Source organism: Erinaceus europaeus, chromosome 13, assembly GCF_950295315.1.
Source record: "Erinaceus europaeus chromosome 13, mEriEur2.1, whole genome shotgun sequence".
Lineage (NCBI taxonomy): Eukaryota > Metazoa > Chordata > Mammalia > Eulipotyphla > Erinaceidae > Erinaceus > Erinaceus europaeus.
This window is the reverse complement of record NC_080174.1, coordinates 94,253,316-94,325,404: the sequence shown is the minus strand read 5'-3', so window position 1 is coordinate 94,325,404 and position 72,089 is coordinate 94,253,316. Positions and strand designations below refer to the sequence as shown.

At 41.7% G+C, this 72,089-nt stretch overlaps 1 protein-coding gene, 2 long non-coding RNA genes and 1 other non-coding gene across 4 annotated transcripts in view; 1 reads left to right on the top strand and 3 right to left on the bottom strand.

Annotated features, from left to right (window-relative positions):
• Positions 1–4,800, bottom strand: part of LOC107523597 (uncharacterized) — a 5,045-nt gene extending 245 nt beyond the window's left edge. The window contains exons 1-2 of the long non-coding RNA XR_009553470.1: positions 4,724–4,800; positions 1–32 (exon numbers count right to left, since the gene is read on the bottom strand). The exon at positions 1–32 is cut by the window's left edge and continues 245 nt beyond it. This is a non-coding gene — a long non-coding RNA (uncharacterized LOC107523597). The remainder of the gene's footprint in view (positions 33–4,723) is intronic.
• On the top strand, positions 1,907–2,011 carry LOC132532500 (U6 spliceosomal RNA). The gene has a single exon (XR_009544454.1). It is a non-coding gene; the product is annotated as a U6 spliceosomal RNA (small nuclear RNA).
• A 34,581-nt stretch (positions 4,801–39,381) lies between the features above and the next one.
• On the bottom strand, positions 39,382–43,089 carry LOC132542397 (zinc finger protein 709-like). The gene is made up of 2 exons (XM_060204970.1): positions 43,034–43,089; positions 39,382–41,554 (listed from the first exon to the last, which is right to left on the bottom strand). Exons 1-2 carry the CDS (start codon positions 43,087–43,089, stop codon positions 39,850–39,852), a joined length of 1,761 nt encoding a protein of 586 aa, XP_060060953.1. The 3' UTR covers positions 39,382–39,849.
• Positions 43,090–43,151: 62 nt separating this feature from the next.
• Positions 43,152–47,409, bottom strand: LOC132542450 (uncharacterized). The gene is made up of 3 exons (XR_009553463.1): positions 47,285–47,409; positions 43,416–43,542; positions 43,152–43,246 (listed from the first exon to the last, which is right to left on the bottom strand). It is a non-coding gene; the product is annotated as an uncharacterized LOC132542450 (long non-coding RNA).
• Between the last annotated feature and the right edge of the window lie 24,680 nt (positions 47,410–72,089).

The following is a 72,089-nucleotide window of genomic DNA, read 5'->3' as shown; positions in this document are numbered from 1 at the left end:
ATCACAGCTACATCTTCATAGGTCACTGAGCCCTAAAATACGTGCAATGTGTTCATGGGAGAAAACGCGAGTGACAGCAGATTAGCCATTCAGTCTCTACTTTAGGAAGCCTGTGAAGGCTTGTCTCATCTGCAAACATGTCTTTGGTGACTTGAAAATTAAATACCTCTTAATCATGGTCTAGAAGTTGGTACATTGATTAGAACACAGGTCTCACTTTCACGAGGCCTTAGTAGAATCCCTGACATCTCACATGACAGATATATATCCCTATTCTCACTCTTCCCCTCTATACTTTTGTAATTATTAAATGATAAAACCTTAGGGCTGTGTGGGAGTACAACTGATAGGATGCTCACTTTGCCATATAAAAGGACCAAAAGTCTATATATCCTTGTTCTCACATGTATGGCGTGGGGGGGAGGCATGGCACTCTTCACTAGTGGTGGAGCAGTTATGGACATTTTATTCCTTCTTTATAATTTAAAGTTTATATGGGTAAAGAGAATTTGATAGGGAGAGTGAAGTAGAAGGTAACTTGAATTGAAGTTATAGGTACTTAGAGCTCAAAGTTGGTGTGTCTTCTATCTTGAGTTCTTCTCATTAAAAGGAAATAAACATTAATTTCATTTATTATATATGAATAACAATTTCATATGACACACACAGAGATAAAGATATCTCTACTTCACTTTCTACCTCACTTTTTCTTATTAAAATTATCTTCACCTACATAAAACTCAAAAATATAGCTAAGAAAGAAAATGGCCACTGGATGTAAAGAATTCATAATGAAGCCACAGTGATTAAAAAATATGGGGAAAAAAAGAACACATATGATGATTATGATAAGTTTGTTAGAAATGAAACATCTCATGGTCCAGTATGTCCTGCAGTAGTAAGTCTTTGGACTCTCAAGCATGAGGTGCCGAGTTTGATATCCAGCAGCACATGTACCAGAGTGATATCTGGTTCTTTCTCTCTCCTCCTATCTTTCTCATAAATAAATAAAAGGAGTGGGGGGAGAAATAACCCTGGTGGCAGAAAAAAGTGGAGGCCAAGAAAGAGAACTGTTCCCCAGTAATCTACATTCTCCTCAATTTCACTCTATCATAGGAAGTAAAATATAATTTATAAATACAAAAAGATGCTATAAGGAGGAGGGAGCCCTAATGGAAAGTCTGTGGCAGTGAAAGGGTCTTACATTCCTTAAGATGCACTTGGATGTTACAACAGTAACCAAAAACCTACAGAAGTCATCCTCAGTACAGTACTTAATTTCTGACTTGGAAATATCTTCAGAGACCTGAGCTCAACATCAGTGAAAAATAAATAAAAGGAAAAATGAACCACTGAGACTACATCAAACTGAAAATATTTGGTATAATGACAAAACCTATCACCAAGACAAAGAGATGCAGTAAAAAAAAAAAAAAAAAACATATTTACATACTATACATCAAAAGGCTAATCAGCAATATATGTACTCACACAACTCAGTAGAGTAACATCAACAACCACAGTAAATGTGCAGAAAGACATTTATAATCTTTTTAACCAAGAAGATGTTTAGTCACAGGGCAATTAAAAATCACTCACAATCCCTGTCAGATACCTGTATATTACAACTATAAAGTTTCATTTTTAAAAAAGGAGTAATTCTGGTTTAATAATCTTTTGAAGATTTACTAATTTTATAATATCTTTGACAAAGGTTAGGAAAAGCACATATGGAAACTAAGCAGAATTTTGTTAGGTCTCTGATATGCCAGGACAGACATCTTTATCAATAGGAATAGTAGATTAATGCCATTACTTTTATCTGCAAAAATTAAAACATTTTCAATAGTTCTATGTCACTAATCAACATAAGAATTATTCATCCCATATAGAATTCTGGGTAGATGTGCTCGCTTTGGCAGCACATGTACTAAAATTGGAATGATACAGAGAAGAATAGTATGGCCCCTGCACAAGGATGACACAAATTCGTGAAGCATTCATTAAAAAAAAAAAAAAAAAGAATGCTGGGTAGAGAAAAAGAAGGCTAGGGGGTCAAGTGGTGGCATACTTGGTTAAGTGTTCACTTTATAGTGTGCTGAGACCCAGTTCAAGCCCCCTGTCCCCACCTACAGAAGGAAAGCTTCTTCATGAATTGGGAAGCAGGGCTGCAGGTTTCTCTCTATCTCTCCCTTTCTGTCTCCCCTGCTCCATCCATTTCTCTTGGTCTCAATCCTTTGTCAAATAAATAAACAAATAGTATCTTTAAAATCTACTTTTAAAAAGACAGAAAATTCCTTCTAGCTCCATCCAAGATGAGTCAGAGAAGGTGGGTTCACTGTTCTTAATAACTGCATAGTATTCCTTTGTGTATATATAAACTTTCTCAGCCACTCATCTGTTGGGCACCTGGGTTACTTCCAGGTTTTCACAATCACTAATTGTGCTGCTATGAACATAGGTGTACACATATGTTTTTGGTTCGGTGTTATGGTGTCCTTGGGGTATATCCCTAGGAGAGGAATTACTGGGTCATACGTAAAGTCCATGCCTAGTCTTGTGAGAGTTCTCCAGACTGTTCTCCACAGAGGCTGGACCAGTTTACATTCCCACCAGCAGTGCAGAAGGGTTTGTCTGTCACCACAGTCTCTGCAACATTTGTTGCTGCTGTCCATTTTGATGTTTGCCATTCTCACAGGGGTGAGGTGCTATCTCAGTGTTGTCTTTATTTGCATTTCTCTGACAATCAGTGACCTGGAGAAATTTTTCATGTGTTTGTTAGCCTTTTGGTTTTCTTCTGTTGTGAATATTCTGTTCCTATCCTCTGTCCATTTTTTTATGGGGACATTTGCTTTTTTTGGTGCTAAGTTTGCTGAGCTCTTTGTATATTTTGGTTGGTTATTATCCTCTTGTCTGATGTATGGCATGTGAAGATCTTCTCCATTCTCTGAGGGGTCTCTTGGTGGTGTGATAGTTTCTTTGGCTGTGCAGCTTTTTAATTTGATGTAGTCTCATTGATTTGTTATTATCATTTTCTATTTCTTTTTTTAAAAATAGTTTTATTTATTTATTGGATAGACAGCCAGAAATTGAGAGGGAAGGGGGGGCTAGAGAGGAAGAGACACAGAGAATCACCTGCAGCTCTGCTTCCCCACTTGTGAAGCTTTCCCCCTGCAGGTGGGGACTGGGGACTCAAACCTGGGTCCCTTACACACTGTAACATGTGCACTCAACCAGGTGTGCCACCACCCAGCCCCTCTCACTTTCTATTTCTTTGAATAGTGACTCAGTTTTCAGTATACAAGTCTTTCACTTCTTCAGTCAGGTTTATTCCTAGGTATTTTATTGATATTGTTCCAACAGTGAATGGCAGTGAATTCTGGATATCCTCTTCTTTGGATTTAGTGTCTGCATAAGGAAATGTCACTGATTTTTGTACACTGACTTTGTAGCCTGATACTTCACTATATTGCCTAATAACTCCCAGTAACTTTCTACTGGATTCTTTAGACTTTTCTTTTTTAAAAAAAAAACATTAAAAAATATTTATTCTCTTTTGTTGCCCTTGATGTTTTATTGTTGTCCTTGTTGTTGGATAGGACAGAGAAAAATGGAGAGAAGAGGGGAAGACAGAGAGGGAGAGAGAAAGACAGACACCTGCAGACCTGCTTCACCGCCTGTGAAGCGACAACCTTGCAGGTGGGAAGCCGGGGTCTCAAACCGGGATCATTGTGTCTGTCTTTGTGCTTTGCATTATGTGTGCTTAACCACTGCGCTACCACCCGACTACCTTAAAAACATTTTTATATATTTATTTTCCCCTTTGTTGCCCTTTTTAAAAAAATTTTGTTGTAGTTATTATTATTGTTGTTGATGTTGTCATTGTTAGGACAGAGAGAAATGGAGAAAGTGGGAAAGAAATGGAGAAAGGAGGGGAAGACAGAGAGGGGGAGAGATAAATAGACACCTTCAGACCTGCCTCACCACATGCGAAGTGATTCCCCTGGAGGTGGGGAACTGGGGGTTCCAACTGGGATCCTTACTCCAGTCCATGCTCTTTGCACCACATGCACTTAACCCTCTGTGCTACAGCCTGACTCTCTCTTTTTTTAAAGCATTTATTTATGTATTCATGAGAAAGATAGGAGTAGAGAAAGTACCAGCCATCACTCTGGGACATGTGCTGCCGGGGTTCGAACTCAGAACCTCATGCTTGAGAGTCTAGTACCTTAGCCACTGCGTCACCTCCCAGACCACTTTTTGAAAAGAGACCGAGACAGCTGCAGCTCTATTTCATTGATTGTGAAGCTCCCCCCTTGCAGGTGGGGAGCGGAGGATCGAACCCGGATCCTTGCACATTGTAACATGTGCGCTCAACCAGGTGCACCGCCACCCCGGCTCCTTTTTATGCTTATCTACATATACTATCCTATCAACTGCAAATAGTAAGAGCTTGACTTCTTCCCTTCTGATATGTATTCCTTTGATTCCTTTCTCTTGTCTGATTGCTATGGTGAGAACTTCCAATAACAGTCATCTCACTTTGTGGGGCCCCATAAGGCCTGCCCTCAACTTGGATCTAAAACGGTAGAGAATGTTCCATCCTCCGAAGAGATGCTGGACAACATACTCTATCTGAGGAAGATGGGTCCTGATATAAATTGAAATACAACTTATTCAAGAGGAAAAAGAAACGGTCTCTGATGTGGGGTAAGTCACTTACCCAAGAAACTGCCATCTCTTCCTCTTTCCCTGAATGTCTTTCAGGCCAGAAAAAGGAAGGTCAATCACAGCAATAGCTTGAGACTGTTATAAATCTAGGAACACAGCCTCTTCACTGGACAGTATGGCCCCTAGATGGAAGATACTGTAGTGAATAAAAGGTACAATACCCTGCTGTGCAATGTGAACAGAAAGATTATGGAAACATTTAGTGAGTTATCCTGCCTATTAGGGCTACTATAAAGCCCACAAATTATACTGACATCACTTTCCAACCTTTTACTTTTTCTTCAACAAAAGCATTCACAAAAATCTAGTAAAACGGGAGTCGGGAGGTAGCATAGCAGGTTAAGCACATGTCACAAGGATCTCAGGGACCAGCCTGATCCTGGTTTGAGCCATTGGCTCCCCACGTGCAGGGAGTTACTTCACAGGAGGAGAAGCAGGTCTGCAGGTGTCTTTCTCTCCCCCTCTGTCTTCCCCTCCTTTCTCCATTTCTCTCTGTCCTATCCAACAGCAACAACGTCAATAATGACTACAGCAATAAAAAAACAGGGCAACAACAGGGAATAAATATTTTTTAAATGACAATTTCATTATAAAGATACCAGAGCCATCTAACAAAGATGATAGCAATAAAACAACAATAACTACAACTACAATAAAAGAACCAAGGACAACAAAAAGGAAAAATAAAAAGTTAGACACAACTGGTGTAAGCTCTGCAAAGAGGCTGATTTAAACCTAGGAATTTCAGGTGAGGGTAGGATTTCCAGGCCAGTGGCAGAGGAAGAATGTAGGAGAGCTCTAAGGAACCAAGGAAGAGTCCTACAACCCACACTTAAGCCAGGGATAAGCAGTGTCCTGGCAGAAAGCGAAAGAAACAAGAGATACAGAAAGAAATATGATGGGCAAAAAAGAAACAGTAAATTAAACATGTATATATTAAAATACAACTTTCACTCTCTGGCAATCAGAGGATGAAAAGGGCTAAGGAAACATGGGGTTGGCCCACTGCAGCCCAGACCAACTCCCACACTAGAGGAGTAAGGGTACCAGCTACACACAAGAGATCACTAAAGATAATTTCTTTGTAATTTTTTATGTTCATTTATCTTCTCTTTTGTTGCCCTTGTTTTCGATTGTTGTAGTTATTGTTATTATTGATGTCATCGTTGCTGGATAAGACAAAGAAAAATGGAAAGAGGAGGGGAAGACAAAGAGGGGGAGAGAAAGATAAGACACCTAGGAGTCAACTCATAGGCAGGTGGGGAGCTGTGGGCTCAAACCCAGATCCTTACTCTGGTCCTTGTGCTTCGCGCCACGTGCGCTTAACCTGCTGTGCTACCATCCAACTCCCTAGATAATTTATATAACATGTTCACAAACAGTGAAGCAGGTCTGCAGGTGTGTTTCTCTCCCTCTATCTTCCCATCCTCTCTCCATTTCTCTCTGTCCTATCCAACAAAAACGACATCAATAATAACTCCAACAATAAAAAAACAAGAGCAACATAAGGGAATAAAGACAAAAGGTCACTAAAGATAGTTTCTTTTTAAATAATTTATTTATTTTCCCTTTTTTTGCCCTTGTTTTTTATTGTTGTAATTACTGGTGTTGTTGTTGTTGGATAGAACAGAGAGAAATGGAGAGAGGAGAGGAAGGCAGAGGGGGGAGAGAAAGATAGACACCTGCAGACCTGCTTCACCGCATGCAAATCAACTCTCCTGCAGGAGGAGAGCTGGGGGCTCAAACTGGGATCCTTAGGCCGCTCCTTGCTCCATGCACCACATGTGCTTAACAAACTGAGCTACCAATCCACTCGATTGTTAGGGTTTTATTAATCAGGATTTTTTTTTTTCTTTTTACAGGTGTCTTCCTTGTATTTTTTTATTAACTTTTTTTTGGGGGGAATTAATGTTTTACATTCAACAGTAAGTAAAATAGTTTGTACATGCATAACATTCCCCAGATTCCCATATAACAGTATAACCCTCACTAGGTCCTCTGAATCCTTCCTGGACCTGTATTCATCCCACCCGTCCACCCCCACCCCAGAGTCTTTTACTTTGGTGCTATACACCAATTCCATTTCAGGTTCTACTTGTGTGTGTGTGTTTTTTTTTTTCTGAATTTGTTTTTCAACATATGCCTGAGAGTGAGATCATCCCATATTCATCCTTCTGTTTCTGACTTATTTTACTCAACATGAATTTTTCTTTTCTTTCTTTCTTTATTTTATTATTTTTTCCACACTGACTTTTTTATGTTTTACATTCAACAGTAAATACAATAGTTTGTACATGCATAACATTCCCCAGTTTCCCATTTAACAATACAACCCACATTATGTCATTTATCATCCTTCATGGACCTGTATTCTACCCACACACCCACCCACCCCAGAGTCTTTTACTTTGGTGCAATATGCCAATTCCATGTCAGGTTCTACTTGTGTTTTCTTTTCTGATCTTGCTTTTCAACTTCTGCCTGAGAGTGAGATCATCCCATATTCATCCTTCTGTTTCTGACTTATTTCACTCAACATGATTTTTTTAAGGTCCATCCAAGATGGGCTGAAAACGGTGAAGTCACCATTTTTTACAGCTGAGTAGTACTCCATTGTGCATATAGACCACAACTTGCTCAGCCACTCATCTGTTGTTGGACACCTGGGTTGCTTCCAGGTTTTGGCTATTACAAATTGTGCTGCCAAGAACATATGTGTACACAGATCTTTTTGGATGGATGTGTTGGGTTCCTTAGGATATACCGCCAGGAGAGGAATTGCAGGGTCATAGGGTAGGTCCATTTCTAGCCTTCTGAGAGTTCTCCAGACTGTTCTCCACAGAGGTTGGACCAATTGACATTCCCACCAGCAGAGCAGGAGGGTTCCTTTGACCCCACAGCCTCTCCAGCATTTGTTGCTGTTACCTTTTCTGATGTATGACATTCTCATGGAGTGAAGTGGTATCTCATTGTTGTCTTGATTAGCATTTCTCTGACAATCAGAGACTTGGAGCATTTTTTCATGTGTTTCTCAGCCTTTTGGATCTCTTCTGTGGTGAATTTTCTGTCCAAGTCCTCCCCCCATTTTTGGATGGGGTTATTTGTTGTCTTGTTGTTGAGTCTGGCAAGCTCTTTATATATGTTGGTTATTAAACTCTTATCTGATGTATGGCATGTAAAGATCTTCTCCCATTGGTCTATTGGTTTGGGCAGTGGTTTCTTTTGCTTGAAGAAGCTTTTTAATTTGATGTAGTCCCATAGGTTTATACTTGCCTTAGTCTTCTTTGTAATTGGATTTGTTTCATTGAAAATGTCTTTAAAATTTATGCGGAAAAGAGTTCTGCCAATATTTTCCTCTAAGTATTTGATAGTTTGTGGTCTAACATTCCAAGTCCTTGATCCACTTGGAATTTACTTTTGTATTTGGTGAAATACAGTGGTGTCATTATTGGATAGGACAGTATCTGATTGTTTTTGGTGAAATACAGTGATGTCATTATTGCATAGGACAGTATCTGATAGTTTGTGGTCTAACATCCAAGTCCTTGATCCACTTGGAATTTACTTTTGTATTTGGTGAAATACACTGGTTGTTTCATTCTTCTGCATGTTTCAACCCCTTGTTTCCAACAACATTTGTTGAAGAGACTCTGCTTTCCACATTTAATAGTCTGAGCCCCTTTGTCAACGATTAGATGTCCATAGGTGTGGGGGCTCACTTCCAGGCTCTCTATTCTATTCCACTGGTCAGTGTGTCTATTCATGTTCCAGTACCAAGCAGTTTTGATGACAATGGCCCTATAATACAATTTGAGATCTGGGAGTGTGATGCCTCCAGTTCTGTTATTTTTTTCTCAAGATTGTTTTGGCAATTCTAGGTCTTTTCTAGTTCCAGATAAACATTTGTATCATTTGTTCTATTTTCCTAAAAAATGTGCTTGGGATCTTGATGGGGATAGCATTAAATTTGTAGATGGCTCTGGGTAGTATATTCACTTTGATGATGTTAATTCTACCAACCCATGAACATGGAATATCTTTCCACTTCTTTGTGTCTTTTTCAATTTCCTTGAGTAGTGACTCATAATTTTCAGTATACAAGTCTTTCACTTCTTTGGTTAGATTTACTCTTAGATATTTTATTGTTTTAGTTGCTATAGTAAAAGGAATTGATTTCTGGATTTCAATTTCTCCTAACTTAGTGTTTGCATAGAGGAATGCCACTGACTTTTGAATGTTAATTTTATAGCCTGACACCTTACTGTATTGCCTGATGATTTCCAAAAGCTTCTTGCTGGAGTCCTTAGGTTTTCTGTGTATACTATGATGTCATCTGCAAGTAAGGAGAGTTTGACTTCTTCTCTTCCAATCTGTATCCCTTTAATTCCTTGCTCCTGCCTGATTGCTATGGCAAGAACTTCCAACACTATGTTCAATAATAATGGTGATAGTGGGCAGCCCTGACTAGTACCTGATCTGAGTGGAAATGCTTCCAGTTTTTCACCACTGAGTATGATGTTGGCTATAGGTTTGTTATATATAGACTCCACTATCTTCAGAAAATTTTCATCTAGTCCCATTAGAAACAATACAAGTATCTTAGGGGTTTGGCGGTAGTGCAGTTAAGATTGGGTTAAGTGCAGGTGGCGCAAAGCACAAGGACCAGCATAAGGATCCCAGTTCAAGCCCCCAGTTCACCACCTGCAAGGGAGTCACTTCACAGCTGGTAAATCAGGTCTGCAGTTGTCTATATTTCTCTCCCCCTCTCTTTTTTTTATAATTTATTTCTTTATTGGGGAATTAATGTTTTACATTCAACAGTAAATACAATAGTTTGTACATGCATAACATTCCCCAGATTCCCATTTAACAATACAACCCCCACTATGTCATTCATCATCCTTCATGGACCTGTATTCTACCCACACACCCACCCACCCACCCACCCACCCCAGAGTCTTTTACTTTGGTGCGATACGCCAATTCCATTTCAGGTTCTACTTGTGTTTTCTTTTCTGATCTTGTTTTTCAACTTCGGCCTGAGAGTGAGATCATCCCATATTCATCCTTCTGTTTCTGACTTATTTCACTCAACATGATTTTTTCAAGGTCCATCCAAGATTGGCTGAAAATGGTGAAGTCACCATTTTTTACAGCTGAGTAGTATTTCATTGTATATATAGACCACAACTTGCTCAGCCATTCATCTGTTGTTGGACACCTGGGTTGCTTCCAGGTTTTGGCTATTACAAATTGTGCTGCCAAGAACATATGTGTACACAGATCTTTTTGGATGAATGTGTTGGGTTCCTTAGGATATATCGCCAGGAGAGGAATTGCAGGGTCATAGGGTAGGTCCATTTCTAGCCTTCTGAGAGTTCTCCAGACTGTTCTCCACAGAGGTTGGACCAATTGACATTCTCACCAACAGTGTAGGAGGGTTCCTTTGACCCCACAGCCTCTCCAGTATTTGTTGCTATTACCTTTTCTGATGTATGACATTCTCATGGAGTGAAGTGGTATCTCATTGTTGTCTTGATTAGCATTTCTCTGACAATCAGAGACTTGGAGCATTTTTTCATGTGTTTCTCAGTCTTTTGGATCTATTCTCTGGTGAATATTCTGTCAAAGTCCACCCCCCATTTTTGGATGGGTTATTTGTTGTCTTGTTGTTGAATCTGGCAAGCTCTTTATATATGTTGGTTATTAAACTCTTATCTGATGTATGGCATGTAAAGATCTTCTCCCATTCTGTGAGGGGTCTCTTGGTTTGGGTAGTGGTTTCTTTTGCTGTCGGGAGCCATAATGACACTGCACATCTCACCCCTAAGATGGCGCCGGCCACGTGGTGGCTAAACCAGTAAAGTGGTAAACAACTTTGCGGAAGTTGGACGATCCAACTGAACAGACTGCGTACTGTACACGTGAATTGTTTTATGATTGGCAGAAGGCTGCATGATCTATGAATGCTGTATGCTTGCTTAATGCCTATTGGCTGACTATGTAACAGTGAAAGGTACTTAAGGTGGCCATAAGAAGGAAATAAAGGGAATTGAGGAAGAAGACTCTGGTGTCCGTGTTGTTGTTGCGGGCCGACAGCGACAAGTGGTGCCGAAACCTGGGAATCTCAATACAGTCCGTGAGTAAACCGAAAGCTAGTCAAACAGACTAGGGAGCTGCGAGAAGTGCAGGATTGTGATCACAGGTTAAGCTGCTTTGAAGCAGGGAGTCGCCATGGGAGGCTTTCAGTCAAGCCAGCGCATGGAGGGAACTATTAAGAAATTACTGAAGAGTAATGGAACCCCCGTTAAGACGGGGACCATTAGGACTTTCATGTCCACGGTAGAAGAGGTCGCTCCATGGTTCCTGGAAGAGGGACTTCTTACCGTCCCACAATGGGAGCACCTTGGAGAAGTTTTCAGAAAGATAGAGGACAAGGAGGGGCCCCTGAGGCCGGGAACTTTGGGATTGTGGACCCTGATCAAATCCTATCTAGTAAAGAGGGGAGAATCAGCAGATGCCTGTGTGGATCCCGGAAAGGCTGACCGTGCTGTGACACATAAAGATGACTCCCCCGCGTGCCCTGCTGATCATGATGATGGTGATGACGATGGCCAGGGCACAAACGCGAACCCTGTGGAGTCTGGCCCACGCGTGGCCGTTCCCCCTGCCAGTGACCAATGAGTCCAAAATCCTGCCAGCCTTCCTGTCCACAAATGCCTCCACGGGACTTCCTACAGTGCCTTTCGACCCGGCCACAGGATACTTCAATACCATGGACTTTCTACTCCAAGGGACTGTCTGCTTTCAAGCCCCCGGGGTCTCAGCAGACTCTGTCGGACCCTGCGTGACGCTTTTGAATCAGACCCTGGGACATTTCTCCAATAGCTCCGGGCTCCCCTGGGCAGTCACAATGACTTCTGCCACTGTCCCGCTGGTCTGCCCTCGTCGGGTGTGCAACTCCACCTTGCAGGTTCCCGACCTTTAGCAACAGCTCTTTTGGAGGATATAACTACTCCTTTGGCAACCCCACGCAGGGTGCCCCAGTCAACCCTTGGCAAGTGTGGTTGTTCTGCACCTTGGGCAGGGGTTTCTCAGACATTTCCCCTTTCTCCTTTGTGCGGGGGGGCTACGTGGAAAAACTGCACCTATTCTTATACTCCCAGAGAAACTTTGAAACTAATGTTTCTCCTTCTGAATGCAATGCTACATTGAACTTCCCCCCTATACCTGTATGTGTACAGCCCCCGTTCATGTTCATTGTTCATGCTTCGGTTAATACCACTCGGTTGCCTTGTAAGTCAGGGAGATGTAACCTGACACAGTGTTGGAATGGTATGGGCACAGCTGTAGTGGCCAGGGTACCCACTTATCTCCCTGTACCCACTAAGATAGAGGAAGGAGAGTCAGAGATTTTGCTCTGCCCCAGGCGAGATTTTGGCATCACAGCGGCAACTGTTGCTGCCATTGCCGTATCTGCCACCACCTGCCACCACCGCCGCGGCGGCAGGCATTTCCCTAGCTACCAGCATACCTACTGCAGAAGCTCTAAATAATCTCACCGCATCCACGGCCAAGGCCTTACAAACCAATCTAGCTGTTGCTCAACACCTCAGAGCAGGTATCATGATTGTGAACCAAAGGGTAGACCTTCTCCAAGAGTCAGTTGAGCAAATAGAGGGTATGCTGGCTGCTCATTGCGTGTGGAGCATGCCTGGAGTGTGTGTCACCAGTACGGCATGGGTCAATAACAGTCTGGCAGCTAATCACTCCAGGCGATTATCCCTGATGCTCAATGGCACCTGGTCCGCTGAGTTTGACACGCTGACCAAGACCATGAGACGCCAAATTTTCTCCATTAATACCACCAAAGTGCAGATTGCCACAGCAAAAGAGTTTGCCACTTATGTGCTCTCGGCAGTCTCCCACCTAAAACAATGGGCTGGAGTAGGGGTCCTCGGGACAGCGCTTGTGGGTGCCATCATCCTGGGCCTTTATTGTCTGTGTCGTCTCAGAGCACAGGCTCGAGTCAAAGAACAAATTATGGTCCAGGCCATGTTGGTTATCCAAGGTGGAGAGACCCCTCAAATATGGCTAAGCATGCTGGACCAGTAGCCAAAGACGGGTAAGTTCCCTGGGGTTCCTATACCAACCTAAGACAGGCGGTGTGCCAAGCTGCCCAGCTGCTGAAGAAGGGTAAGGGTACGAACAGTCTGGGACAACCTAAGACAGGCATGGTCCCCTGCTCATTTTATTATATATAAACGGGGGATCTGTCGGAAGCCATAATACACTGCACATCACGCCCCTAAGATGGCACCAGCTACATGGTGGCTAAACCAGTAAAGTGGTAAACAACTTTGCAGAAGTTGGACGATCCAACTGAACAGACTGCGTACTGTACATGTGAACTGTTTTATGATTGGCAGAAGGCTGCATGATCTATGAATGCTGTATGCTTGCTTAATGCCCATTGGCTGACTATGTAACAGTGAAAGGTACTTAAGGTGGCCATAAGAAGGAAATAAAGGGAATTGAGGAAGAAGCCTCTGGTGTCCATGTCGTTGTTGCGGGCCAACAGCGACATTTTGCTGTGAAGAAGCTTTTTAATTTGATGTAGTCCTATAGGTTTATACTTGTCTTAGTCTTCTTTGTATTTGGATTAGTTTCATTGAAAATGTCTTTAAAATTTATGCGGTAAAGAGTTCTGCCAGTATTTTCTTCTAAGTATCTGATAGTTTGTGGTCTAACATCCAAGTCCTTGATCCACTTGGAATTTACTTTTGTATTTGGTGAAATACAATGATTCAGTTTTATTCTTCTGCATGTTTCAACCCATTGTTTCCAACACCATTTGTTGAAGAGACTCTGCTTTCCCCATGTAATAGTCTGGGCCCCTTTGTCAAAGATTAGATGTCCATAGGTATGGGGCCTCATTTCTGGGCTCTCAATTCTATTCCACTTGACAGTGTGTCTGTTCATGTTCCAGTACCAAGCAGTTTTGATGACAATGGCCCTATAATACAGTTTGAGACCTGGGAGTGTAATGCCTCCGGTTCTGTTCTTTTTTCTCAAGATTGTTTTGGCAATTCTAGGTCTTTTCTGGTTCCAAATAAACATTTGTAGCATTTTTTTCTATTCTCCTAAAAAATGTGCTTGGGATCTTGATGGGGATAGCATTAAATTTGTAGATGGCTCTGGGTAATATATTCATTTTGATGATGTTAATTCTACCAACCCATGAACATGGAATATCTTTCCACTTATTTGTGTCTTTTTCAATTTCTTTGAGTAGTGACTCATAATTTTCAGTGTACAAGTCTTTCACTTCTTTGGTTAGGTTTACTCCTAGATATTTTATTGTTTTTGTTGCTATAGAAAAAGGAACTGATTTCTGGATTTCAATTTCTTCTAACTTAGTGTTTGCATAGAGGAATGCCACTGAATTTTGAATGTTAATTTTATAGCCTGACATCTTACTGTATTGCCTGATGATTTCCAAAAGCTTCTTTCTGGAGTCCTGAGGTTTTTCCATGTATAGTATCATGTCATCTGCAAATAGGGAGAGTTTGACTTCTCTTCCAATATGTATCCCTTTAATTCCTTGCTCCTGCCTGATTGCTATGGCATGAACTTCCAACACTATGTTGAATAGTAATGGTGATAGTGGGCAGCCCTGTCTAGTACCTGATCTGAGTGGAAGTGCTTCCAGTTTTTCACATTGAGTATGATGTTGGCTGTAGGTTTGCTATATATAGACTCCACTATCTTCAAGAATTTTCCATCTATTCCCATTTTTTGTAGTGTTTTGATCATAAAGGGATGTTGTATTTTGTCAAAGGCTTTCTCTGCATCTATTGATATGACCATGTGGTTTTTGGTCTTGCTTTTGTTGATGTGGTGGATCACATTGATTGATTTATGTATATTAAACCAACCTTGCATGCCTGGGATAAACCCCACTTGGTCATGATGAACAATCTTTTTGATATACTGCTGTATCCAGTTGGCTAGAATTTTGTTCAATATTTTCACTTCTATGTTCATCAGAGATATTGGTCTGTAGTTTTCTTTTTTGGTTGTGTCCCTGTCTGCTTTTGGTATCATGGTGATGTTGGCTTCATAGAAGCTAGCAGGGAGTATTCCAGTGTCTTCAATCTTCTGGAAGACTTTTAAAAGTAGAGGTATTAGTTCTTCTTTGAAGGTTTTGTAGAATTCATTTGTAAAACCATCTGGTCCAGGACTTTTATTTTGGGGAGATTTTTGATAACTGTTTCAATTTCATTGGCTTGATGGTCCTGTTCATGGTATCCACTTCCTCTTTACTTAGTTTGGAAGTTGGTAGGTATCTAGGAAATCGTCTATTTCTTCCAGGTTCTCTAGCTTGGTGGCATATAGTTGTTCATAGAAGCCTCACATGATATGTTGAATTTCTGCAGTGTCTGTTGTGATTTCTCCTCTTTCATTTACTATCCGAGTTTGCAGGAACAGAGAGTGTGTTTCCAGCAGACTCGCTCTAAGTCACTTTCCACACACCACACCCTTGTGGGTTTTCATGAGTCTTTTTTTTTTTTGCCTCCAGGGTTTTCTCTGGGGCTCAGTGCCTGTGATCCTTAGTATACTTCCAGTCTGATGTCAGCCCTATGGGGATTATGTCCCAAAGTCCGGTATCCATACCTTGAGCTGTTTCTACCACTTTGACACTTGGAGCATTGTGTGTGTAGTAGCCACTGCCGGAGGCCAAACTTAGCTAAGTTTCTCATATAGCCGGTGAGAGGACATTCCGACCATTGGAACTGAGATTACCAACTAGCTATTTGAAATGTCGCTCACCCACCTCCCTCCCCCACTACCTTAGCAGAACTTCCTCATTGTTTGTGCTTATATTGCGGCTGCAAAATAAAAATTTCAGAGCTTGATCACACCTCCTGTCTTGCTCTCTTCTTTGTGTCTCTTGTCTCCTTCATTCTCTCGCTCCCTACCCTAGGTCTCCATTGATAGACCCCGCAGGCCAGGGCAAGCCAGCCCAGGAATATGCCATCAGCATCTGGGAGAAATTCAGGTCCAATACCTACTTCCACACAAGGATAGTTGAAGCTGAGAAAGGCCAAGTGACTTCTTCAAGTTCTCCTAAATTGGTCCACGCATGCCAGGATTATTTTTATTTATTTTAATTTTTAAATATTTAAATTATTGCTTTATTTTTCCTTTTCTTGCCCTTGTAGTTTTTTAATGTTGTTGTAGTTATTGTTGGATTTTTTTATGTCTTCATTGTTAGGACAGAAAGAACTAGAGAGAGGAGGGAAGAGAGCGAGTGGAAGAGAAAGATAGACCCTTGCAACCTGATTCACAGCCTGTGTAGCAACTCCCCTGCAGGTGGGTATCAGGGACTCGAAGGGGGATTTTTACGCTGGTCCCTGTGCTTTTTGCCACGTTTGCTTAACCTGTTGTGCTTCTGCCCAACTGCCACAGGATTATTTGTTTATATATAATTATCCTTATTTATTGCATAGAGCCTCCAGAAACCGAAAGGGTGGGAAATAGAGAGAGAGAGAGAGAGAGAGAGAGAGAGACCTGCAGCACTGCTTCACCACTCCTGAAGCTTTCTTCCTCCGTGTGGGGACAGGGGACTCAAAGCCTGGTCCTTGTGCACTACAGTGTTTGTGTTCAACCAGGTACAGCACCACCCAGCTCCCACACATTTCAGGATTATTTTATACAGTGAGATGGATTGGTCCCTCCAGAAGACCAACCTTGAATCTCTAGGATACAGTCAGTGTATGTGTTTTTTTGTGTGTGTGTGTGTGTTGGGGGGTGAGCAACACTGCAGGAGCTGTGGGGGGGGGTCAGTGTCACTATTACCTAGTGAGGAGTGTCCTGAGCTCAAGGAGAAAGGACACACAGACCTCTCCACCTCAGACTAATGAATCTTTGGAGAAACTTGAGGATGGGAGCTCTTCTGGTGAGTGGTTGTGGAATGACAGGGGATCCCAAGTAGATGACCAGGACAACATCTGGGGCAGGAACTTGGCTCTTTCCTTGCACAGGAATGAATCCCCTCTTCCCTGGAGGGACCTAAAATGTATGGTGAGGATCCCATCTCTGGTCAAGAAGGACATTCCTCTCTTCCATCTCTGCAGGCAATCGACAGCTACTGTCTTTTTTAAAAATTTATTGGAAGGATAAATTATTTATGGTCTGGTTGTATTGCACCAAAGTAAAAGACTCCATTCTGTTGATTGAATTCAGAACTTCATGTTTTTTCTATCTTTTTATTATATTTATTTATTTATTGGATAGAGACAGCCAGAAATTGAGAGGGAAGGGGTGACTAGAGGAAGAGAGACAAAGAGACACCTGTAGCACTGCTTTACTGCTTGTGAAGTTTCCCCCTGCAGGTGGGGACCAGGGACTCAAACCTGGGTCCTTGCGCACTGTAACATATGCGCTCAACGAGATGTGCCCTGAACCTGACCCCAGAACCTCATGTTTTTAAGGGCCCAATTTTTATCCACTGCACTACTTCCCACACCATACTTTTTTTTTCTAAACTAAATAATTAGAAAGCCACATTTATTGTCACTGACTTGTGCTGGGAATTTGTGCAGATGCAGTCACATCTGCTATGTTGTCCCCTCAGGCTATTGCTAGTTCCCATGAGAGTTGGGAGCTCCTGTTCTGCCATGTTGTGCCCTCAGGGCATTGTCTATTCCCCCCCGCAATAGTTGCAGTGCTCTGTTTGCTCCTCCCCCTTCCCATCCTCACGAGAGTTATCCTACCCTGGAGTGCTATGGTTACTCCTCCCCCTTCCCATTCTCACAAGATCTACTCCCATAAAAGCCCTTCTTTCACATCTCGCTCTCTTGCCGGCTTTTCACTTTGGTGTTCAGACACAGGAAAGGTTACTGCATGAGGCAGCCATTTTTGCTACCTCCACGTGGCCCAAGATGCTTCTCTCTCACCCAACTCTGAGGTGCCAGCGCAAATAAAGATTTTTGTTCCCTCTTCGCTCCAGATCTCCTCTCTTCTCCACGATGGGACATGACACCTGGCGCCCAACATGTCCTGCACTCTAGCCCCACTGGGTGGCCTGGCCTGAGGTCCAGAAAAGTTGCCCAGACACAGGTAAGTGGCAGCCTCCTGACTCTGCAGCCTCACGTTTCCCCCCACCATGGGATTTTTTCCACTTTACTAGGAGGTGTCCCAGGCATTATATCCTTTTATCATGGGACAGGCTCTTGATCTCAGAGACACTTTAATTGGCGCTACACTGTGGGTTCTCTTGGCAATATTTGCAACTTTCAGGATATGTATAAGGTGTCCTGCCAAAAGGTTAATAGACCTTGAGGCTGAGACACAAGAGTTAAAGGATATGTTCTTGGCACTTAAACACCCTAAGACTTTTGCAGTCTGCCCCAAGAGTTCTGCTTCAGCAGACACGTGTTCAGTTTCTCCTGCAGCCACTACAGTGGCTTCCACTTCCGTGACTCCTCCCCCCACTGATATCTCATCATTAAGACACCTTGAGTCTAAGATACAAAAGTTAAAAGAGATGTTCTTGGCGCGTAACCACCCTAATTCCTCTACAGTTTGCCTCAAGAGTTCTCTTCCGGCAGCTCCAACAGCCGCCACCCCAGCAGCTTCCACTTCTGTGACTCCTTCCCCCACGTCATCAAACCAAGTCCACACCTTCCTGGTAAATGTGACCGCCTCTCTGCCCTCTACTGTTTTCTGGAGTTCATCTATTTTGTTGCCCTGCTCTGATACTGTTTTAGCTTGTTAAGCTAGTTGCATTCTTAGCTCAGCGATTTCAGCTTTCAGCTCTCTAATAACAATGAGATAATTAGTTTCTTCCATATTCTCATTTGTTCTTGTATTTCTGATTACAATTTTTTCAAATTCTTTACTCACTCCTGTTATTATTTCCTTAGCTAATGTTTGGATGCTGAACTCATTGTTTTGTGCTTCACCCTCTGGAGGACTTTTAGCTGGACTCTTGTCCTGGTTCGAATCTCCAATATTTTTTCTTGTTGTTTTAACCATTTTATATATGTTAACAGGTTTTTCAATCCCTGAGTTGGAGCTCAGTGGTGTAAAAGCCTCTTTTTTTTCCTTCCCTGTAGGCTATGGGAGCCTGAGGGCTTTTAAACTACCAATAGGCTTCTTAGTTTAATCACTGACTCCTGACCAAGAGATAAAGAAGGGTGTGGCAGAGATAATCTAGTGGTTATGCAAAGAGACTATCAAGCTATCAAGCCTTCATATGAAGAATCATCTGTTCATATGGTAAGGTATTAAACTATAAAAAGTTCCTCCATATACAACTCATGTGAATTAACAACATTCACATATTCTTCTATCTTGCCACTATAGGCCTGCCTTTGTCAGCCAACAATTTAAAGATATTTCCCTTTATAACATCACCCATGCCACGGACATCTCTTACTACCCTCAAAGACAAATGGCTGTTGAGGCCTGCCAAATGCTTAGGCTCAATTAAGTAAAAATAAATAAATAAATAAGAAAGATACACCCCCCAACACTCAGTTGGCTAAGGCACCAAACCTCTTTTTCTATAAAAAATTCAAGTCAGATACCCTGCTAACCACGAGAAGCAGATTGTTTGTGTTTATTTCACAGGAATGCTGGAAAAAGCCATGTGGACCCCTGCACACCCTGATGTCACCCACTAGACGGCACAACTACAGTGGCACACTCCCCGAAACCCTAGATGTCACCTGACGCGATCTGAAGAACCTGATTCTCAGACTCCTAGGACAGAACCTTTTTACTGCCTGTCTGCCTTTCCTGCTTCTGTTTTGCATGTCATGTTTTGGTGGTTCCAGCTCACTCTTTACAAAAAGCAGAATTCCAGCAGCTGACCTTCCTCATGCAGCTTTTCATCCCCTGCCATTTTTCCCCCTAGTCGCCTACTTTGGACTGAGACTTCTATCGGACTTGCTGGTATACCCTTCACACACTTTAGACAATTTTAGAGCAGCTTCCTTCCCTTCGTGCTGCTGTTTTTTCATGGGCAGGGGTCTGGGGAGGTGGAACTCCAGGACATATTAGTGGAGTCTTCTGCCCAGGGAAAGCAGTTGGCATTATAGTAGCATCTGGAACCTGGTGGCTGAGAAGAGTTCACATATGAAGCCAAACAGATTGTTGACTAATTATGAACCTAAACTTTGGAATACTGCGGATGTAGATTTGGAGATCTCCATTGTTTAGTTAGTAGGCCTATTTTTGTTGTATTGCAAAGGGCCCATGATTATACTAGGTTTTATTGTTTTGTTTTTTTCTGAACCTGACGCCTGATATGCAGGTGTACCCAAGTTATTGTCTGGGGAGATGATATCAAGGCTGAAAAAAGGGCTATAAAGCTGAATCAGAAGAGAGTAGCTCCCAAATATGGAAAGGTGTATAAATATTGTCAACTGTGGGAGTTGGGCAGTAGCGCAGCGGGTTAAGTGCAGGTGGTGCTAAGCACAAGGACCAGTGGAAGGATCCCGGTTCGAGCCCCCGACTCCCCACCTGCAGAGGAGTCGCTTCACAGGTGGTGAAGCAGGTCTGCAGGTGTCTGTCTTTCTCTCCCCCTATCTGTCTTCCCCTCCCCTCTCCATTTCTCTCTGTCCTATCCAACAACAATGACATCAATAATAACTACAACAATAAAACAACAAGGGCAACAAAAGGAATAAATAAATTTAAAAAAAAATTTTTTTAAAAGAATATTTATAAAAAAATATATATATATATATATATATATTGTCAACTGTAAGCCCCATCAATTTGATCTGGGGCCCATATTCAAAAGAATACACAAGACCACTGAGCTCACAGACTACAAACAAAACCACAGAAAAATCTATGCAGACTAATGGACCCCTTATACAGAGACAGAAAACTTTCTCTGCACAAGAGTTAACAGAAAATTCTGTTAAAGCAAAGAGCACTGCTCCTGTGTCAGACAACACCTATCCAAAAATAGAGAAGTTCTTTCCCTTTAATCTTCTAGATTTTGAGATCTTTTCACTTGTTGAAGAACATCAGTTACTTATTTGCCCTTCAGTGGTGTGCTCCTCATGATTCTTGAGGACAAGGAACTTGACAAGCTGGTGAACCTGTGAAGATGCGCACCCCACTGTGGGACTCTGATATGTTCCAGTCTCCTTCAATCATTCTGTCAGCCCTGGATGTTAAATTGATGCCCATTTTGTAAAGTAAAAAATGCCAGAATGTTAAACAAATAAATAAGAATTATCAGGTGCAGGGCACTGTTGCACCTACTTAAGTATAAATATCACCATGACACAGGACCTAGGATTGAGAACTGCTTCCCACCTGAGAGGGAGACCTGGAAATGTCTCTCTCTACCCTTGTTCCACTCTCCATTTCTTTCTGTCCTGTCAAATAAAATGGAAAGAAAAAATACATTTCTTGAGCAAAAGTTCTGACACTGAGCTCAAGAAATAACCCTGGTGGCAGAGAAAAGAACTGTTATCCAGTAATCTACATCCCTCTCAATTTCCCTCTATAATAGGAAGTAAAATATTATTGTTAAAGAAAACATTATGTCATAGTATTTATTTATTTTCCCTTTTGTTGTCCTTGTTTTTATTGTTGCAGTTGTTATTGATCTTGCCTTTGTTGGATAGTACAGACAGAAATGGAGGTTTGAGGCTTGCTTCCCTCCTGAGTGAGGGACACTTCATAAGCAGTGAACAGGCCTGCATATGGCTCTTTCTTGACTTCTGTTCCACTCTCCATTTCTTGTTATTGTATCAAAGAAAATGGAAAGAAAAAATCGCTTTCTTGAATATTGGATTCATGCTCTGACTCTGAGCTCAAGAAATAACATGGTGGCAGAAAGAAAATAAGAAGGCAAAAGAAAACTGTTTTGCACCACATGCACTTAACCTGCAGTGCTACTGCCTGACTCCCATATATTTGCAACAAATTTTTCAAGAAATAATCTTCAAAACTGTAAATTGCTGTGAAACAAAGACATAAGGCAAACAAAAATGCAGACTACTGGTGAATTACTAATGATTTTCTAAACTAAATGACCATTTTAAAAGTGGCATATACATGCTATGCAGTCTCCATCAAAATCCCTAAGAACATGTTTAAAGCAAGAAAATGACGCTGAAAGTAAACAGGTGAAGTCTCTATAAAAAATGATGTTGGAGGGAGTCGGGCTGTAGCGCAGCGGGTTAAATGCAGGTGTCGCAAATCACAAGCACCGGCATAAGGCTCCCGGTTCGAGCCCTGGCTCCCCACCTTCAGGGGACTCACATCACAAGCGCTGAAGTAGGTCTGCAGGTGTCTGTCTTTCTCTCCCCCTCTCTGTCTTCCCCTCCTCTCTCCATTTCTCTCTGTCCTATTCAACAACAATGACAGCAATGATAACTACAACAATAAAACAACAAGGGCAACAAAAGGGAATAAATAAATTTTAAAAAATGATGTTGTAGAAAATGAGTCAGTCACCGCATGCATATAAAAACCAAACAACACCATCACATGACACCATGGGTCAACTCAAAATACATAAGCACTCGGATGTTAGACTAGTCTCCAAAAAATCTACAAAAGTCATCCTCATTACAGTACATATAATATTATATGTATTAATATTAACATATAATATTTGAATGGGAAATGTCTTCAGAGACCTGAACTCAACATCAAAGATAAATAAATGGACAAGTGAACCACTGAGACTACAACAAACTGAAAATATTTGGCATAATGACAAGACCTATCACCAAGACAAAGAGACGCAGTAATAAAAATAAGAAAACAGAGTTACATGATATACATCAAAGGGATAATCAGCAATATATGTTCTCACACAACTCAATAGAGTAACATAAATAACCGCAGTAAGATGTTTAGTCACAGGGCAATTAAAAATCATTCACGGGAGTCAGGCGGTAGTGCAGTGTTAGCTCCTTGATCTCAAGGAACACACTTTACTGGAAACATGATCCAACAATGGGCACAGAACTTAGATATCATATGGGAATTCCATATGGCTTACAACCCCATAGCAGCAGGTTATGAAGAGAGATGGAATGGGTTCATTAAAGCTAAATTAACAAACAGTGAATATAAAAATCTTGAGGAAGCAATAGTAAAGGCATCTTCTGAGTTAAACAACAGGCTTAGACTCTATAGGGACTCCCCTATTCGAGAGGCAATCAGACAAGTACCTATTTTAGAATATGTGAACCTCTCAGACCAACAACAATTAGACCAGACACTTATCTCTACAGGGACAAAAAATGCAATCACTGGGAAAGGCTGAGATTGTGACAGAAGGTCAAGGGAACACTGCTTGGATTACTAAGGACAAGGGTGCCTTAAGGTTGGCCTAACTGGACCAAATAGCACAAGAGCATGTGCACAAGGTACATCCTACTGTTAGTTGTTATTGTGTTTGTTATTTACCTAGGAGGCCCTATTGTGCATGAGATTGCAGCTATCTGTCAGAGTATTTATTGCTGGGAGCCAGCCCCAAGCAGGTTATTAGGGTTAGCCTGAAGGAGGAGGGGCATCGGCAAAGAATAAAGAATGAGAGATGAGTGAGTTGATGCTGAATCAAGCTCAAGCAGACATCTCTGTGTTACTTAAGCAGAACTTAATTTTTATACTCTCATAAGGCTTAGATCATTCAAACAAAAATCACCAAGGTATTAATTATTAAAACAAAAACCACCAAGGCTTTGATTACTGAAACAAAAATCACCAAGTAAGAACAGCACAGGTAGGGAACACCTCCTGCTTTGTGGAACATTTACATTCCAGGGGCACTTTCTGCCCTAGAGACCACATCACCATTTCTGTGTCTTTTGTTTTTCTGTACCTGTGTGTTAGGCAAATGTCCTATTGATTAAGATTAATATTCTACCTTTTATTCCATTTTCTTGGCCCTATGCATCAGAAGACAATGGTTTATAGTAAGTTCAAGCTTGTTATGTTTCTAGGGGCCTTAAAAAATTCAGCAACCCATTTTTCACAAAATCTGTTCCATTGTTCAATCGAGGACTTTTGTTTTGTTCCAAGTTAAACTCTCTAGCTAGAATCCATCTTCTGTATATGCTCACTGTGTAACCTAGGTTCTTGTGTGCTGTTCTTCTATAAGGGGGTAGGAGCTTAGTGGTGGATGGTAGAATTAAAAGACCCATTGTATCTAGACAGGTACCATAACTTTGCATTAATTATGTTAAGTAAGGTGGCCCCTCCACTGTGGGAACCACCAATCTTTTTCTATATTGTAGGGGGAACACTAAAGGAAGTGGTGTAGATAAAGGGGAAAACATTTTTTCCTATTGGGGCCTCCTGAAAAATTCTGCATTACTGCTATTGCTTGTTCCATTATGATCTTACAGAGTGCAGAGCAGGTTTTGTCATTATTTTTGTCATTTGGTCAGGCTCTGAGCCAGGCCATAGGTAAATATTATTAAGGCCACACTGAGCTTAATCATGGCAAAAGGCAAGATGGTTTCAGTTTGGCCTGTAGAGTCCAGCCATGCTGAACTTCCTGTGAAGCTGGCACAGTGTCAAGTAGCTCGCATGGTGGCACCTGCGCCAATTTATACTAGCAACCAGAGCGATATCACAGGGAACAGGAGACTAGGAGACCTGATAGCTAATTACACCAGCTGCTAAACTGAGGCACACTTTTCCGAGGAGCAAAGACAGTGCCTGAGAGACTGATGTGGGGATTATTTACTCTCCTCCTGATTGCACTGGGAAAACAAAAGTCATCTCTAGTGGGCCAGTTAGATACCTTAACCCCCCCATGCACACCCTACCCCTACAATGCCTGAGCTTAGTACACCCAGTGTTACACACCACAAATATGACACTCTGTGCATTGTTAGTGACCACATTCTTGGCATCATCACTAGCACTCAGGCAGATAGCACTACTATCAGTGACGACAGTACTGTCTCCAGTACAACCAGCACTCCTGCAAAACCCAAACCCACTATACCAGAACTGCAACTACAGAGCCACTGGAGGCATGGACAACAAAGGAAGTGGACCCTGAGAGGAATCTCCCTCTCTATTGGACTGATGAGACCCTATATACTAATGCTGTTCCTATCATACAATCATTTTGGCAGAAATATTCACAGTCTCACATACGTCTGGAATCCAGGATGTGATCATTACAGAGCTAGGGTAGCCCCCTATCATCCTAATAAGATATATATGCTGGTAACTAATGACTCAGGTAATACTAACAGGTCTGAGAAAAATCCACTGAAATCTCATTTCTCAGAAGTTTGGACCAATAAGACAGATACCATGGTAATATACTCCACACACTGAAGGCCACTTAGCTACATATATCAGATGGCATTTAAGCTACTAACAGGATATGTTTCAAGCAGTTTTTACTTTACATCCTTTTGATGGTGATATGTCTATGAACATAACGCTATGAAGAGCATTCTTCTCCATGGTTGTCAAAAATGCTTGGGTTAATGACAATAGGATAACTTACAATGGGTCTGCAGAAGCAATGCAAGGGAAGAATTATGAATTTAGTCACTGCCACTGAATCTGTAGATCCATGCAATCCAATGGGTTGGACTGCATGTAATAAAGGGGAATAAGTAAAGCCTAAACTGGTTAAAAGATGAGTTACAGCCCTACCAATTCCATGGGGAAATTTATGCCCCAAGACTTTAAAGGACAACATACAGAGTGAGGATGATTTCTTAAGGAATTCAAGTGATAGTACTATATAGCTGTGTGTAGCGGAATTTCCCAACCTACCATTTTTTGGACACTTAGGGTATTATAATGATGAGGTATCACCTTCTGTGAATACTTCCCAGGAGAACTGGCCCTCATGGGAACAGTGGATGAAAATCATGACTCTAGGTGTACATCCTTATCATATGCCATTAGTTTTAACAGATATTGGGCCACTACCATGGCAATCCAATGCCCCTAAGAAAACTAAGTTGTATTGTTCACCACAGGGAGCTACCCACACTTGTTATGTTGTACCAGGGTACCATAAAGGCAAGAGAGAGAAACCCTTATGGCTCTTAAATTACTGGCCACATAACCGTAAGGGAAAGGCAATTAATTATTATAATCATACTGGAGATATGAATATCACCACAGGATCTCTTAAGTAACTTTAAGAAAACTAACAAGTTAGCACACCTACATAACACCTCCAGCACGCTACACCTATACTATCTATCTGACAACCTCTGGCCTATGATAGGTAAACCTATCCCATTAGTTTTTTGAACACCCAATATATTATATTAATATAACGTCACCTGGGGTGCCAACACAGTCAATTCATACATATAAGGAATTTCTGGTAGGACCTGTACAAGAAAGAAAAGTACAGCATACAATTTGATATTTTCCTTTATAGATCATCTTCAGATTCATAACACCCATACCTCTACCAGAAGGTGTATACCCTCCTATACTATGATTGAGGGTTGTGATTTTGGAATTAATCCTGACAGGTTAGAATTCCCAATACCATGGAATATTAATGCCACAGAAGGGGCCATAGAATTCAGGAAAGACATCTCGCTCTCCTGGATAACTACATCCATATAAGGCAAGCATTTAATTTCGCAGGATGGAAAAGTAGACAGTATCAGACACCGGTGTTAGGCATTACTAAATTCACAGTAGCAGGATGTGATCTAGATCATAGCTCAGTCTGACCTAGATATCACATTAAGGACGTAGATAATAAACCACTACAGGGTGTAAATCATGGAAACTTACCATGAAAGGAGTCCAGGAGATACAACATACAGGACTACCATATTATTTCTATTATATATTACCTCTCATTAAGACAGACTTTGGACACCACATATCACACGTAATACCTCTTAAAAGGCAGAGTTTGGACCTCAAATTGACAGGCTAGCCTGAGGGTGTTTCTTCCCAGGCACATGCTCTCTGTTGGAGAGAACTGGGCCAGAACCAACCTAGGCTGCTGCTTACTCAGCAATGAGGGAGAGGAACAAGGAACTTTTGGTTGAGAGGGAACACAATGTAATTCTGCCATTATTGGTCAGACAAGAACTGCTTTTATACCTTCCAGAGTGGAATTGCCAGGCTGGAAAAGGAAATGTGTAGGATAGGGGATGGAGAGGAAAAAAAGAACATGAATGTAGCAAGCTTCCATCTAGCCAGTGGGGATTAAATCAATACCCTACAGGCAGGGCAGGTCTCAGGCAAAACAATGATTATGTAAATAGACCACAGTTTCAAGCAATGGAGCAGGGGGGAGGTGGCCAAATGCGCAACATCAAATATGGCATATGTCTGACTGAACACCACTGAAACACAACAGGATATGACCATTTTATTCACTCAACCATGGGATGTACTATACTATACACCAATGAATGTCCTGACTTGTAATTTAACCCACAGAGCATGTATAGTGGATAGAGGAGCTCTTACCCATAAGAAAAGAATGACACAGAATATATGTATGTCAAGACTGCTCACCACCCTAGGGGATGGTTAATTCCACCAAAGGGAAACCCAAAGATAACCAGAGCCCCCACGGCGGTACCCAACCTGAAATTACCTGTAACTGTGATACTAACTCCACGTTTCAGGCCAATACAGATTTCCTTTCCTCTTACAGCCTTTAATCCTCCTTGGAAGTATGGCAAAAGTATTCCTAGGAGTAACTTACAATACTCCCCACAACGGACAGGAAGGAAATCTTTACTGTTCCTAGCAGCAGGAGCATTTATGTCTGGAATGATAGTTGGAGGCATATTGGGAGGTGGTATTGCAGCCACCCTAATGCAGCCACTTAGAGCAGACATAGCTAATTTGGAAAGACTGAGAAAGGACTCAGTCAGAGGCATCCATGCATTATCTACAGCATTGGATCCTATGCATATAATTATCAATCCCATGCAGACTGAGATGAAGGCAGTGGAGGAGACTTACCAAGAATACAATAGGACACTGTCATTGATAGTGGAGAATCACAATCTAGTGATGTGTCAGATGTACACTTCTATACTCCAGGAGGTAGAAAGACAACTAAATACTTTCTTTACCACTGGAACTGGGAGGACTAGAGAATTTCAAACTAGACTGAACCCCAAGGGTGAATCTTGGTGTGAAGATGGAATATGTAAACCTAGTTTGCTGCAAATATTCTTGGATAATACTTATGTAGCCGATCACACCCAGGTTGTTCCTCAACCCTGGAGTAATGAATGGGTTATACCTGTGGACCATTTCTTGTGCACAGATCTGAATACTAATAACACATTAATGTATATACCTGTGGAGGAGTGCCTGCAATTAAGACCAAACTTATTTACACATAAAGGCCTCCCCAAAGTAAAATTGGCAACCACAAATTTAGCAAATGCACTAGTGCCAAAAATGCTTTAAAAATTGGGTGATTGCACCTTTTTAATGTGTACAGCTGTGCCCACTCAACTAGTGTGCACTTATTAGAATAAAACGTCCTTGGAAGAAGTAAGCATTATTTATACTTTGACAAAGGGGTGTTATATACTGACCAATTCTTCAGACGCCACAGTGCATAATACCACCCTGATTACCACTCTACACTATGAAGAGAAGCATTACTTTGATACCACCAAACTATTTGACTTTGAATTAGACTGGGAAAATTACAACCATTTTATTTAAACTGCTAATGAAATATGGGGTATTGCCACAAGGAAAGAGAAACAGTTAAAAAGTATACATAAATAGGAAATAGAGAAACAGGAACTGTTGGCTCAAGGCAAGGATCCATGATGCACATGAAACTGTGGGAGTATTACAACCCAGCACCTTTATACACAGATCCACTAGTACAGTTATTAAGAGATGCTCATTTGTGTGATATTCTGGCCCAAGCTGTGCAACTTGATTTTGTGTGTGTACATATTTGTGATTGGTGGTACTGAGTGAAAGAGATGTTTTGGATCACCTGTGTAATTGTTATTCTAGAACTGACAGAGTTTGCATTCCAGTGTGCCACTGTTGCTGTGACTATGTCTATCAGGTCTGGAAGACACGGCATGAACGAACATCCGTGGGATTCCGGGTGGAAGTGTGATCTGGGAACATGGAGTAATCAATTATGTTTTTTCTATAATTGTTACAAAATGCATTTTGAAGGCTTACTGTTTTGTTTCATATATACAATGTCCAATCTAGACTTTGTAGAAACATTTTTCCTAAGGAAATTCGTTGCCAATTTTGTACATATAAATACAGTATTATGTTTTGGAAAACTTACTCAAAGCCAGGGCCAGAAGATGAAGACCAGTTGGTCACTCTAGACACCATCTGTTATGGCATGACCCATTAAAGCCTAAGAAACGTGTACACAAGGACCCTCTACTACAGACAGCAACCTGGGCAGCAGGATTGTGAGCCTGTTACACAGATAAAGGATCATATACACAGTATTCCTTATTTTATACATGTTAATTAGGCAACCAGAGGGCACATTCACATTCCTGGAAGGAGACTGGTACTCTTTTTTTTTTTTAAAAAAAAAGATTTTATTTATTTATTAATGAGAAAGATAGGAGGAGAGAGAGAAAGAACCAAACATCACTCTGGTACATGTGCTGCCGGGGACTGAACTCAGGACCTCATGCTTGAGAGTCCAGTGCTTTATCCACTGCGCCACCTCCCGGACCACGAGACTGGTACTCTTGACACCCCCCACCAGACAAGGCCTATCAGCCCAAAACTTTAGAACCACACGCAGCTCATATGATCTTAAAACCTCTCATCGAGGAATGTATTCACCAATACATAGCTCAGAGTTATTGGAGGGGATGAAAAACGTTGCACCTCAGGTAAGTGCAGGCACAGTGAGCTGTTATATGGGATGGCCCAGTTTTCTCTCAAGCTCCCCCTAGACCACTGGACGTTTTGAGCCTTCTAGGCCTTCGGAACCAAGGGGATGGAATGTCACAAACAAGAATGTTCAAGCATTCCGTTAAGTGTCCCTTACATATACCAGATGAAGACAACACGACCCCTTCAACACAAGGGCTGAGACCTCAGATTCCTGAACAAATATGTTGTAACTTATGCCCAAACATAGAATAGAATAATATTAATGTATAAGGAGTGTGAATCTAGTGCTGTGACTTATGTCCAAACTTAGACAGGAATAATATTAATCTATAAGATATATGAACTTAGAGTAATACTAAAGTGTGTACATGAAACAATATGTACTTGAAATAATAATATGTACATTAAACAATAAGTGTGTACTTAAGACATAAGAAGTGTGAAAATATTAAGTATGAAAGTATTCATCTGAGTGTGAAATGTTTAAATAGGATGGAAAAATGAGGATAAGTTGTTTCAGTTTAGAGTGTTTGTTAGAGTTAAAGTGAATATTCCAGTGTGTGAATATTATTTTGAGTCTGACATGTTAAAATGCTTGAGTGATGAAACATTGTTAAAAGTAAAGTGCTAAAATACTCTCGAGTTTTAACTGACAAAGGAAATTGAAAAAACTTAGAACCTTTGCCCCCAAGTCCTACAGGCCTGCATAGATAAGTCCTATGCAGGATAAACGCCCTGAAATGGCCCTGCACAGGCGTAAGATAAAGTCCAGTGCAGAGCAAGCCTTATGCGGCCCCCGTAGTTCTTTGAAATGCCCCTGCAGGCCAGCATAAGATAAAGTCTGGTGCAGGGAAAGCTCAATGCGGCCCCTGAGTTCTCTGAAATGCCCCTTACAGCAGCATAAGATAAAGTGTTGTGCAGGGCAGACCCTACATCTGTATCACCTGATAAAGTTAGACTTACATGTCAGGAAGACCCCAATTCTCATTGGCTGGAAATTAACTAAGCCCCACCCCAGCCTAGCTCAGGGATAAAAGCCATGGACATTCGGACATGGATGGCAACTTTTGAACTGCCTGCTAGTCTGTAAGTTCAGAAGCCCCCATCCGGCATATTCCGTGGCAATCAGCACACCAAAGGTCAGGGAGGTGTCTGCAGATTCCGGGAATAGACTCAGAAAGGAACCAGCTATTTGAACAGAAGCAGAACAGATCAGGACCAGATCCAGGACCCATCCACACCAGAACTCTGCCTGGACCAGCTTTGTTAACCTGAGGACATAATTTGTTCTGACCTAACCTGTGCACCTACCTGTTTTATACTGAGGAGGTATTTGGATACAACGCGAACCTGCCACCCAACAGCGTGTGCAGGACCTTGCTGGCGCAGCTTGGCCTGAGATGAGTTGTAGTCCATCTCCTCGCAGTCAGCCACAAATAGGACATATATCAAAACACTCTAAAACTCTACAAGAATGGCGTTAAAATATCTTCAATCTTTGATATCAATAAATGTCAATGGCCTGAATTCACCTACTAAAAGACACAGAGTAGGAAGATGGATCAGAAAACACAACCCAACAATATGTTGTCTACAGGAAACTCACCTAACTCAACAAGACAAACACAGACTTATAGTGAAAGGATGGAAAACTATCATACAAGCCAATGGCCCACAAAAAAGGGCAGGAACAGCTATTCTCATATCTGACATGATAGACTTTAAAATAGATAAGATTAAAAAAGATAGGAATGGACACTACTTAATGCTCAGAGGATCAGTCAATCAACAGTACTTAACAATTATTAATTTCTATGCACCCAATGAGAAGCCATCTAAATACATCAAACTTCTACTGAAAGAGCTACGGCAATATATTAACAGTAACATAATCATAGTAGGGGACTTCAACACCCCACTATCTCAACTTGACAGATCATCCAGGAAGAAAATCAGTAAAGACATAAGGGAGTTAAATGAAGAGATAGATAAACTAGAACTATTGCACATTTTCAGAGTCATTCATCCCAAGAAACTGGAATACACATTTTATTCAAATCCACATGGATCATTCTCAAGGATAGACCATATGTTAGGCCACAAAGATAGCATCAGCCAATTCAAGAGCACTGAAATCATCCCAAGCATCTTCTCAGACCACAGTGGAATTAAACTAACACTTAACAATCAACACAAGATTACTAACAGTCCCAAAATGTGGAAGCTCAACAGTACATTACTTAACAACTTCTGGGTCAAAGAAGCAATCAAGGAAGAAATCAAAATGTTTCGAGAGTTCAATGAAAATGAAGACACAAGCTATCAAAATATTTGGGACACAGCTAAAGCAGTCCTAAGAGGGAAGTTCATAGCTATACAAGCACACATTAGGAAACAAGAAAAGGCACAAATAAACAGCCTGCTTGCACATCTTAAAGACCTAGAAGAAGAACAACAAAGGAATCCTAAAGCAACCAGAAGGACAGAAATCACTAAAGTTAGGGCAGAAATAAATAACATTGAGAATAGGAAAACCATACAAAAGATCAATGAAAGTAAATGTTGGTTCTTCAAAAGAGTAAACAAAATCGACAAACCTTTAGCCAGACTCACAAAACAAAAAAGGGAGAAAACCCACATAAATCGGATAGTAAATGGAAGAGGAAATATCACAACAGACACTGCAGAAATTCAACATATCATGCGAGGCTTCTATGAACAACTATATGCCACCAAGCTAGAGAACCTGGAAGAAATGAATGATATCCTAGATACCTACCAACTTCCAAAACTAAGTAAAGAGGAAGTGGATAACATGAACAGGCCCATCACAGCTAATGAAATTGAAACAGTTATCAAAAATCTTCCCAAAAATAAAAGTCCTGGACCAGATGGTTTTACAAATGAATTCTACAAAACTTTCAAAGAAGAACTAATACCTCTACTTTTAAAAGTCTTCTAGAAGACTGAAGACACTGGAATACTCCCTGCCAGCTTCTATGAAGCCAACATCACCCTGATACCAAAAGCAGACAGACACACAACCAAAAAAGAAAACTACAGACCAATATCTCTGATGAACATAGATGCAAAAATATTGAACAAAATTCTAGCCAACCGGATACAGCAGTATATCAAAAAGATTGTCCATCATGACCAAGTGGTGTTTATCCCAGGCATGCAAGGTTGGTTTAATATACATAAATCAATCAATGTGATCCACCACATCAACAAAAGCAAGACCAAAAACCACATGGTCATATCAATAGATGCAGAGAAAGCTTTTGACAAAATACAACATCCCTTTATGATCAAAACACTACAAATAATGGGAACAGATGGAAAATTCCTGAAGATAGTGGAGTCTATATATAGCAAACCTACAGCCAACATCATACTCAATGGTGAAAAACTGGAAGCATTTTCCCTCAGATTGGGTACTAGACAGGGCTGCCCACTATCACCATTACTATTCAACATAGTGTTGGAAGTTCTTGCCATAGCAATCAGGCAGGAGCAAGGAATTAAAGGCATACAGATAGGAAGAGAAGAAATCAAACTCTCCTTATTTGCAGATGACATGATAGTATACATGGAAAAACCTAAGGAATCCAGGAAGAAGCTTTTGGAAATCATCAGGCAATACAGTAAGGTGTCAGGCTATAAAATTAACATTCAAAAGTCAGTGGCATTCCTCTATGCAAACACTAAGTTAGAAGAAATTGAAATCCAGAAATCAGTTCCTTTTTCTATAGCAACAAAAACTATAAAATATCTAGGAAACAAAAACTATAAAATATCTAAACCTAACCAAAGAAGTGAAAGACTTGTATACTGAAAATTATGAGTCACTAGTCAAAGAAATTGAAAAAGACACAAAGAAGTGGAAAGATATTCCATGTTCATGGGTTGGTAGAATTAACATCATCAAAATGAATATATTACCCAGAGTCATCTACATATTTAATGTTATCCCCATCAAGATCCCAAGCACATTTTTTAGAATAGAAAAAATGCTACAATTGTTTATCTGGAACCAGAAAAGACCTAGAATTGCCAAAACAATCTTGAGAAAAAAGAACAGAACCGGTGGCATCACACTCCCAGATTTCAAACTGTATTATAGGACCATTGTCATCAAAACTGCTTGGTACTGGAACATGAACAGAGACACTGACCAGTGGAATAGAATTGAGAGCCCAGAAATGAGGCCCCACACGTATGGACATCTAATCTTTGACCAAGGGGCCCAGACTATTACATGGGGAAAGCAGAGTTTCTTCAACAAATGGTGTTGGAAACAATGGGTTGAAACATGCCGAAGAATGAAACTGAATCACTGTATTTCACCAAATACAAAAGTAAATTCCAAGTGGATCAAGGACTTGGATGTTAGACCACAAACTATCAGATACTTAGAGGAAAATATTGGCAGAACTTTTTTCCGCATACATTTTAAAGACATTTTCAATGAAATGAATCCAATTACAAGGAAGACTAAGGCAAGTATAAACCTATGGGAATACATCAAATTAAAAAGCTTCTTCACAGCAAAAGAAACCACTACCCAAACCAAGAGACCCCTCACAGAATGGGGTCTTTACATGCCATACATCAGATAAGAGTTTAATAACCAACATATATAAAGAGCTTGCAAGACTCAACAACAAGACAACAAATAATCCCATCCAAAAATGGGGGGAGGACTTGGACAGAATATTCACCACAGAATAGATCCAAAAGGCCAAGAAACACATGAAAAAATGCTCCAAGTCTCTGATTGTCAGAGAAATGCAAATCAAGACAACAATGAGATATCACTTCACTCCTATGAGAATGTCATACATCAGAAAAGGTAACAGCAGCAAATGCTGGAGAGGGTGTGGGGTCAAAGGAACCCTCCTGCACTACAGGTGGGAATGTCAATTGGTCCAACCTCTGTGGAGAACAGTCTGGAGAACTCTCAGAAGGCTAGAAATGGACCTACCCTATGACCCTGCAATTCCTCTCCTGGGGATATATCCTAAGGAATCCAACACATCCATCCAAAAAGATCTGTGTACACATATGTTCTTGGCAGCACAATTTGTAATAGCCAAAACCTGGAAGCAACCCAGGTGTCCAACAACAGATCAGTGGCTGAGCAAGTTGTGGTATATATACACAATGGAATACTACTCAGCTGTCAAAAATGGTGACTTCACCGTTTTCAGCCGATCTTGGATGGACCTTGAAAAAATCATGTTGAGTGAAATAAGTCAGAAACAGAAGGATGAATATGGGATGATCTCACTCTCAGCCCAAAGTTGAAAAACAAGATTAGAAAAGAAAACACAAGTCGAACCTGAAATGAAATTGGAGTATTACAGCAAAGTAAAAGACTCTGGGGTGGGTGGGTGGGGAGAATACAGGTCCATGAAAGATGATGAATGACATAGTGGGGGTTGTATTGTTAAATGGGAATCTGGGGAATGTTATGCATGTACAAACTATTGTATTTACTGTTGAATGTAAAACATTAATTCCCCAATAAAGAAATAAATTATTTAAAAAAAAAGAAAAAGGGAGAAAGAAAAAAAATTAGTAAGGATATTAAAAAAACAATGCTAATATGGGTCCTAGTCAGGCGGAAGATTAAATCTAGTGGTATTTATATACCTTTCAAATATTTATACTCTCTGCTCTAACCCAGCTTTCTAGTCCTATTATCAAGTGACACCATCATAGACTATGATTGTTGTCCACCTGCATGTTAGCTGTCTGGCTTAGGTAAAAATTATTAAAGTCATAGGCCACTCAGAACATACCTAAAATAGACTTCCTAGCTGCTTCCCACATGAAGACCCCTAACTTCACTGCTCTATTTCTACTTTTGGATCCTGTTTATTAAACAACTTGTCCTGCTTTCTATCTTCACAACTTTCAGTCACCAAGTTGCTATGCAGATGCTACTATGACAGCATCCTGACTTCCCTGGGCAGAGGACCTCACCAATGTGTCCCAAAGTCTCACCTCCCCACAGGGAAGGTGTCCCACTAGGGAAAGACAGAAACAGGCTGGGGGTGTGGATCCATCTACCAACACCCTTGTCCAGTGGAGAAGCAATTACAGGAGACAAATCTTCCACCTTCTGCACTCCAGAAAGATCTTTGGTCCATACTCTTGTGGGTAAAGAATAGGGACGTTCCCAATGGAGAACTCTGGTGGTGGGAACTGTGTTTGCACATTACAGTGCATAGAGACCTGGGCTCAAGCTGTGGGTTCCGCATGCAGGGGGAAAGCTTCAGGAGTGGTGAAGTAGTTCTCTCTTCCTCTGCCTCCCCCTTCCCTCTTGATCTCTGGCTGTCTCTATCCAATAAAGGAAAAGATAATAAAATTTTTTGAAGGAACGTAGAAATAACCACTGTGGTTTATGCTCCACACCGCCCCCTAGAGCTTCTGTAAGAATTGTAATTATAGGCACTGAGCACATACAGGGTGTCACCCAGCTTGTCAATCAGGTATGTCATTTCCACCTCAAGCAGAGATGCACACTGTTTCCCTATTGATTAAAAACCATAAAATACTTTGTAACTCAAGAGTCACTCTACAGAAACCCCCCAGAGTATATATGTCTGCTTGTTAATACTGTCTGAAAACTTCTTTGCTTCAAACTCCTGTTTCACTCTTCAGTTCTTTGCTGATTGTCCCAAGAACCAAAGAAACGGGAGCTCTTCAATTGTTCAACCTCATGACAGGGCCAGGGCTGGCCGGAAGCTGGCTGCACAAGGAGCAAGGCAGACATTTCACTCAGTGACCCAACTCCAGACCTGGCGAAATTCCTCTTTTAATTAAAAAAAAAAAAATTTATTCACTTTTTGTTGGCCTTTTTATTGCTGTAGTTATTATTGTTATTGATGTCGTCAATGTTGGATGGGACAGAGAGAAATGGAGAGGGGAAGAGGAACAGGAGTATAGACATCCACAAACCTGCTTAACTGCTTTGAAGAAACCCTGCTGCAGGTGGGGAGCCAGGGGCTTAGAGTGTCTTAGGGTTCAAGAAGACAATGGATAGTTACTGTTATCGTCACATTATTTGGTAATTGGGTTACGTTGAAAAGTCCCTTTGGACTACATCAAATTGAAAAGCTTCTGCACATCCAAAGAAACTATTTAACAGAGAGACCCCTCACAGAATGGGAGATCTTCACATGCCATACATCAGACAAGAAACTAATCACCAAAATATATAAAGAGCTCAGCAAACTTAGCACCAAAAAAGCAAATGCCCCCTTCCAAAAAATGGGCAGAGGATATGAACAAAACATTCACCTCAGAGGAGATCCAAAAGGCTAAAAAACATATGAAAAACTGCTCTAGGTCACTGATTGTCAGAAATGCAAATTAAGACAACACTAAGATACCACCTCAGTCCTGGCATACATCAAAAAGGACAGCAGCAACAAATGCTGGAGAGGATGTGGGGACAAAGGAACCCCTTTACATTGCTGGTGGGAATGTAAATTGGTCCAGCCTCTGTGGAGAATAGCCTGGAAAACTCTCAGAAGGCTAGACATGGACCTTCCATATGATCCAGTAATTCCTCTCCTGGGGTTATACCCCAAGGACTCCATAACACCCAACCAAAAAGAGGTGTGTACTCCTATGTTCATAGCAGCACAATTCATAATAGCTAAAACCTGGAAGCAACCCAGGTGCCCAACAACAGATGAGTGGCTGAGAAAGCTGTGGTATATATACACAATGGAATACTATGCAGCTATCAAAAACAATGAACCCACCTTCTCTGACCCATCTTGGACAGAGCTAGAAGGAATTATGTTAAGTGAACTAAGTCAGAAAGATAAAGATGAGTATGGGATGATCCCACTCATCAACAGAAGTTGACTAAGAAGATCTGAAAGGGAAACTAAAAGCAGGACCTGATCAAATTATAAGTAGGGCACCAAAGTAAAAACCCAGTGGTGAGGGGTAGACATGCAGCTTCCTGGGCCAGTGGGGGGTGGGAGTGGGCGGGAGGGGTCACAGTCCTTTGGTGGTGGGAATGGTGTTTATGTACACTCCTAGCAAAATGTAGACATATAAATCAGTAGTTAATTAATATGAGAGGGGGAAAAATCAATTGTATGTCTCAAAGTTTCTCAAAACACTAACTGAATCTTTTTAATATATAGGCTGTGTATTTGATATGCGGACTCTCTAAAAAGCCTAGACCAAGTAGATTAGAAGCATCCAATAGCACAGCTATATACAAGATACTGGATACTATACAGCAAACCATAACAAAAGGACTTTTCAAAGTTAACCCAATTAACAAATAATGTAATGATAATATTAACTATAGATTGTCTTTTTGAACCCTAAGACAGCAGGAACCTCACATCTCCACTATAGAGCCTCTACTTCCCCGTCCTGGAACCCTTGGATAGGGCCCACTTTCCCATATGCATCTCCCAATCCAAACCAAATAATATTGCATCCGCCGATCACAACCTAACCAACGCAACGATTGCCACCTCAACATGCTTCACCTCAGACTGTGTCCAGAGACTTCACGTGTGGAATGACAACCCTTCAGCTTCATTACTCGGGTGAGACCTTTCCTTTTATAGTACACTCTAATTTCATCTCAGGTAGTTCACTTTCTAACAAAGTCCCATAACCTAGATATACACCAGTTTCTGTGAGAGAGAGCTTATGTGCACACGTATCCATAAACTACCACAAAATATATACCTGAAAGCAGAAGTACACTAGAGTTTGCAGTGAGTACCTCCCTAACACTTCCTCTCCACTATTCCAAGCTTGGGATCCATAATTGCTCAACAAATTGTTTGGCTTCGTATGTTAACTCTCTTTTCAATCACCAGGTTCCAGATGCCACCAGGATGGTGGCCAGGCTTCCCTGGATTGAAGACCCCACCAATGTGTCCTGGAGCTCAGCTTCCCCAGAGACACACCTTACTAGGGAAAGAGAGAGGCAGACTGGGAGTATGGACCGAGCAGTCAACACCCATGTTCAGCGGGGAAGCAATTACAGAAGCCAGACCTTCTACCTTCTGCAATTCTCAACGACCCTGGGTCCATGCTCCCAGAGGGATAGAGAATGGGAAAGCTATCATGGGAGGGGGTGGGTTATGGAGATTGGGTGGTGGGAATTGTGTGGAGTTGTACCTCTCCTACCTTATGTTTTTGTTCATTAATCCTTTCTTAAATAAATTTTTTTTAAAAAGTCCCTTTGTTAGGCTTTGCTGTTTAATACCCAGTATCTCATACATAGCTTTGCCACCGGTTGCTTGTTCTACCTGTAGGCTTTTGAGAAAGTCCATATATCAAAGACTCAAAGGATGTATTCAAAGTCTGTGTTTTAAAAAGTTTGAGACATACAATTTCCCCCCTCATATTAGTGATTTATATGACTATAGTTTAATAGGAGTGTACATAAACACGATTCCCACCACCAAGACAGTGTCCCATTCCAACCACCCACCCTCGCAACCCCTCCCCTGATGCCCCGGGAAACGGAATGTCCACCCTCCAACTCACCATAGTTATGTCGCTGTCCTACTCTCTAGTCAGATCCTGCTTTTACTTTCCCTTTTTTAAAAAATGTATTTATTCCCTTTGTTGCCCTTGTTTTATTGTTGTTGTTGGACAGGACAGAGAGAAATGGAGAGAGGGGAAGACAGAGAGGAAAGATAGACACCTGCAGACCTGCTTCACCGCCTGTGAAGTTACTTTCCCTTTCTGATCTTTTTTCTCAACTTGTGTTGAGTGGAATCGTCTCATACTCATCTTTATCTTTCTGACTTAGCTCAAATAACATAATTCCTTCTAGTTCTGACCAAGATGGGTCAGAGAAGGTGGGTTCATTGTTCTTAATAGCTGCATAGTATTCCATTGTGCATGTATACCAAAGCTTTCTCAGTCACAGGTCCTTGGGCTTTGTGCCACCTGCACTGACTCCAAACATTCTTTTTCTTTTCTTTTTTTGGTCTAGTTTAGATGATGCAAAACCTTACACTGTATTAAAAATTTTTTTTCAATGGGGACATGGTGGTAGGGTTTACTGCAGTGCACATGGTACCATGCAAAAGTAAAAAAATTCAAGCCCCTGCTTCCTAACCGCAAAAGGTTCATGAGTGATGAACCAAAATAAAGGTTTTTGTCTTTTTCCTCATATTTTTTATTTTCCATTTTTTTTGCATTTGTTTTCCATTTTTATTATAGATTTTATTGTTATTGTTACTGAAGATTACTGCAATAACTGAATGTTTTACTACATTGTTTACATTCATAGGGTTTCTCTCCACTGTGAATTCTGTCATGTCGCCGAAGATAACTGGAATTCCCGAATGTTTTACTACATTGTTTACATTCATAGGGTTTCTCTCCACTGTGAATTCTGTCATGTCTCCGAAGGTAACTGGAATTCCCGAATGTTTTACTACATTGTTTACATTCATAGGGTTTCTCTCCACTGTGAATTCTTTCATGTGCCCGAAGACTACTGGAATAACTGAATGCTTTACTACATTGTTTACATTCATAGGGTTTCTCTCCACTGTGAATTCTTTCATGTCTCCGACGACTACTGGAATCACTGAATGTTTTACTACACTGTTTACATTCATAGGGTTTCGCTCCGCTGTGAACTCTTTCATGTCTCTGAAGACTACTGCAATCACTGAATGTTTTACTACACTGTTTGCATTCATAGGGTTTCTCTCTACTGTGAGTTCTTTCATGTGCCCAAAGATTACTGGCATAACTGAATGTTTTACTGCATAGTTTACATTCATAGGGTTTCTCTCCACTGTGAATTCTTTCATGTGCTCGAAGACTACTGGAAGAACTGAATGTTTTACTACAGTGTTTACATTCATAGGGTTTCTCTCCCCTGTGAATTATGTCATGTCTCCGAAGATGACTGGAATGCCCGAATGTTTTACTACATAGTTTACATTCATAGGGTTTCTCTCCACTGTGAATTCTTTCATGTGCCCGAAGATTACTGGAAGATCTGAATGTTTTACTACATTGTTTACATTCATAGGGTTTCTCTCCACTGTGAATTCTTTCATGTGCCCGAAGAGTACTGGAATCACTGAATGTTTTACTACATTGTTTACATTCATAGGGTTTCTCTCCACTGTGAATTCTTTCATGTCTCCGACGACTACTGGAATCACTGAATATTTTACTACACTGTTTACATTCATAGGGTTTCGCTCCACTGTGAATTCTTTCATGTCTCTGAAGACTATTGCAATCACAGAATGTTTTACTACACTGCTTGCATTCATAGGGTTTCCTTCCACTGTGAGTTCTTTCATGTGCCCAAAGATTACTGGCATAACCGAATGTTTTACTACATAGTTTACATTCATAGGGTTTCTCTCCACTGTGAATTATTTTATGTGCCTGAAGACTACTGGAAGAACTGAATGCTTTACTACATTGTTTACATTCATAGGGTTTCTCTCCACTATGAATTCTTTCATGTCTCCGATGATGACTGGAATCACTGAATGTTTCACTACACTCTTTACTTTCATAGGGTTTCTCTCCACTGTGAATTCTTTCATGTTCCCAAAGAATACTGGAATCACTGAATGTTTTACTACATTGTATACATTCATAGGGTTTTTCTCCACTGTGAGTTCGTTCATGTATATGAAGATGACCAGCTTGACTGAATGTTTTACTACATTGTTTACACTCATAGGATTTCTCTCCACTGTCAGTTTTTTCATGTTTCCAAAGATGACTGGATCTCTTGAATGTTCCATTACATTGTTTATACTCATAGGGTTTCTCTCCACTGTGAATTTTTACGCGCTTTTTAAGATGAATAGGATAAGTGAATAATTTGCTGTATACTTCACATTCTTGAGATATTCCAGCAGTCTGACTGTCTTTGCCCTCAGAGACGTTTACTGTTGTATTACTGTAAAATAATTAACAATTAATGACATTTCAATGAATAACACTGTAATTGATTATCAAACGCAGGACATTATTTTACTTAATAAGCCACAAAATCAGACATTAGAAGTATATTTGACTAAAACATATACTGAGGGAGTCGCCTGGTAGTGCAGTGGGTAAAGCACAGGTGGCACAAACTGTAACGATCCTGGTTTGAGCCCCAGGCTCCCCACCTGCAGGGGAGATGCTTCACAGGCAGTAAAACAGGTCTGTAGGTGTCTATCTTTCTCTCCCCCTCTCTGTCTTCCTCCTTCTTTTTCCATTTCTCTCTATCCTATCCAACAATAAAAACATCAATAACAATAATAACTACAACAATAAAAAACAAGGACAACAAAAGGGATAATAATTAAGTATTTTAAAAAACATATACTGAAAAACATCACAGATATTGAAAATAATAAAAAGATCTCAAGTTAAAAATAAGGTAAAAAAATGGTCAAAAGGGTTGGGCAGTGGTGTACCTGCCTGAGCGCACATGCTACAACAAGCAAAGAAGAGGGTTCAAGCGCCCATCCCCACCTGGAGGATAGCTTTACAAGTGGTGAAGTAGGAATGCAGGAGTCTTTGTATCTCCCCTTCCTACCTCCCCATTCCTATTGATTTCTGGGTGTCTCTATCCAATACATAACTAAATAAATAAAAACTCATAATAATACCTACTTTCATATAAAAATACTATGCCAAAAATAATGATATCATTACAGGTATTTTGCATGCATTAATTGAACTTCTATTTGTTAGTAACAACTTTTGGCTGTGTGTTGAAATATTTTTCACTGAAAATATTGACCTTTTCTGGAAGGGCTACCTCTAAGTATCATAAAAATGTAGATATTTGAAAGGATCCCGGTTCGAGCCTCCGGCACCAACCTGCACGGAGGTTGCTTCACAGGTGGTGAAGCAGGTCTGCAAGTATCTATCTTTCTCTCCCCCTGTCTTTTCCTCCTCTCTCCATTTCTCTCTGTCCTATCTAACAATGACTACAACAATAACAATAATAACTACAACAATAAAAAACAAGGACATCAAAAGAGAAAGTAAATTAAAAATATTTAAAAAAAAAATATATATATATTGATAGTCATACATTGAAGATATTCTTATTGGTTCCAAGTGTACTATTTTATAAATACTTAGCAACTTTGCTCCCTTTTAAAAATTTCCATTTACTTTTCACATATCAGAAAGATTTTCCTATAAAGTGGAGAAAAGACAGATAATGTAGAACACCATTATGGTCCTTAGTGACTCAGATGGGAACTTTAGTCATGTACATCACATATATCACATTGGAGTCACTTGTCCAACTGTTCTATAACCTAGTCATGAAGTATTTTTGATTTGCTTATTTAAAAAATTGACCTATTTCTGGCAGTGACTATAACTTTCATTTTCTGAATGAACTGTATTAAAAGGGGTCATATGCAATTGCTACATCAGTAGAGAGCACACCATTAAGAACCCTTGAGTCTCCTTATACAGGGAAACCATGCAGCCACCTGATCTCAGTAAATTACAGAGACAAAACTTTTGAAAACACAGTAGCTTCTTAGGTTGTACATGATGCTTTATTGTAAATGTAACTCTCACCTTTGTTTATTACCATGCAAGATATGCTGCCCTTTGGTGGAATTTTCTTGTATCTTTTCTAAAATTACAAAATATAAAAAGTATTAGAAATTATACAAATAGATTGAATTCTTGATCCCTCATGAGTCACAATAAAACCTTGCTCACTGAACAGTATAGCCATTTCTACACTGGTGAACAAGAAATGATTTATCTTCTAGTTGAAAAATTAAGGCGATTAGAGTTACCTATTGAAAGAAAGTTCCTCAAATTTTCACACATCACATCTCTGTAGAGTTTCTTCTCTGAAGAATTTAATAGTGCCCACTCCTCTTGAGTGAATATCACAGTTACATCTTCACAGGTCACTGAGCCCTAAAATATGTGCAATGTGATCATGTGAGAAAATGCGAGCAACAGCAGATTAGCCATTCAGTCCCTACTTTAGGAAGCCTGTGAATGATCGTCTCATCTGCAAACATGTCTTTGGTGACTTGAAAACCAAATACCTCTTAATCATGCTCTAGAAGGTGGTACATTCATTAGAACATTGGACTCTCCTTCACGAGGCCCTGAGAACAGAGAGATAACCCTATTCTCACTATTCCCCCTCTATAGATTTGTAATTAGTAAATGATAAAACCTTAGTGGCTGTGTGAGAGTACAACTCATAGGGTGCTCACACTGCCTATATAAAAGGACCAATATTCAATATCCTTGTTCTCACATGCACAGCGGTGAGGCACTCTTCACAAGTGCTGAGCAGTTATGAATATTGTTTTCCTTATTTATAATGTAAAGTTTATATACGTAAAGAGAATTTAATAGGAAGAGTAAAGTAGAGGGTAACTAGAGTTGAACCTATAGCCCCGGGGGACTTAGAGCTCAAAGTGTGTTTTCGTAGTACCTGCAGTTCTTCTCATTAAAAGAAAATAAACATTAATTTCATTTATCATACATGAATAATAATTTCACCTGATACAGAGATACAGATATCTCTACTTCAATAGCCTTATTAAATTCTCTTCACTGATATAAAACACAAAAATATAAATAAGAAAAAAAATGGCCACTGGGTGTAATAAATGTTTTTTAATTTTTTACTTATTTATGAGAAGATAGGAGAAAGAACCAGACATCACTCTGGTACATGTGCTGCCACGGATAGAACTCGGGACCTCATGCTTAAGACTCCAAAGCTTTATCACTGCACTACCTCCAGGACCACAGGTGTAACAACTTTATAATGAAGCCACAGTGATTAAAAAAAAAAAAAGATGGGATAAAAAAAACACATGATGACTATAAGTTTGTTAGAAATGAAACATCTCTAGCCACACATGGCTCTTTATAAAATTAACATTATTATGGAAGCATGGAAATTATACTTTTAGAGTGATCATACCACATTAAGGCTCTCTGTAGTGTCTCTGTCCAAAAAAAAAAAAAAGTAAAAAAACAAAAGAATGTTAAACAAATAAATAAGAATTATCAGGTGCAGGGCACTGTTGCACCTACTTAAGTGTACATATCACCATGACACAGGACCTAGGATTGAGAACTGCTTCCCACCTGAGAGGGGGACACTTCATAAGTAGTGATACAAGCCTGGAAATGTCTCTCTCTACCCCTGTTCCACTCTCCATTTCTGTAAGTCCTGTCAAATAAAATGGAAAGAAAAAATACATTTCTTGAGCAAAAGTTCTGACACTGAGCTCAAGAAATAACCCTGGTGGCAGAGAAAAGAACTGTTATCCAGTAATCTACATCCCTCTCAATTTCTTTCTATAATAGGAAGTAAAATATAATTGTTTAAAAAAACATTACGTTGTTGTATTTACTTATTTTTACTTTTGTTGCCCTTGTTGTTTTTATTGTTGCTGTTGTTATCAATCTTTTTTTTAAATTTATTATATTTTTAAATTTATTTTCCCTTTTGTTGCCCTTGCTGTTTTTTATTGTTGTTGTAGTTATTATTGTTGTTGTTCTTAGATTGGACAGAGAGAAATGGAGAGAGGAGGGGAAGACAGAGAGAAAGACAGACACCTGCAGATCTGCTTCACCGCCTGTGAAGCGACCCCCCTGCAGGTGGGGAGCCGGGGGCTCGAACCGGGATCCTCACACTGGTCCTTGTGCTTTGCGCCACGTGCGCTTAACCCGCTGTGCTACCGCCCGACTCCCTGTTGTTATCAATCTTGTCACTGTTGGATAGTACAGACAGAAATGAAGGTTTGAGGCTTGCTTCCCTCCTGTGTGAGGGACACTTCATAAGCAGTGAACAGGCCTGCACATGGCTCTTTCTTGACCTCTGTTCCACTCTCCATTTCTTGCTATCCTATCAAAGAAAATGGAAAGAAAAAATGGCTTTCTTGAGTATTAGATTCATGCTGTGACTCTGCGCTCAAGAAATAACATGGTGGCAGAAAAAAAAATAAGAGGGCAAAAGAAAACTGTTTTGCACCACATGCACTGGTTATAACCCACAGTGCTACTGCCTGACTCCCATACATTTGCAACAAATTTTTTTCAAGAAATAATCTCCAAAACTGTAAATTGCTGTGAAATAAAGACATAAGGCAAACAAAAATGTTGATTACTGGTGAATTATTAATGATTTTCTAAACTAAATGACCATTTAAAAAGTGGCATATACATGCTATGCAGTCTCCATCAAAATCTCTAAGGACATGTTTAAAGCAAGAAAATGATGCTGAAAGTAAACAGGTGAAGTCTCTGTAAAAAATGATGTTGGAGGGAGTTGGGCTGTGGTGCAGCAGGTAAAGCACAGGTGGCGCAAAGCACAAGCACCGGCAAAAGGCTCCTGGTTCGAGCCCCGGCTCCCCACCTGCAGGGGAGTACTTCACAAGCGGTGAAGCAGGTCTCCAGGTGTCTTTCTCTCCCCCTTTCTGTCGTCCCCATCGCTCTCCATTTCTCTCTGTCCTATCCAGCAACAATGACAGCAATGATAACTACAACAATAAAACAACAAGGGGAACAAAAGGGAATAAATTTTTTTTAAAATGATGTTGCGGAAAATGAGTCAGTCACCGCATGCATATAAAAACCAAACAACACCATCACATGACACCATGGGTAAACTCAAAATACAAAAGCACTTGGATATTAGGGTAGTCTCCAAAAAAATCTACAGAAGTCATCCTCAGTACAGTACATAATATTTGAATATGAAATGTCTTCAGAGACATGAGCTCAACATCAAAGATAAATAATTAAATGGACAAGTGAACCACTGAGACTACAACAAACTGAAAATATTTGGTATAATGACAAGACCTATCACCAAGACAAAGAGATGCAGTGATAAAAATAAGAAAACATATTTACATGGTATACATCAAAGGGCTAATCAGCAATATATGTTCTCACACAACTCAGTAGAGTTCATAAATAACTGCAGTAAGATGTTTCATCACAGGGCAATTAAAAATCGCTCATGGGAGTCAGGCAGTAGTGTAGCATTTAAGCGCAGGTGGTGCAAAGGGCAAGGACCGGCATAAAGATACGGATTCGAGCCCACTTGCAGGGAAGTGAAGAAGGCGGTGAAGCAAGTCTGAGGTGTCTGTCTTTCTCTCCCCCTCTCTGTATTTCTCTCTGTCCTATCCAACAATGATAAATTCAATAACAACAGCAAGAATAAAAAACAAGGGCAACAAACAGGAAAATAAATAAATACAATTAAAAAAATAAATAACTACAAAAAAAAAACCAAGGGCAACAAAAGGGAATAAATAAATATTTTTACAACAAAGGCAAGAAAAGGGAAAATAAATATTTAAAAAAATCAAAAGAGACTTTAAAAAAATTAAATAATAAAAGAAAAAAAGAGTAAAGTGAAAAGAGAAATGCAAGAACTGGGATGATAGCAAAGTTTCTGCCTGAGGTTCTCAGGTACTAGGTTCTATTCACTGACCATAAGCCAGGGATATAAGCCAGGCATTAAAGCCAAGGATGAGCAGTGCCCTGACAGAAAGAAAGAGACAGAGATACAGAAGTATGATGTACAAAACAGAAACAGCAAATTAAACATGTATAAATTAAAGGACAAAGTATTCAAGAGGAAAAAGAAATAGAATCTGATGTGGGGCAAGTCACTTACCCAAGAAACTGCCATCTCTTCCTCTTTCCCTGAATGTCTTTCAGGACAGAAAATGGAAGGTCAATCACAGCAATAGCTTGAGAGTCTGTTTAAATCTAGCAGCACAGCCTCTTCACTGGACAGTATGGTCCCTAGATGGAAGACACTGTGGTAAAGAAAAGGTACAATACCCTAGCTGTGCATGGAAACAGAAGAGGTTATGGAAATATGTAGTGAGTTATCCTGCCTGTTAGGAACATTACCAAGCCCACGAATGTGACTGACATCTCTATCCAACCCTATAAATTTTTCAACAAAAGCATCCACCAAAATCTAGTAGAACAGGAGTCGGGCGGTAGTGCAGCATGTTAAGTGCACATGGCGCAAAGCTCAAGAGACCAGACTCAGATGGAGCTTGGAGACATTACAGCTACCAAAGGGATGTGAATTTTTTTATTATGCAGCTGACCTTTTAATTATAGGAGAGAATAAGGACACTGTGACACAGGCTCAGTTAAACAACTGAGACAACAGGGATAGACTATTAATCAGGCTAAGGTCCAAGGCCTTGTTCAAAGTGTAGAGTTCCTTTTCTTTCTTTCATCCTTTCTCTTTAATTTTGTCTTTTGTTGCTCTTGTTGTTCTTTATCATTGTAGTTATTGCTGTTGCCATTGTTGTTAGATAGGAGAGAAATGGAGAGAGGAGGGGAACACAGAGAGGAGAGAAAGACAGACACCTACAGACCTGCTTCACTGCTTGTGAAGCAACACCGCTGCAGGTGGAGAGCCAGGGGCTTAAATCCGGACACTTACACCAGTCCTGGTTCTTCGTGCCATGTGCACTTAACCCATTATTCTACCACCCAACTCTCCAAAGTTTAAAGTTCTTAGGAGTACATTGGTCAACCACAGGACCTAAAATTCCCAAGGCTGCAACAGACAAAATTAAAGGCCCACGAACACCACAGAATAAGTCTCAAACACAGCAAGCTATAGTAGGTACATTCATATATTGGAGGAACCACATACCACACTTACAAATGGTGCTTAAAACTTTATATGACATAACTATGAAAACTGAAGATTTTGAATGGGGAGAACCACAAGAAGAGGACTTTGGCATAGTGAAGAAGTGAGTTATAGAACATAAGGAGCTCGATTTGACTTCTGGAGGCGGAGCTACGAGCAGCAGATTGCTTCCTCTCCTCTCCTCTCCTCTCCTCTCCTGGATCAACTAGGAATACCAAATGAGACCACCCAGGACCGAAACAAGACAGGACTAGAATGACCACAGGAACCTAGTAAATCACCAGTGAGTATAAACACATGTGGCTGGTGACACAGAAGAGAGAGGAGCCTAAGGAGAGATTAAGTGACTGCTAACAGTTCAGCAGTTTATTAGTTGAGACACCACCTCCAGTCTAATCCACCAACAAAGGGACAGCTGAAGGGAAGAGAGGACTCCCCAGAGACTCACCAAGTGCAACTCTGAGTCTCCACTGCTACTACCCTCAGAGTCTGGAGCAGTGGCAGGGAGGGACACCAGGGGACAGAGATCTAACCGGGAAACTCAGGAGAAGACCTATACCTTGGTGGCATAGCAGAGGGACTGTGAAAGTCTCTTTGCATAACCATTGGATTATCTCTGCCACACCCTGCTTTATATCTTGGTCAGGAGTCAGTGATTAAGCTAAGAAACCTATTGATAGTTTAAAAGGCCTCAGGTTCCCATAGCCTACAGGCAAGAAAAAAAAAAGAGGCTTTTACATCACTGAGCTCCAACTCAGGGATTGAAAAAACTGTTAACTTCCACCATTGTAAACCCTTTAATTAAATTACTTAGACACAAGTCAATCCAGGCAATAGTGATCAATAATTTGAAAAGTACTGATAAAGGGAACTCATAACATAATATAAAATGGTTAAAACAACAAGAAAAAATAATGCAGACTGGAACCAGGACAAGAGTCCAGCTAAAAGTCCTCCAGAGGGTGAAGCACAAAACAACGAGTTCAACATCCAAACATTAGCTAAGGAAATAATAACAGGAGTGAGTAGAGAATATGAAAAAATTGTAATCAGAAATGCAGGAACAACAAATGAGAATATGGAAGAAAATTCTAATTATCTCATGGTTATTAGAGAGCTGAAAGCTGAAATCGCTGACCAACACTTAACAATCAACAAAATATTAGTAACAGTCTCAAAATATGTAAGCTCAACAGTACACTTCTTAACAACTTCTGGGTTAAAGAGGAAATCAAGGAAGAAATCAAAATGTTTCGAGAGCTCAATGAAAATGAAGACACACGCTATCAAAATATTTGGGACACAGCTAAAGCAGTCCTAAGAGGGAAGTTCATAGCTATACAAGCACACATTAGGAAACAAGAAAAAGCACAAATAAACAGCCTGATTGCACATCTTAAAGACCTACAAGAAGAACAACATAGGAATCCTAAAGCAACCAGAAGGACAGAAATCACTAAAGTTAGCGTAGAAATAAATAACATTGAGAATAGGAAAACTATACAAAAGATCAATGAAAGTAAATGTTGGTTCTTCAAAAGAGTAAGCAAAATCGACAAACCTTTAGCCAGACTAACAAAACAAAAAGGAGAGAAGACCCAAATAAATCGGGTAAAAATGAAAAGAGGAGATATCACAACAGACACCGCAGAAATTCAACATATCATGCGAGGCTTCTATGAACAACTATATGCCACCAAGCTAGAGAACCTGGAAGAAATGGAGAAGTTCCTAGATACCTACCAACTTCCAAAACTAAGTAAAGAGGAAGTGGATAACATGAACAGGCCCATCACAGCTAATGAAATTGAAACAGTTATCAAAAATCTTCCCAAAAATAAATGTCCTGGACCGGATGGTTTCACAAATGAATTTTAGAAAACCTTTAAAGAAGAAGTAATACCTCTACTTTTAAAAGTCTTCCAGAAGACTGAAGACACTGGAATACTCCCTGCCAGATTCTATGAAGCTAACATCACCCTGATACCAAAAGCAGACAGGGACAGAACCAAAAAAGAAAACTACAGACCAATATCTCTGATGAACATAGATGCAAAAATACTGAACAAAATTCTAGCCAACCGGATACAGCAGTATATCAAAAAGATTGTTCATCATGACCAAGTGGGGTTTATCCCAGGCATGCAAGGTTGGTGTAATATACGTAAATCAATCAATGTGATCCACCACATCAACAAAGCAAGACCAAAAACCACATGGTCATATCAATAGATGCAGAGACAGCCTTTGACAATATACAACATCCCTTTATGATCAAAACACTACAAATAATGGGAATAGTTGTAAAATTCCTGAAGATAATGGAGTGTATATATAGCAAACCTACAGCCAACATCATACTCAATGGTGAAAAACTGGAAGCATTTCCCCTCAGATCAGGTACTAGACAGGGCTGCCCACTATCACCATTATTAGTCAACATAGTGTTGGAAGTTCTTGCTATAGCAATCAGGCAGGAGCAAGGAATTAAAGGGATACAGATAGGAAGAGAAGAAGTCAAACTCTCCTTATTTGCAGATGACATGATAGTAACATGAAAAAAAACCTAAGGACTACAGCAAGAAGCTTCTGGAAATCATCAGGCTATACAGTAAGGTGTCAGGCTAAAAAATTAACATTCAAAAGTCAGTGGCATTCCTCTATGCAAACACTAAGTTAGAAGAAATTGAAATCCAGAAATCAGTTCCTTTTACTATAGCAACAAAAACAATAAAATATCTAGGAATAAACCTAACCAAAGAAGTGAAAGACTTGTATACTGAAAATTATGAGTCACTACTCAAAGAAATTGAAAAAGACACAAAGAAGTGGAAAGATATTCCATGTTCATGGGTTGGAAGAATTAACATCATCAAAATGAATATATTACCCAGAGCCATCTACAAATTTAATGCTATCCCCATCAAGATCCCAAGCACATTTTTTAGAATAGAAAAAATGCTACAAATTTTTATTTGGAACCAGAAAAGACCTAGAATTGCCAAAACAATATTGAGAAAAAAGAACAAAACTGGAGGCATCACAATCCCAGATCTCAAACTGTATTATATGGCCATTGTCATCAAAACTGCTTGGTACTGGAACAAGAACAGACACACTGACCAGTGGAATAGAATTGAGAGCCCAGAAATGAGGCCCCACATCTATGGACATCTAATCTTTGACAAAGGGGCCCAGACTATTCAATGGGGAAAGCAGAGTCTCTTCAACAAATGTTGTTGGAAACAATGGGTTGAAACATGCAGAAGAATGAAACTGAACCACTATATTTCACCAAATACAAAAGTAAATTCCAAGTGGATCAAGGACTTGGATGTTAGACCAGAAACTATCAAAAACTTAGAGGAAAATATTGGCAGAACTTTTTTCCGCATAAATTTTAAAAACATTTTCAATGAAACGAATCCAATTACAAAGAAGACTAAGGCAACTATAAACCTATGGGACTACATCAAATTAAAAAGCTTCTTCACAGCAAAAGAAACCACTACCCAAACCAAGAGACCCCTCACAGGATGGGAGAAGATGTTTACATGCCATACATCAGATAAGAGTTTAATAACCAACATATGTAAAGAGCTTGCCAGACTCAACAATAAGACAACAAATAACCCCATCCAAAAATGGGGGGAGGACTTGGACAATATATTCACCATAGAAGAGATCCAAAAGGCTGAGAAACACATGAAAAAATGCTCCAAGTCTCTGATTGTCAGAGAAATGCAAATCAAGACAACAATGAGATATCACTTCACTCCTGTGAGAATGTCATACATCAGAAAAGGTAACAGCAGCAAATGCTGGAGAGGGTGAGGTCAAAGGAATCCTCCTGCACTGCTGGTGGGAATGGCCATTGGTCCAACCTCTGTGGAGAACAGTCTGGAGAACTCTCAGAAAGCTAGAAATGGACCTACCCTATGACTCTGCAATACCTCTCCTGGGATATATCCTAAGGAACCCAACACATCCATCCAAAAAGATCTGTGTACACATATATTCTTGGCAGCACAATTTGTAATAGCCAAAACCTGGAAGTAACCCAGGTGTCCAACAACAGATGAGTGGCTGAGCAAGATGTAGTATATATACACAATGGAATACTACTCAGCTGTCAAAAACGGTGACTTCACCGTTTTCAGCCGATGTTGGATGGACCTTGAAAAAATCATGTTGAGTGAAATAAGTCACAAACAGAAGGATGAATATGGGATGATCTCACTCTCAGGCCGAAGTTGAAAAACAAGATTAGAAAAGAAAACACAAGTCGAACCTGAAATGGAATTGGAGTATTACACCAAAGTAAAAGATTCTGGGGTGGGTGGGTGGGTGGGGAGAATACAGGTCCATGAAAAATGATGAATTAAATAGTGGGGGTTGTATTGCTAAATGGGAATCTGGGGAATGTTATGCATGTAAAAAAAAAAAAAGAAGTAGAAACGCAAAGCAGAAATTGACTGAGTTTGGAGTATGGCACCAAAGTAAGAAAGCAGAAGTATACTAGAGTTTGCAGGGAGTACCTCCCTAATACTACCTCTCCACTTTTCCAAGCTTTGGGTCCATGATTGCTCAACAATTTGTTTGGCTTTGTATGTTAACTCTCTTTTCAGTCACCAGGTTCCAGGTGTCATCAGGATGCCGGCCAGACTTCCCTGGATTGAAGACACCACCAATGTGTCCTGGAGCTCAGCTTCCCCAGAGACCCATCCTACTAGGGAAAGAGAGAGGCAGACTGGGAGTATGGACCGACCAGTCAACGCCCATGTTCAGCGAGGAAGCAATTACAGAAGCCAGACCTTCTACCTTCTGCAACCCTCAATGACCCTGGGTCCATGCTCCCAGAGGGATAGAGAATGGGAAAGCTATCGGGGGAGGGGGTGGGATATGGAGATTGGGCGGTGGGAATTGTGTGGAGTTGTACCCCTCCTACCCTATGGTTTTGTTAATTAATCCTTTCTTAAATAAAAAATAAAAAAATAAAAAAAAAATAAAATAAAATAAGAAAGCATATTTACATGTTATACATTAAAGTGCTAATCAGCAATATATGTAACTCACACAACTCAGTAGAATAACATGAACAACCATAGTAAAAGTGCAGAAAGACATTTATAATTTCTTCAACAAAGAAGATGTTTAGTCACAGGGCAATTAAAAATTGCTCACAGTCCCTGAGTGTCAGATACCTGCATATTAGAACAATAAAGTTTCATTTTCTTAAAAGAGTAGTTCTGGTTTAATACCCTTCTGTAGATTTCCTGAATTTTATAATATCTTACATAAAGATTAAGAAAAGCATACATAGAAACTAAGCAGAATTTTGTTAGATCTCTGATATCCCGGAAAGACATCTTTCTCAGTGGGAATACCGGATTAATACCATTACTTTTATCTGCAAAAATTAAAACATTTTCAACAGTTCTATGTCACTAAGCAACATAAGAATAGTTCATCCCCTATACAATGCTGGGTAGAGAGAAAAAGAAGGCTAGGGGGTCAAGTGGTGAGACACTTGGTTAAGTGTTCATTTTAAAATGTGCAAATACCCAGTTCAAGCCTCCTGTCCCCATATACAGGAGGAAAGCTTCATTAAATGTGAAGCAGGGCTGCAGGTGTCTCTCTGTGTCTTCCTTGCTATCTCCGCTGCCCCATCCATTTCTCAATCCTTTATTAAATAAATACACAAATATTTTAAAAATCTACTTTAAAAAAGAGAGAAAATTCCTTCCAGCTCCATCCAAGATGAGTCAGAGAAGGTGTGTTCACTGTTCTTAATAGCTGCGTAGTATATTCCATTGTGTATATATACCACAGCTTTCTCAGCCACTCATCTGTTGTTGAGCACCTAGGTTGCTTCCAGGTTTTAACTAATACAAATTGTGCTGCTATGAACATAGGTGTATACATATCTTTTCGGCTGGGTGTTATGGTGTCCTTGGGGTATATCCCCAGGAGAGGAATTACTAGGTCATATGGAAAGTCCATGTTTAGTTTTGTGAGAGTTCTCCAGACAGATCTCCACAGAGATTGGACCAACTTACATTCCCACCAGCAGTGCAGAAGGGTTCCTCTGTCCCCACAGCCTCTCCAGCATTTGTTGCTGCTGTCCTTTTTGATGTTTCCCATTCTCACAGGGGTGAGGTACTAGCTCAAAGTTGTCTTTATTTGCATTTATTTGACAATCAGTGGCCTGGAGCAATTTTTCATGTGTTTGCCACACTTTTGGATTTCTTCTGTTGTGAATATTCTGTTCATAACCTCTGCCCATTTTTGGTTAGGGACATTTGGTTTTTGTTGCTAAGTTTGCTGAGCTCTTTGTATATGTGGTTATTCATTTCTTGTCTGATATATGGCATCTGAAGATCTTCTCTCATTCTCTGAGGGGTCCCTTTGTTTGTTGCACACTGTAACATGTGCAAACAACCCACCTCCCAGCCCCTATCATTTTCTTTTTCTTTGAATACTGACTCAGTTTAGTGTACATGTCTTTCATGTTTGCTCAGGTTTATTCCTAGGTATTTTATTTAATTGCTGCAACAGAGTATGGGAGTGAATTCTGGATATCCTCTTCTTTGGATTTAGTGTTTGCATGAAGAAATGTCACTGATTTTTTACACTTGATTTTGTAGCATGACTCCTTGCTATATTGCCTAATAACTTCCAGTAACCTTCTCCAGTATTAGAGTATTTTTGTTTTTTAAAGAATTGATTTATGAATTCATGAAAGAACCATCCATTGCCAGGCTAGCTTCCCAGGCGGGAGACAGACGACCAGGGACACATGGCTGAACTAGGAATGTAGTTCAATATTTATTCACGAGCGGTGATGCAGTTCAACAACCTAATCTCTAATCACAATTCTGTCCTATCTATCTCCTGAGGTGGAAGTTTCAGGAACAGGAAGTGCATAGGATAGGGGGTGGGGAGGAGAATAGCAGGAGAACCAGTAGGATTAAACCAATGAGAACAATGATTATGTAAATAGACTACAGCCTCAAGCAATGTAACCTAAGGGGTCTTAGAAGCAGAATTTAAAAGCATAGCAACAAGCCATCACTCTGGTACATGTGCTACTGGGGTTCAAACTCAGGACCTCATGCTTCAGAGACTAGTACCTTAGCCACTGCGTCACCTCCCAGACACTTCTAAAATTATTTTTATTGTTTTATTTGTTTATTGGAGACAGAAATTGAGAAGGAAGGGGTTGATAGGGAGAGAGACAGAAAGACACCTGCAGCTCTGCTAAGCCACTTGTGAAGCTCTCCCCTTGCAGATGGGGACCGGGGACTCGAACCTGGATCCTTGCACACTGTAACATGTGCACTCAACCAGGTGCGCCACCACCAGACTCCTTTTTATGTTTTTCTATGTACACTATACTATCAACTGCAAATAGTGAGAGCTTGACTTCTTCCCTTCCAATCTGTATTCCTTGATTCCTTTCTCTTGCCTGATTGCTATGGTGAGAACTTCTGATACCAGTCATCTCTGTCAGGAACAACAAAATAGACCCCTTTGTGGGCTCTCATAAGACCTTGCCCTCAACTTGGATCAACAATGGTAGAGAATGTTTCATCCTCTGAAGGGAGGCTGGACAACATACTCTATCTACCACCTGAGGAAGATGGGTCCTGATATTAGGCTAGCTTGGAACCTTCCTACTCATGACCACAGAATGTGAGCTCAGATCTACAGGCATGCAGACATAGGTCACACAGGCTCCTAAGCTGACTGCAGGCCCTACATCACATCAAATCGATGGGGTTTATAGTCAACAATACTTAGACACCTTTTTCTTTCTTTCTTTTTTTTAATATTTATTTATTATTTATTCCCTTTTGTTGGCCATGTTGTTTTATTGTTGTAGTTATGATTGATGTCGTGGTTGTTGGATAGGACAGAGAGAAATGGAGAGAGGTGGGGAAGACAAAGGGGGAGAGAAAGATAGACACCTGCAGACCTGCTTTACCGCTTGTGAAGCGACTCCCCTGCAGGTGGGGATCCAGGGGTTCAAACCGGGAAACTTATGCTGATCTTTGCGCTTTGCATCACCTGCACTTAACCTGCTACGCTACCGCCCAACTCCCGGACACCTTTTTCATTCTTCGGAGCTACTCTCTGTCCTGATCCAGCTTTTTTTTTTCTTTTTGTAATTTTATTTATTTTCCCTTTTGTTGCCCTTGTTGTCTTTTTATTGTTGTTATAGTTATTATTGTTGTTGTTACTAATGTCATTGTTGGATAGGACAGAGAGAAATGGAGAGGGGGAGAGAAAGACAGACACCTGCAGACCAGCTTCACCGCCTGTGAAGTGACTCCCCTGCAGGTGGGGAGCCGGGGGCTCGAACCGGGATCCTCACCCCGGTCCTTGCGCTTTATGCCACCTGCACTTAACCCGCCGCGCTACCACCCGGCTCCCACCTGATCCAGCTTTATGACCCTTTTTTCCAACCATGACATCATCTCCCCAGACTATAAATGCAAATCAAGACAACAATGAGATACCACTTCACTCCTGTGAACATCAGAAAAGGTAATAGCAGCAAATGTTGGAGAGGGTGTGGGGTCAAAGGAACCCTCCCACACTGCTGGTGGGAATGTCAATTGGTCCAAACTCTGTGGAGAACAGTATGGAGAACTCTCAGAAGGCTAGAAATGGACCTACCCTATGACCCTGCAATTCCTCTCCTGGCGATATATCCTAAGGAACCCAACATATCCATCCAAAAAGATCTGTGTACACATATGTTCTTGGCAGCACAATTTGTAATAGCCAAAACCTGGAAGCAACCCAGGTGTCCAACAACAGATCAGTGGCTGAGCAAGTTGTGGTATATATACACAATGGAATACTACTCAGCTGTCAAAAATGGTGACTTCACCGTTTTCAGCCGATCTTGGATGGACCTTGAAAAAATCATGTTGAGTGAAATAAGTCAGAAACAGATGGATGAATATGGGATGATCTCACTCTCAGGCAGAAGTTGAAAAACAAGATTAGAAAAGAAAATACAAGTAGAACCTGAAATGGAATTGGCATATTGCACCAAAATAAAAGACTCTGGGGTGGGTGGGTGGGGAGAATACAGGTCCATGAAGGATGATGAATGACATAGTGGGGGTTGTATTGTTAAATGGGAATCTGGGGAATGTTATGCATGTACAAACTATTGTATTTACTGTTGAATGTAAAACATTAATTCCCCAATAAAGAAATAAATTATATATAACAAAAAAAAGACACCTACAGACCTGCTTTTCCGCTTGTGAAGCAACTCCCCTGCAGGTGGGGAGCTAGGGGCTACAACCGGGATCCTTATGACCATGCTTGCGCTTTGTGTCACATGCACTTAACCTGCTGTGCTACCGCCCGATTCCCCGACACCTTTTTCATACTTCCGAGCTCCTCTCTGTCCTGATCCAACTTTATGATCCTTTTTTCCAGCCATGACATCATCTCCCCAGACAATAACTTGGATCCACCTGCGTATCAGATTTTAGGCTCGGAGGAAAACAAACAAACAAACAAAAAAAAACCTAGTATAGCCACAGACCCTATGAAATATAATGAAAATAAACAAGTTTACCAATGTTTCCTGGAGCACGGATTCCACAGAACCCCAACCCACTACGGAAAGAGAGAGGCAGGCTGGGAGTATGGATCAACCTGTCAATGCCTATGTATAGTGGGGAAGTAATTCCAGAAGACAGACTTTTGCATCTCACAATGACCTTGCATGGGAATTGTGTGGAGTTGTACCCCTTTTATCCTATGGTTTTGTCAGTGTTTCCTTTTTATAAATAAAATAAAAAATTAAATTAAAAAAGAAAGAGAAAAGTGAAGACTCTCAACCTTAGGAAGTATTTATTCTATTGCAGATTATTTGTGCATGATTCCAATATTCCTCGCGAACAATTTTTTTAATTTATTTTCTCTAGACAGATTAGACAAAAACAAAAAACAAACAAACAAAAAAAGCAGGAAACACGCCAGAATTAACACCCATGAAGGTTCCCTTTTCATGTCTATCTGTGTTGTCAGGGCTTGAAACTCAATATCTGGCTGTGACAAAGTTGCACTTTACAACACGAGTTATGTCTTGGTATTCAACAATTATTTCACAGGGTCTTTATGGTGGCATACCAAGTGGAGACCACAAATGATCACCTGTGAGAACTCAGATGTGTTCAAGACCCATCTCTCCAACAGCTGTAGAGAGAAGTCTTCACCCCTGCCCCTTTTCTTGCATCTATTTATATCTGTATCTATATATATAATGACATTCAACAATGGTGACACTGGGTCTCAGTGATAATACTAAATGGAAAGTTAGAGATTTAACAGTAAGTGGCTGGGGAGATAGCATAGTGGTTATGCAAAATACTTCCATACTTGAGGCTCTCAACCCCAAGCATCAAGGTATGCCAGAGCTGAGCACTATGCTGGTCTCTCTCATTGAAATAATTAAAAAATAAAAATAAAATAAGAGAGTCCTGCTTCCCCAGAGCTCTGCCCCACTACAAAAAGAGGCAGACAGTCTGGGAGTATGGATTGACCTGTTAATGCTCATGTGCAGTGGGGAAGCCATTACAGAAGCCAGACTTCCACATTTTGGGCCCCATAATGGTCCTGGGTCCATACCACCAGAGGGATAAAGAATAGGAAAGTTATCAGGAGAGGAGATAGGATATGGCAGTCTTGTGGTGGGAACTGTATGTATATCCTATGGTCTGGACAGCATTTCCATTTTTTTTTTAAAGATTTTATTTATTTTATTCATGAGAAACATAGAAGAAGAGGAAGAGCCAGACATCACTCTGGTACGTGTGCTGCTGGTGACAGAACTCAGGACCTCATGCTTGAGTGTCTAGTTCCTTAACCACTGTGCCATCTCGCGGACCACAGCATTAAAATTTTATAAATAAAAATTACATAATTAAATATGTGAAAATAAATAGGGCGGTGAGATAATGTAAAGTTTCTCCCTGATCTTTCAGGTTCCAGGCTCTATTCCCTGACCCAGCATAAGCCAGAAAAAGAGCAGTGCCCTGGCAGAAAGAGAAAGAGACAGAGATACAAAAAGAAATATGATGGGGAAAAAAAGAAACAGTAAATGAAACGTAACAATTAAAATTCAACTTATTCAAGAGGAAAAAGAAATAGACATTGATGTTGGCAAGTCACTTACCCAAGAAACTGACATCTCTTCCTCTTTCCCTGAATGTCTTTCAGGCCAGAAAATAGCAATAGCTTGAGAGTCTGTTTAAATCTAGCAGCACAGCCTCTTCACTGGACAGTATGGGCCCTAGATGGAAGATACTGTAGTGAACAAAAGGTACAATACCCTAGCTGTGCAGTGGAAACAGAAGAGGTTATGGAAAGATTTCGCGAGTTATCCTGTCTATTAGTGATGTTGAGGAATTATTCAGAAGCAGTCTATGCCCCCAGGTTTTACCACTTCCTGCGATATTCTCGCAGTGCCCTTTTTTCAACCAATCCTGTCCCTACACCTCACCCCTGGTTGTTGCCCAATAAAAGCCCTTTCTCTCTCTCTCTCTCTCTCTCTCTCTCTCTCGGCACCCTCTCTCTCTCTCCCTGGTGGTGAGGTATCGGGAAGGCCATTTTCGCTGACTCCACGTGGGCTGAGCCAACCCCTCCAATAATAACAATTTGTGTACCCCATTTGCTCCTGATCTCCTCTCTCTCTTCTCTGCGGCGCATCCCGAAATATTAGGACCATGACAAAGCCCACAAACTCTACTGACATCTCTTTCAACCTTTGAACTTTTCTTCAACAAAAACATCCACAAAAAATCTAGTAAATGGAAGTCAAGCGGTAGTGCAGCAGGTTAACTGCAAGTGGCACGAAGCTCAGGAACCGGCCTAAGGATCCCAGTTTGAGCCCCCGGCTCCGCACCTGCAGGGGAGTCGCTTCAAGGGAGCGAAGCAGGTCTGCAGGTGTCTTTCTCTCCCCCTCTCTGTCTTACCCTCCTCTCTCCATTTCTCTCTGTCCTATCCAACAACATCAATAACAACAGCAACTACAACAATAAAACAAGGGAAGCATAAGGGAATAAATAGGGCTGGGGTAGATAACATAATGGTTATGCAAACAGACTCCCATGCCTGAGGCTCCAGAGTCCCAGGTTCAATTCCCTGCACCACCATAAACCAGAGTTGAGCAGTGTTCAGTTCTCAGTTAAAAAAAGAGAGAATAAAGTATTGAAATAATAATAGCGACCGAGCGTCTCCAATGCCGAGGCCTGGTCCAGACCGGCGCACAGTCGCTGCACAGGATCCTGCAGCGGGACCAGCTCCAGCAGCCCAGTCCCGCCCGGCCGCAGACACGCAGCTGGCGGCCACCTGCAGCCGCACAACCGCGCAGGCGCCGCGCGCACTCGGGAACCGCAGCCCCACGCCTGCGCAGACGCGCCGGTCCTCTCGCGGCCAAGGCCAGAGGCCGCCGCCCTCAGCGCCTCTCCCGCAGCTGGTCCGCGCCCCCTGTCGCCCGCTGGAGCCCGGCCGGGACACCCTGTGCCCGCCCCAACGGCTCACGCCGCGCCCCGCAGCTCCGCGGGCCCCAAAGCGGGGCTAGGGGAAGCGGGACTCAGAGCAGCAGGGAGGTGGCGCAGAATGGCCAGAGGCGAGGCTGGCGCACCTCCCCGACACACGCAGAGCCCCAGGTCTTTAAGGCCGGTCATGCCAAGGCCTCGCCTGGCTCCCGCCGACACCCGACACCCACCAGCCGCGACTGACCTGAGGCAGCGGAGCAACCGACTCTGCAAAGCCGGCCTCACAGGTACAACTAAAACCGGCTGCACAGCCCGGGATATGCAGGAACCCGCTGTCGCCGCTTGGCCTGACGGGAGTTGTAGTCCGCCTCCTCGCCGTCAACCGCAGGAGAAGAGCCGTGCAAACCACAAGTCCCAGCAGGCCTTGCGGCTGGCCTATGGTGACGCTCACGGAAACAGAGATGTCTCTGCCCTGGAGCCCAGTGCTGCCTCTCTAGCCTGCTGGTTCAGGGTCAGTTTCTTGTGGTTTTTAAGGAGCCGGAAGCTCTAGATAATGAATTAGTGAGCTGCTCTGGCCCCGATGGTGACTTAGTGAGGACAATCTAAGCTGTTTGCTTTTTTATTGATTTGATTTGAATTTATTTTGGATGGATAATGAGAAATTGAGAGTTGGGGCCCAGTGATGGCGCACCTGGTTGAGCACACATGTTAAAGGAACGAGACTTAAATTATCTTCATTTATTTATTGAACACAGACAGCCAGAAAACAAGAGGGAAGGGAAGACAGGGAGGCAGAGAGACACCTGCACTGCTGGTGGGAATATCAATTGGTCCAACCTCTGTGGAGAACGGTCTGGGGAGCTCTCACAAGGCTAGAAATGGACCTACCCTATGACCCTGCTATTCCTCTCCTGTGGATATATCCTAAGGAACCCAACACATCCAACCAAAAAGATCTGTGTACACATATGTTCTTGGCAGCACAATTTGTAATAGCCAAAACCTGGAAGCAACCCAGGTGTCCAACAACAGATGAGTGGCTGAGCAAGTTGTGGTATATATACACAATGGAATACTACTCAGCTGTAAAAAATGTTGACTTCTACATCTTTAGCCGATCTTGGATGGACCTTGAAAAAATCATGTTGAGTGAAATAAGTCAGAAACAGAAGGATGAATATGGGATGATCTTACTCTCAGGCAGAAGTTGAAAATCAAGATCAGAAAAGAAAATACAAGTAGAACCTGAAATGGAACTGGTGTATTACACCAAAGTAAAAGACTCTGGGGTGGGTGGGTGGGGAGAATACAGGTCCATGAAGGATGATGAATGACATAGTGGGGGTTGTATTTTTAAATGGGAAACTGGGGAATGTTATGCATGTACAAACTATTGTATTTACTGTTGAATGTAAAACATTAATTCCCCAATAAAGAAATAAATTATTTAAAAAAAAAACAAAAAAAACAAGGGCAACAAAAGGGAATAAATAAGTAAATTAAAAGATTTTATAAAAAAAAATCCCCAATAAAGAAATAAATTTAAAAAAAGGAGAAAAAACACAAGTAGAACTTTAAGTGGAATTGGCATTATTGCACCAAAGTAAAAGACTCTGGCATGGGTGGTTTATGCATGTACAAATTACTGTATTTATTATTGAATGTAAAACATTAATTCCCCAATAAAGAAATTAAAAAATTAAAAATTAAAAAAGATAGTGGGTGTGTGTCATCAGGAGACTCCACCAGAGCTAGAGGCCACATTCCTGAGAGTTTTCTCTCCTGGATCTGGCTGCTGGCAAAAAGTCTCAGTTCTGGGGGCCAGGTGGAGGCACACCTGGTTTAGCACATACATTATAGTACATAAAGACCTGGGTTTAAGGCCCTGGCCCCCACCTGTGGGGGAAAACTTCACGAGTAGTGAAACAGGCCTCAGGTGTCTGTCGTATGCTTCACATTGGTTTTGGTCTCACCCCATACCCCTGATACTATGGTCATTTAGTTAAAAAGAAAAGGGGGAATTTTTGTATGCTTCATATTGGATTTGGTCTAATCCCCTTCCGTCTCTGGGAGATTTGGTTTAGCCCCTGCTAGTTTCACTCCTCTTCTTCTCCCTACCCCCTATCCTACGTACTTCCTGAGTTTCTCCTGCAGCCGCTGGAGGAGAAGGATGCAGGACAGATCTGTGTGGTGATTAGTTTAAGAGTCTCTCTTTGCCGCCGGAGGAGAAAGACAGAAGAGCAAATGTTTGCCCGCTCGTGAATAAAGATGAAACTGTGTTCTCAGCTCAGCCATGTGTCTCTGGTCATCTGTTACCCGCCTGTGAAGCCAGCCCGGTTAAAACAACAACTGTCTCTCTATCTCCCCCTCCCTCTCAATGTCTCTGTCTCTATCCAATAATAAATCAATAAAAATATTTCTGAAAGAGAGGCGGAAACTGCCCTCAGAGTTGCATATTCTCATGTCTGCTATATCACTGGATATGCAAGTCAACATTTTCTGCATGAAAGAAAACCACACACAAGAAAAGTGTGAATGCCAGGGACTGGGAGCCGGGGGGGAGGTGGTGATCTCCATGGGTGGCTCAAGCTGGGACAAGCCCTGGTCTTAGAGCTTCAGAAAGGCAGATGTCTTCGGCCATACCATCCTGAACATGCCTGATCTCGTCTGAAAGGCAGACATTCCAGTTTGGCTGCAGCTTCAGCCATGGGGTCCACAAGGTTCCTCAAGGCACTGCCAACAATGACGATGGGGTGGACCTCGATTTGGGGGGTGGAGCCAAGGGGACAGGAGACCTGTGTGTGTATCTTAGACCCTGCCGACACATGAACTGCCCCCTTGTCCCCCGGCTGCTATCCACCTTCCCACACAGTGTCCAGAGCGGTGACCTCAAAGCAGGTCCAGAGACCCACCCTGGAGCACTTGCCTTCAAAGCCACCAGCTGGATGCCCACGCTTGGCAGGAGGCAACCATGCCAGTGAGACCCACGTGGGAGTGCTGGGACCCACCCAGGGGAGCGTGGGAGGCTTCAGGGACCCCGCTGGGTGTCTGTGTGCTCAGCCTGGGTCCTACCTGCTTAGACCTGCCGCTCCTCGGGCTGTGCAGGCCTCCTGTCATTGGGATGCCAGGCAGCACCTGTGGACAATTCTATCACACTCTATTAATGCATAAATACCATTAAGTTAGACAGATCTTCTTATTAATTCTTGGTCCCAGTGACAGACCAGGAATTAACACAATTGATTTTCCAGTCCCTACTCATTATGCATCACCCACCAGAACTTGGTCACATTTCATCTGTTCTACCTGGGCCCCAGCATCATTTGGTGACTTCAACATATATTCAAGTAATAAAGAGCAGTGGGCACGGCTGCCTCAGTCCTGGTGTCGGGCTGCACCACGGAGAAGAGAGAGAGGAGATCCAGAGCAAAGAGAAAACACAAATCTTTATTTGCGCTGGCACCTCAGATTTGGGTGAGAGAGAAGCAGGTTGGGCCATGTGGAGGTAGCGAAAATGGCTGCTTCATGCAGTAACCTTTCCTGCATCTAAACACCAAAGTGAAGCGCTGGCAAGAGAGAGAAGTGCAGAAGGAGAAGGGCTTTTATGGGAGCAGCTCTCAGGAGAATGGGAAGGGGGAGGAGTAGCCACAACACTCCAAGATAGGATAACAACTCTCCTGAGAATGGGAAGGGGGAGGAGCAACCAGAGCACCGCATACATTGTGGGGGAATAGACAATGCCCTGAGGGCACAACATGGCAGAACAGGCACTCTGAGAATGTTCCAACTTTCGTGGGAACTAGCAATAGTCCAAGGGGACAACATGGCAGATGTGACTGCATCTGCACAATTTCCCAGCACCTGGAAATAGGCTGGGAGCAAAGAAGAAACAAATACTAAGCAATGAGTCATCCCAGGGACTTCTGGAAGGGAGGGATCAAAGAATGGGCCACCTGCAGGTCCAACCCTGCCCCAGGGGGCTGGGCAGTACATCAGTCATGGGTCACAGTGTGACAAACACTCCGGAACCCAGTGACTTGGGGGAAATGTTTATTTTCCTGTGGTTCTGCAGGTAGATAGGGCGGGGGTATCACAGGCCTCAGCTGGGGCAGCTTTTGTCTGCTTTGTGTGACTTTTCCTTCAGGAGAGTGAAGGAAGGGATGGGCTGGGAAACAGCCTAATGGTTGTGCAAAAAGACTTTCATGCTTGAGGCACCAAAGGTCCAGCATCAATAGCCAGCACCACCATAAACCAGAGCTGAGCAGTGCTCTGGATTTGGTGTCTTTCTCTGTGTATCTTTCTCTCTGTATCGAATTCATTAAAAAAATGAATAAAGGGAGTCAGGTGGCACCGCAGCGGTTAAGCGCACGTGGCGCAAAGCGCAGACAGGCATAAGGATCCCGGTTCAAGTCCCCGGCTCCCCACCTGCAGGAAAGTCGCTTCACAGGTGGTGAAGCAGGTCTGCAGGTGTCTCTTTTTCTCTCTCCCTCTCTGTCTTCCCTGTTAGAGGCAGTAACTCTAAAATAGTTATAGTTGCTTTTTAAGTTTGAGTTTTAAGAATAGTTTAAATATAGTTGCTTTTTGCCTTCCTGACCAGTGAGGTGGAAAATTCCTTGCCCTTTTCCCCTCGACAGAACCTGAGAGGCCATCAATTATTTTGACAGACCCTGCAGCGAGCAGGACTCATCATGACCTCTGCAACAGAATACTGTTACCAGACAGTTAAAAATGGCCTGACAAATGATGACCTGATAGATTGCAAACAGATGGTCGGTGGTCCCAATAAAGAACAAAAAAATGTGGTGACCCCCACTTTGGCAATGACCTATTGGTCTGGTATGATGTTTAGAAATAGCCCATGCTTTGCTCTGAATGGATCAGGCTTTTGCTAAGTTTGAAATGATTGGATATAGGCAGATAAGGTGATGTGTTCCCCCTCCCTGAGTGTAGTCTGAATTCCTATAAATTGTATGGTTTGAGCTTTGTTCAGGGTCGAGCTTGGTAGACTAACACCAGTCACCATCTCGGCCCGGATTGCAATTCGTGAATAAACATCTTTTGCTTCCTTGCAGTGGATGGTGGTTTGATTTCGCTCTTTAACATCCCCCTCTCTCTCCATTTCTCTCTGTCCTATCTAACAACAACAACATCAACAACAATAACAACTAAAAAACAACAATAAAAACAAGGGCAACAAAAGGGAAAATAAATACTAAAAAAATGAATAAAAGTAATCAGGCAGTCGTGCAGTGGGTTAAGCACACATGGTGCAAAGTGCAAAAGGACCAGCAGAAGGATTCTGGTTCGAGCCCCTGGCTCCCCATCTTCAGGGGAGTCGGCTTCACAGGTGGTGAAGCAGGTCTGCAGATGTCTCTCTTTCTCTCCCCTCTCTGTCTTCCCCATCTCTCTCCACTTCTCTCTGTCCTATCTAACAAGCACAACATCAATAACTACAATAAAAACTACAAAAATAAAAAAGGGAAACAAAAGGGAAAATAAATAAATAAATAAATAAATAGGGTAGTCCAGTAGGTGGCATAGTAGATATAGCATTGGACTCTCAAGCATGAGTTCAATTCCTAGCAGCACGTGTACCAGAGTGATGTCTGGTTCTTTCTGTCTCCCTCTTCCTATATTTCTCATAAATAAATAAATAAATAAATAAATAAATAAATAAATAAGGGGGTGCTGGGTGGTGGCGCACCTGGTTGACTGCACAGGTTACAATGCACAAGGACCCAGGTTCCAGCACCCGGTCCCCACCTGCAGGGGGAAAGCTTTCAGGTGCCTCTCTGTTCCTCTTCCTCGCTATTGTCCCCTTCTCGATTTCTCACTGTCTCTATCCAATAAATAAATAAAGATAATAACATAATAAAAATAAATAAATAAATCTTTAAAAATAAATAAATCAGTAAGTGCCGGGCAGAGGTACACTTGCTTAAGCACATGCACTACAATGTGCAAGAGCCCAGGTTCAATCCCCTAGTGTCCACCTGCAGGGGGGAAGCTTCACAAATGGTGAAGCAGAGCTGCAGCTGTCTTTCTCTCTATCGCCCTTCTCAATTTCTATCTCTATCAATAATAATAAAAATTGTAATTAATTAATCAAAATTTTGATAGATGAAGAAGGGAAGGGACTTCTCTGGTAGTCAGACATGGTTCCAAGTGGCAGGAACAAGGCCCTTTTGGACTTGGCTAGGAAGTCAGACAGTGTCACTCCTCCCACATCCTATTGGTCAGAGCAAAGTCAAATGCCAACCCACGTTCAAGGCACTGGGAAAGGACTCCACGTCTGGTGAGGAGACTGGGGTGAGAGGCACAGCTTCCCCAGCCCTTCAGCCAACACTGACCACCACAAGTGTGTGAGCCCAGTTTTTGAACTTCCAGACCTGCCACTAATGACTGCAGCCAGTTATGTGGGCCCAAGAGATATTGCAAAGCAGAGTGTGGGGTGCTCAACACAGGTGCCTCAGCTGCCCATCTGGAGCCAGGCTCCCTGGTCCTCCAACAGTGGGAAGTTTTTCTCTCTTGCAGGGAAGTGGCCTGGGAGACTCTGCAGGGGATGATGTGCCGGACTTCCTTTCATAAGGTCCCAGTTCAATTCCCATCACCCAATGTACTTTAGTGATGCCTTGGTGTGCTCTTTGGCTGTTCTCTTCATAAATATGAAGAAGAGAAGGAAATGGAGCCTGAGAGATGGCTCACATGGAGCTTGACTCAGTACCCCACACAGGAGAGCCATAGCTCCAGAGCTAGGAACCCATCCATTCTTCTGTCTCTCTGTCTCTGTATCTAAAAGTCAGCCTAAGCAGTGAGACACTTGCAACAATAAAGAGAAAAGTGGCTTTCACAGAAGACCTGATTGTGGAGGGAACTGTGTGTCTGTATGAGCACCTCACTCTGAGGGAATTTTGTGTCAACTGAGCACCTCTCTGAAATGGATACTGTGTGCCTGAGCACCTGACTGTGGAGGGAACTGTGTGTCTGTTCGAGCATCTGACTGTGGAGGATACTTTGTGTCTGTCTGAGAACTTGACTGTGGAGGGAATTGTGTGTCTGTCTGAGCACCTGACTGTGAGGGAACTGTGTATCTGTCTGACCACCTGACTGTGAAGGAACTGTGTGTCTGTCTGACCACCTGTGAAGGAACTGTATATCTGTCTGACCACCTGTGAAGGAACTGTGTGTCTGTCTGAGCACCTGACTGTGGAGGGACCTGTGTGTCTGTCTGAGCTCTGGACTGTGGAGGAAACTGTCTGTCTGATCACCTGACTCTAGAGAGAACTGTGTATCTGTCTGACCACCTGTGAAGGAACTGTGTGTCTGTCTGAGCACTGGACTGTGGAGGAAACTGTCTGTCTGTCTGTCTGATCTCCTGACTATGGAGAGAACTGTGTCTCTGTCTGAACACCTGACTATGAAGGAAACTTTGTTTTTCTGAGCACCAGACAGTGAGGGAACTGTGTGTCTGACTGAGCACTTGACTGTAGAGGAAACTGTGGGTCTCCCTCAGCACCTGACTGTGAGAGAACCTTGTGTATCTCTAAGAAAGTGACTGTGGAGGGAACTGTGTGTCTGTCTGAGAACCTGACTGTGGAGGGGATTGTGTGTCTGGCTGAGCACCTGTATGTGGAGGGAACTATGTATCTGTGTAAGCACATGACTGTGGAGGGAACTGTGTGTCTGATTTGTAAAATCAGCCTAGCACAGGGGAGTTTACAGGAGAGAGGAGGGGAAGACAGAGAGGGGAGAGAAAGATAAGACACTTGCAGACTTGCTTCATTGCCTGTGAAGTGACTCTCCTGCAGGTGGGGAACTGGGGGCTTGAACCAGGATCCTTAGGCCAGTCCTTGTGCTTCACGCCATGTGTTCTTAACCTGCTGCACTACCGCCCGGCTCCCCCAACACCGGGTTTTAATGCAGACTTTTTTTCACCCATGCTGTTGATTGCTAAATGTAATAGTCTGATCATGACACTGAATAAATGTGTCTTTAAAAAAATAAAACACGGTGCTACTAAACATGAATAAATATGAACACTGGACACAGAGCTGGCTCACACAGGAGAGCATCTGCCTTACTGCATATGAGATTTCAGGTCTGAGCACCACACGGAAACATCACAAGGAGGGAAAGTTCCACTTTGGGTGGAGCACTGTGGTGGAATTCTGTTGGTCATTACACCACATCCATTGCATTGCTGTGGCCTATTTACATAATCACTATTTTGCCTGAGTCCCGCCCTGCCTGCAGGGTATTGGTTTTATCCCCACTGGTTAGATGGAAGCTTGCTAGCTTAAGCTTTTTCTCTCCACCCACTCTTTTACCAATTTCCTTTTTGACCTGCCACTCCCATCTCAGAAGATATAAAAGGCAGTTTTTTCTAATCAATAAACATTGCATTGTGTTCCCACTCCAAGTCCCAGAGTCTCTCCCGGGATGCTAGCCTGGCATGAGCTCCTGGTTCCTCTCCAGCATCACTAAGTAAGCAGCAGCCCAGGTTGGCTCTGGTTGAGTTCTCTCCAACCCAGAGAGCACATACCTGGGAAGAAACACCCTCAGGTTAGGCCAGCAGAATTCCTCCTCTCTCAACCTCTCAGAAACATAAAACAATGAAAAAGTCAACAACACATGAGTCCCGGGATCAGGCAAGCCCCAATTTTCTGGAGGCCCCTCCCCCTGAAACTTAAAAAAAAAGTTTATTTCTAAGAAATAAACACTGAAAAAAACATAGGAAAACTCCACACAATTCCCACCCTCAGAACTCTGTATCCCACCCCCTCCCTTGACAGCTTTCCTAGTCTTTATCCCTCTCGGAGTATTGACCCAGAATTGTGGGATGCAGAAAGTGGAGGACTGGCTTCTGGAATTGCTCCCTGCTGAACATGGATGTTGACAGGTGGATCCATACTCCCAGCCTGTCTCTCTCTTTCCCTAGTGGGGCAGGGATCTGGGGAGGTGGGGCTGCAGGACACACTGGTGGGTTCCTCTGCCCAGGGAAATCTGTTGGCATTATGGCATCATCTGGAACCTGGTGGCTGAGAAGAGTTGACATATAAAGCCAAACAAATTGTTGACTAATTATGAACCTAAAGGCTGGAATCATGCGGATGAAGATTTGGAGGTCTCCATTGTGTAGCTAGTTAGTAGGCCTATTTTTGTTATATTCCAAAGGACCCATGATTATGCTAGTTTTTGTTTTTTTCTGAAACTGACATCTGACATGCAGGTGGTCCCAAGTTATTGTCTGGAGAGATGATATCAAGACTGGAAAAAGAGCTAGAAAGCTGAATCAGGGAAGAGTAGCTCCCAAATATGGGAAAGGTCTATAAATATTGTCAACTACAAACCCCATCAATTTGATCTGGGGCCCATATTCAGAACAATTTTGAAGTGAAACTATGTGTCTGGGGCATGTTTTGGGTCAGTGAGTTAGCATAGCAGTTATACAACTAAAGTTCATGCTTGAGACTCAGTGTATCTATGTTTCAGTCCTCAAAGTCACTGTATCTCAGAACTCAGCATAGTTTTGGTAAGAAAACAATCAAACCCCACAACACTTCATCTCCACTATTCCAACCTTTGGGTCCATGATTCTTCAACAATTTGTTTGGCTTTGTATGTTAACTCTCTTTTCAGACACCAGGTTCCAGATGCCAACAGATGCCGGCCAGGCTTCCCTGGACTGAAGACCCCACCAATGCATCCTGGAGCTCAGCTTCCCCCAGAGACTCACCCTTTCTAGGGAAAGAGAGAGGCAGATTGGGAGTATGGATTGACCAGTCAACGTCCATGTTGAGCCGGGAAGAAATTACAGAAGCTAGACTTCCCACCTTCTACAACCCACAACGACCCAGGGTCCATGCTCTCAGAGGGATAGAGAATGGGAAAGCTATTGAGAGGATGGGATATGGAGGTTGGGTGGCGGGAATTGTGTAGAGTTGTACCCCCCCAATCCTACGATTTTAATGTCTCCTTTCTTACATAAATTAAAAAAAAAAAGAAAAAAATCAAAAACACAGTGCAGATAAATAGCTCTCCTTATGATTACTCATAGTCTGTTTACTTTGCCCTAGTTGATTTATCCATTTCTCCACTGTTCCTGAGTTAGAAATAGAGGCAGAGAAGGTGGTGACTAAGATCTTCCATGTGATCAGGCTTCTAGAGTTATTGGTGTGAAGTAACCTGTTGGAGCCTTTTCTGTGGAGTCTCAGGGACAGCTGTTTATGCATGGGGGGAGATGAAGGAAGTAAGAGAATAGAGCTGTGGGGTCTGTTCTCTTTGATGTCTACCACACCCAGCATTGTCTAGAGACAGGCTGAGCAGCAGGGTAGGTGGGGAGTCAGCCATGCCAGAGGAGACAGGCAGTGGGGAAGCCCAGTAAGTGGCCTCAGCTCAGTCAAATGTGAGGCAATTGGACTAGTTAATGGGGGTACTGGGAGGCTGTTGAGAGGAGCGTTGATGGCATCCAAGTTGAAGACAGTTTCACTCTAAAGGAGAGGAGGGGGGTGGGGTGGTAGTGCAGTGGAGCCAAGAATAAATATTGGACTAAGGATCCTGGTTCCAGTCCTGTCTCCCCACCTGTACAGTGATCACTTCAGAAGCGGTGAAGCAGGTCTGCAGATGTCTTTCTCTTCCCCTGTCTTCCCCTACTCTCTCCATTTCTCTCTGTTTTATCCAACAACTACAGCAATATAAACAACAAGGGCAACAAGAGGGGAAAAATGGCTTCCAAGAGCAGTGGATTCCTAGTGAAGTCACTGAGCCCCAGCAACAAGCCTGGAGGGAAAAGGAAAGAGAGAATGGAGCTCTCTGGTGACCCCAGCAGGATGTTGGGGATATTAGTAAACAAATGACCTCAACCTGAGGAGGTGCTTCAGAGAAGGGAATGTATAAAACAAGGGACTTAGAGCATGTGAGTCTCTTTGGCTGAGGCTTCTTCTCCAGGTCAGATGCATCTCAGTGGAGGTGCTCCAAGCATCCATCTGCAATGTCTACTTCTCTTGGGAACTGAACATGTGTGATTCTGCTAGCTGGTAATCTTCTAGAACCCTCTATAGCCATGAGCAACCTTTCCCAGAGATTATAATTGTTTATCTTATGGGACTAACCTTTTGATAACTATATTCAGATGTTACAGACCTAACGTACGCTTAAGCCTTGATGATGAGGGTATTTTGCCTTTCACCTATTTCACCCTAGTAAACCTTGTAGTGTTTAAACCAGTTCCCAGCTCCTGCCATGAATCCTTTTATGCACCTCAGCAG

Excerpts from the sequence above, each read along its gene's own strand:
- LOC132542397 (XM_060204970.1), bottom strand. The coding sequence starts at position 43,089 with ATGGTTTCCCTGTATAAGGAGACTCAAGGGTTCTTAATGGTGTGCTCT. Across the intron at positions 41,555-43,033 it reads ATGGTGTGCTCTCTACTGAT|TAATACAACAGTAAACGTCT; the intron begins GTAGCAATTGCA and ends ATTATTTTACAG.